We start from the raw sequence: 72,089 nt of genomic DNA, 5'->3' as shown, positions 1-72,089 counted from the left end.
ATCTGGCGATCGACATTGTAGAGCTGGTATGCTCCATTGTGGAGGACTCTGGTGACTATGAAGGGGCCTTCCCAAGTAGGGGCGAGATTGTGAGGTTTCTGCTAATCCACTCGGAGGACTAAGTCTCCTTCTTGGAAGGCTCGGCTCTTCACGTTTCTGGCATGAAATCGACGCAAGTCTTGCTGATAGATGGTCGATCGAATCAAGGCCATTTCTCTTTCTTCTTCTAGGAGGTCGACTGCGTCCTGTCGGGCTTGTTCTGCTTCATCTTCAGAGTAGAGCTCAACTCGGGGAGCGTTGTGAAGCAGGTCACTCGGTAAGACTGCCTCGGCTCCGTAGACCAGAAAGAATGGGGTTCTTCCGGTTGATCGATTCGGGGTTGTCCTTAATCCCCAAAGGACTGATGGAAGCTCGTCGACCCATGCACCTGCTACGTGCTTGAGATCGCGCATCAGTCGCGGTTTCGGTCCTTTGAGAATTAGGCCGTTTGCCCTTTCTGCTTGCCCATTTGACTGGGAGTGAGCGACTGAAGCATAGTCGACCCGAGTGCCCTGAGAGGCGCAAAAGGCCCTGAATTTGTCGGAATCGAAGTTCGACCTATTGTCCGTGATGATGTCGTGCAGAACTCCATATCTGAATATCAACTCTCTGATGAAACTGATAGCGGTGCAAGCATCGAGATTCTTGATAGGCTTGGCTTCAATCCATTTGGTGAACTTGTCGACTGCTACTAGCACATGAGTGAAGCCGCTCCTGCCTGTTCTCAGTGGTCCAACCATGTCCAGCCCCCAAACAATGAAGGGCCAGACGAGTGGAATGGTTTTCAGGGCTGACGCGGGCTTGTGCGGCATATTGGAGTAGTACTGACATCCTTCACATTTGTCGACTATCTCTTTTGCCATCTCATTGGCTCTTGGCCAATAGAACCCCGCTCGGTATGCTTTAGCCACAATGGTCCGAGAGGACGCATGATGGCCACAGGTCCCCGAGTGGATATCGTTAAGGATCATCTGTCCTTCTGGCGTAATACACTTCTGGCCGACCCCAGTCGCGCTTTCTCTATATAACTGTCCCTTTATGACTGTAAAGGCCTTGGATCGACGGACGATCTGTCGAGCCTCTTCTTCGTCTTCTGGGAGTTCTTTCCTTAGGGTGTACACGATGTACAGTTCTGTCCAGACGGGAGTGATAACCAAGACTTCCATGATAAGGTCGACCAGAGCTGGAACTTCAACTTCAGTCGGATCTGTGGTGCTTTTTGGCTGCGGGGCCTCTTCAGTGAAGGGATCCTCCTGGACTGATGGTGTGTGGATGTGTTCCAAAAACACATTGCTGGGAATGGCTTCTCTTTTGGAACCTATTTTTGCCAGATCATCAGCTGCTTGATTTTTCAGTCGGGGTATGTGATGAAGCTCTAACCCCTCGAATTTCTTCTCCAGCTTTCTCACTGCATTGCAATAACCAGTCATGGCTGGACTTCTGACGTCCCATTCCTTCATCACTTGATTAACCACCAAATCTGAGTCGCCATAGACCATGAGGCGACGGACGCCGAGTGAAATGGCCATGCGTAACCCATATAAAAGTGCTTCGTATTCTGCCTTGTTGTTAGAGGAATCAAAGTGGATTTGAAGAACATATCTGAGTTTATCTCCTCTAGGGGAGACCAACACTACTCCGGCGCCGGAACCATTTAGCATCTTGGAACCGTCAAAGAACATGGTCCAATGCTCCGAGTGAACCTGAGTCGGCAGTTGCTGTTCAATCCACTCGGCGGCGAAATCCGCGATTGCCTGGGACTTGATAGCTTTCTTTGCCTCAAACTTGATATCTAGAGGAAGGAGTTCAATCGCCCATTTTGCCACTCGACCAGTTGCGTCCCTGTTATGCAAGATCTCTGACAATGGAGCGTCGCTGACGACAGTAATGGAATGATCAGAGAAGTAGTGGGCAACTTTCTTTGTGGTCATATAAATCCCATATACGAGCTTCTGATAATGAGGATATCTTTGCTTCGATGGGGTCAAGACTTCAGAAATATAATACACTGGGCGCTGAACTTTGAAGGTTTTCCCTTCTTCTTCCCGCTCGACCGTAAGTACCATACTGACGACTTGTCCTGTGGCTGCAATGTAAAGCAGCAAAGGCTCCTTACTGATTGGGGCAGCAAGCACCGGCTGGGTGGAGAGCAGAGCTTTGAGCTCTGCGAACGCTGCGTCAGCTTCAAGAGTCCACTCGAACCTGTCAGACTTCTTCATCAATTGGTAAAGAGGCAATGCCTTTTCACCAAGACGAGATATGAATCGACTTAGGGCAGCCAAGCAACCAGTAAGCTTCTGAACGTCGTGCACTCGCACAGGTCTTTTCATTCGGAGTATAGTACCGACTTTTTTTGGATTGGCGTCGATTCCCCGTTTAGAAACGAGAAAACCGAGTAACTTTCCGCCAGGAACCCCCAATGTGCATTTTGATGGATTAAGCTTGATATCAAACCTTCTGAGGTTGGCAAAGGTTTCAGCAAGGTCAGTCAGCAGGTCGGAACCCTTCCATGACTTGACCACAATATCATCCATGTACGCCTCCACATTCCGACTGATTTGGGTGAGCAAACACTTCTGAATCATCCTCATGAATGTGGCTCCGGCATTCTTGAGGCCGAATGGCATGGTAACGTAACAGAAGCACCCGAATGGGGTGATGAAAGCTGTTTTGATCTCGTCAGGTCCATACAGACGGATCTGATGGTACCCGGAATAGGCATCTAAAAAAGACAGTCGCTCGCATCCCGCAGTCGAGTCGACTATCTGGTCGATGCGGGGGAGAGTAAAATGATCTTTCGGGCAGGCCCGATTGATATGTTTAAAGTCAATGCACATGCGAAGTGATTTGTCCTTCTTGGGGACCATGACAACATTGGCGAGCCACTCCGAGCTACCTCTTTGCCAATGGCCTTTCTCTTCTGGACGGCAGACCGTCGGAGATGTTCTTTGACAGGTTTTACCTTTGAGTCGACTCTTAGGCGGTGCTCAGCCAACTCCCTGGGAACACCCGGCATGTCAGAGGGCTTCCATGCGAAAATTTCCCAGTTCTCACGGAGGAACTGGATGAGCGCTTCTTCCTATTTGGTGTCGAGTGTTGTCGAGATATGAGTTGGAGCAGCGCTGGGGTCGGTCGGGTGGATGTGAGCTATCTTCGTATCGCCAGTCGACTGAAAAGCTGACTCTGTAGCGGGCTTCTTGGCTCGCAACAAATCACTTAGGTCTGCAGTCTTCTGGTATTCCTGCAACTCCACCACCGCCATCTGAGCATCGGCGATCTTCGAACCTTTCTGGAAACATTCTTCCGCTTTCTTCTGATTGCCCGTAATAGTGATCACACCTTTGGGGCCAGGCATTTTTAATTTGAGATACACATAACACGGTCGGGCCATGAAGCGTGCATAAGCCGGCCTGCCCAAAATAGCGTGGTAGGCACTCTAGAAGTCTACAACTTCAAATGTCAACTTCTCTTTGCGGTAATTCTTGGAATCACCGAAAACCACATCAAGAGCAATCTGGCCGAGTGATTCAGCCTTCTTCCCAGGAATGACCCCATGGAAACTCATGTTGCTGGCACTGAGTCTGGACATCGGAATGCCCATCCCTTTCAATGTCTCAGCATACAATATGTTCAAACCACTGCCACCATCCATCAGGACTTTGGTCAGTTGAGTGCCTTCAACAACTGGGTCGACCACCAAAGCTTGCCTCCCAGGGGTGGCGATGTGTGTTGGGTGGTCGGACTGGTCGAATGTTATGGCAGTCTGAGACCATTTCAGGTAACTAGGTGTCACCGGAGCGACCATATTCACCTCTCGGTTAATAACTTCCAGTCGACTTTTGCTTTCAACATCGACAAAAATCATCAGAGTGGAATTGACCTGAGGGTATCCGTCGTCACTGTCTTCTTTGTCCTCGACCTTGTCCGACTCCTTTTCCTTACCTTTGGGCTACTTGCCCTGGAACTGCTGGATCAAGAGTCGACACTGTCGAGTGGTATGTTTCGGGTAAATGAAATTACCCTCTTCATCTTTCTTTGTATGGACGAGACATGGTAAGTCCAACACATCATTTCCATCCTGGTCTTTAACCTTTTTGGGGTTCCAAGGTCCTTTAGGTTTCCCTTTAAACTTCCTTTGGGTTAAAGCCAAGGCTTCCCCGGGAGCCGCTGGCTCGGCTTTCCGCTTCTGTTTCCGATTGGAATTTCCTCCGATTTCTTGGGCGACTGACTTGAGCTTGCCACTCCTGAGTCGATCCTCATCTTCGCCAATAGCGTACTTGGTGGCAACCTCCATCATCCGATTCAAGGACATATCTCCCGTTCGACCGAATTTCAAATTTAGTTCTCTGTACTTGACGCCTTCCTAGAAGGCACAAACTGATTGGTGGTCAGGCACATTCTCCACCGAGTGATGTAACGTGATCCACCTCTGGATGTAATCCCTCAAAGTTTCATTTGGCTTCTGCACGCAAGACCAGAGTTCCGTCAGCCCTGCCGGTCGCTTGCATGTGCCTTCAAATGTGGTGACGAACACTTGGGAGAGATCTTCCCAAGTGTAAATACTGCTAGGTGCTAACTGGTTCAGCCACGCTCTGGCCGAGCCCTCCAACAGGAGAGGTAGGTGCTTCATGGCCACTTCATCATTGTCGTCGCTAATCTGGACGGCCACTCGGTAGTCTTCAAGCAAAGTATCGGGCTTGGACTCACCAGTGAACTTACTGACTCCAGTCTCCAACCTGAAGTTGGGAGGAATCACAGCGGCCCTGATGGCTCTACTAAAGCACTCTGGCCCCGAAACATGTACTCTGCTGCTGGTAGGTGCATCTCTATCGTGACCTTCTCGGTGAGCCCTGTTCCGGTCGACCAAACCTTGAACGAGAATGGATCTCGCATCGAAGCCTGGCCCTCTGGGGTCGACTGGAATCCTTCGCCCGCCACTATGAGGGCGCCTGTCATCCTGCTGGCGTGGCACACACGACCCGTTCCTCGGGGGAGGGGTGGGCACTCGACGTCGACCATCACGATCGACTCGGTGACCATACTGCTCATGGTTCTCATACTGATTACGCCGGTCCCCACGTCCCTCACGCCTTGGAGGCAATCTTGGGCTATGAGCCGACTGGACTGTGTCTGTGGCAACGGATCTACTGTGAATCCTATTCCGCAACTAAGAAACAGCGGAATTCTGGTCTCCTGCTGCCCGGAGCAACGCTCTGATCTGCAGCAAGCCTCTGCCAGCCTCCGACTGGGAAGGCTGAATCGACTCTGCTATGCGGGCTGCAGCTGCTAAATTCTGAATCAGAGTTCGATATACCTACGGGGGCGGGAAGAGCTGATGTCGATTGGATTCGGGAACCCGTTGTCGTGCACGCTCGTCGAGTGCTCGCTGGAGGTTCTCCAGTTGAGTGCGCTCGGCCAAGTTCGCCAGGCAAGCGTCCTCCAAGGCACGAGCCTCGGGGGTTTCTCCAATGATGGGAGTGTGCAATGCATCCATGTTCCGGCGGCGAAGTTCTTCTCTCTGCAGCGACGTGAGAGGCTCGAGAAGGTATTCCTCATGAAGACGCGACGGGTTGCCTCCACCCGTGCCTCCGTCGGTGCGGGGAAAACCGGGAGGACTGGGAGGTCCATCGACCATCAGGAGCTCCGCCGCTGGATCGCTGCTGTCGCAATCGGATGCGGTCTCTGCGGAGCCAGTCGACAGGTCGAATAGGCCATAGAGGGATTCATCGGGCTCGATCGCCGCGACTTGATGGGTGGCCGACTGGCGCGCCACCGCGTGTCCCACCCACCATTGGAGTCTCGACCGACCAAAGCGCTTGTGCCGGCGGGAAACTGGGAGGGAGGACAACACAGGAGCCGACTGGTAGGGGGTCGACGGTTGTCGCAGGAGAACGCCGCGGATGCACGCACTAAAGTGTGTTGCCCCATGAACAGGAAGTGCGTCCACGTCGAGCGGAGCCTCCTGAAGCCACGTGGAGTCGTCGGCGATGAATGTGAGCCCACCGAGACGGATCTCGCGGCCCTCCACCAAAACTCCGCCGAAAACCATGATGATTTGGGTCGGAAAAGATCGCAACTCCTCCAACAAAATGCTAAAACACCAGCCCCACGGTGGGCGCCAACTGTCGTGGTTCTAAGTCTGACAGTAGTGTAGGGGGGTAAGTATGGAGAGGCAAAGTCTTAGCTATGGAGAAGTTGTAAGCACGCAAGGTTTACGAGTTCAGGCCCTTCTCGGAGGAAGTAAGAGCCCTACGTCTCAGAGCCCAGAGGCGGTCGACTGGATTATGTGAGTATGAATTACCGAGATGTGAACCCTTGTCTCGGAGGAGGGGGTGGCTTATATAGAGTGCGCCAGGACCCCGGCCAACCCACATTACAAAGGGTTCAATGTACATTAAGGCAAGGCGTTACTGGTAACGCTAGTAATAAAGTGCTATGATGACCATAAGAGCTACTTAATGACCGACCGTTAGCGTGCGGAGTGACTTTAGGTCTCCTGGCCGTCGAGTGGTTGGATCTTGGTCGAGTGATTGCTTCTTGGTCGAGTGTCTTCGAGTCTGTCGAGTGGAACACCTCCAAGTCGATTGAAAGGTGATTTCTTCTAGAGATGTCCTTGGGTAGGGCAGTTAGGACAGGTCTGCGACCCTACCCTAGGTACATAGCTTCATCAGGCCCGCATGTTGGAACAATGCAATGTTGCTGTCACCCCAGGAAATAAGCTGTCAATATTCTCAGCTATGGTCCCCTTTCTTCAGGTGAAGACATCTGAGCGGATGACCAACAAATCATTCGATGCGATGTTGGCTGCTTTCCACGAATCTTTCCCAGATGCATCTGAGCTGCCACACACCTACAGTAAAATGAAGAATTTCCTTCATGCAGTTGGAATTGGATATGATATGATCCATGTTTGTAAGAATAATTGTGTTCTGTTCCAGAAGGATTATGCCAACTTAAGTGAATGCCCGAAATGCAAATCATCAAGATGGAAAGATGGCGATGCTGTGAAGAGGATTCCTCATAATGTTCTGAGACATTTTCCAATTACACCAAAATTGCAGAGGTTGTTTCATGATGCTGAAACAAGAGAGGATGTACTGTGGCATTCTAGGAACCAGGAGTACAGAGATCAGAATGTAATGAGCCATCCATCTCATGGTAGTGAGTGGAAAAGCTTCAATGATAAACACAAAGAGTTTGCTGCTGACCCGAGAAACATTAGACTTGGCTTAGCTTCAGATGGATTTAACCCATTTGGCCACCAGAGCGCCACATATAGCATGTGGCCAGTGCTTGTTATCCCTTACAACATGCCTCCAAATGTCTGCACCGAAGAATCAAACTACATGATGGCCTTGCTCATCCCAGGTCCAAAAAAGTCCTGGAAAGGATTTTGATTTGTTCATGGAGCCTCTTGTGGAGGAACTTCAACAACTATGGAAGGGTGTTCTCACTCGAGACCTATATAGCAGCCCACCAGCTGATTTCTTTCTGTGTGCTGTTATAATTTGGTGCATCCATGATTATCCGGCTTTGGGCACTATGTCAGGGCGAACGACACATGGTTACAATGCATGTGTTCGCTGTGACAGGAATCCGTTGTCATACGCAATACTTAGCAAGATCTGTTACATTGAACACCGTCGTTTCCTTGCCAAGGACAAGCCGCATCCTAGAAAATACCGAAGACATGTGTTCAATGCAAAGCATGAAAACCGTGATGCGCCAAAGAGGCTCACCGCCGATGAGTTGCAAGTGGAATTAGAGAAGGTCAGGCATGTTACACCAGGAAACCATCCTGGTAATGGTAGCAGGAAAAGGAAGTGTGGCAGGGTAGAAGAGAGATTATTGTTTACCCGCAGGTCCACTTTGTGGGACTTGGAGTATTGGAAAGATTTGGATCTAAGGCATAATCTTGATGTGATGCACATCGAGAAAAATATATGTGACAGCATTATCGGCACACTTCTTAATATTGAAGGCAAGATGAAAGATACCTTAAAATATAGGATTGATTTGACACACCTGGGTATCAGAAAGGATTTGCAGGTGCAAGATGAAGGTAAACCACAGGATATGGCACCAGATGTGTACGTCTTGGACAAGGTAAAAAGAAAAGAATTCTGCGAGGTCCTATCACATGTGAGATTCCCACATGGATTTGCTTCCAACCCTGAAAGGAGATTCAGTGTAGATGGAAACAAGGTACAAGGGTTGAAAACTCATGACTGCCACGTCCTACTTCAATGGGTTTTACCTGTTATCCTTAGAGGATTGGGCCGCCCTGACTTATACATAGCAGTTGCAGAGTTGGGACAATTCTTCAGGGAACTCTGCAGTAGGAATATCAGGATAGATGCTTTGGAGCGTCTTAGAGACAAGATACCAACTATCCTATGCGACCTTGAGAAGATATATCCTCCAGCCTTCTTTGATGTGATGGTGCATTTGGCTGTTCATCTACCTGATGAGGCACTACTTAGAGGTCCAGTACAGTATGGCTGGATGTACCCTATTGAAAGGCAGCTAGGCACTTTCAAGGGCTATGTTAGGAACAGATCTAGACCCGAGGGTTCCATTGCAGAGGCCTACATTGCTACAGAAGCGTTGACATTCTGCTCAAAATAAATTGAAATAGCTGATCAGCTTAGCAAAGAGGTGGGTGAAGACAATCCCGGGCTCAATGTTTTCGATTATTCTGTTCGAGTTACAGGGAAGAGTCGACAAGAGGACAAACCTAAAGATTTGGACAAAATGGTTTGGTATGTGTTGAATAACTGTCCTGAGATACTACCTTATATCAAGTAAGTGCAATACTGCAGCTTATACATCGTAATCTACTAAACTTGCAGCACATTCTTATATATTTAGATGGTTGACGCGATCACTATGTTGTGCAGCATATACAAAGAGGAGTTACTGCCGCAAAATCCAAGAAACATTGACAAACTGGTTATGGCAGGATTTGCGAAATGGTTCAAGAACCATGTAAGCTTTTGAAGTGCACTGCCAGTTTTTTTAATATATTGAGTACATAAGATGATCAGCTTGTCTATTTTCTAACCATAGGTTAAGAAGATGCGGGAGGTGGGCAGGCAGTTGATGATGCCCTTTACTCACTAGCAATGGGTCCTGATACTCGGGTAAGACATTATGAATCTTGCATTGTTGGAGATGTGCGCTACAACACCCTTGCACGAGACAAAGGCAGGAAGACACAAAATAGTGCCATCATGAGCACGGATACGTATGACAAAGAGATAACTGAAATGTATGCTAACATAACAGACATTATTCAGTTGCAGTATATCTCCAGTTTCGAGGATCATCGGTGTGTGGTTATGTTGTGCTGTCGTTGGTATAATCTGTTTTCCGGGATCGCAAAACCCAGAGCTGATGATTATTTCAAATCCATCAATGTCAAGGCGGCGTACCAGACCAACGAGCCTTTTATTTTGGCAAATCAAGCAACACAGATATTTTTCTTGGAAGACACATTTGCACGTAGCGATGACTGGAGAGTATTGCAAAGGTTTGAGCAGAGGAATTCGTTTAATGAAGTTGCACAACAAGATGATGCTTACACTACTCCTGATGTACAAGATAACACAGATGTTCCTCATATCTTTGAGAACCATCACGTCAATGACGTCGGCGAAAAGATTGCCTGTCATGATGTGGACATACAAGAGTTGATCAAGAAGAAGCCAATGTTCGAGGATGTTGAGGACGAAGAAGAAGATGACACCATGGGGAATTACGATTCAGACTGATACACATGGCGAAGATGTTGACGCTGCTGTTGCGAATGATGATTACATTGCTTTTGTCGTATTTGCCTATCGGAAGACGTTTTTTATCTACTATGTGAAATTGTGCTTGCTATGACAACTGAAACCTTATGAACATGTTGTTTAGTATTTTGCTGTGAGAACATCACTTGTTATGTATGCTGATTTGTGTTTGGTGATTGTATGACAACTAAAACATGATGAAATTGTTGTTTAGTTATACTCATATTTGGCTATGAAACTTGAATTTGATGACATAGTTTGCTGTTGGACTGCAATTTGCTCGACGTCTTCAAATGAGAACAAAGCTGACCCGACAGGGCCTCTGCTATTTATTTATTTATATGAGCAAAAGGGGATACCCCCTGATTTCCGTTAATAGAAATCATTAGATGTTCACAACACTACGCCCAACCTACTACACAGGTTTCATTCATTACTAGTTTCAGCAAAGTGCTCATGTCATAGCCACTGAATACATCACGAGTGCTACATACACTGCAAATAAAGAGACAATCATCCTACAGAGCACATCGATTTTGCCCATTATCTTCACAAGCTCTTTCATCTCCTCATTGCTGTCAAGGCCGTTCAGCAGCTGTTGCTTGGCCATGATCAGGGGAACTGCATCTTTAAGCTTCTGCTCTGCATCTTCCTCTTCTGCTGTTCCTTCAGTTACTTGTCCAACACCCCAACCTGCTGGTATTGGGATTCCTCGGCTAACCAAATAATCAGCGTAGTTGCATTCGCCCACATCAGCAACTTCCCAGAAATACAAATCACACGAATCTTCCCTTTTCTGCATGGATCAAATTGGTAGATCATCAACCAAACTATTAAAAAAATCCGCAACTTAAAGCAGTAGAACAACACTTAAACATATTATTGCCCCATGATTCGGGCATTTGTAGAAGACTCGGCCAGGGTTGCGGATTGTGGTTGAGACGCGACAGATGACTCTGCGTGATTTGTAGTAGTGGCACCACACCAACGGCAGCGGGTTGCAATGAGCAATCGGCTGCGGTGCGCGTGCCGGCGACGGTGTGATGAGACCCACAGGCGATGGTACGGGTTGCGACTTGGCGCATATCTGGTTGTTGCCTGCTGAAGAGCAGGTGGACGAGCAGCCATCGGACATGGTTGCTGCGGCCAGAGCTTCTGATGCTAGGCAGAGTAAGTAGAGAAGAGGAGAAGCGAACGTTGGATATGTCAGTTTCATTACTTGCAGAGTAGCATAGCACCATATATAATCATAGTCTAGGTTTGGATTCGAACCAGCTACAGGTGCACGTCTTTCTTTTTTCTAAATCAGCAACGTCTCATTACTAGTACACTAGCTTGTTCTGTACGCCTTCCCAAGTCTTTGATTTTCTTTCCCTTTTTTGCGAGGAAGGAAGGAGGAAAAAATTGACAGTTCCTCGGACTCGAACCCAAGACCTCTCGGTTGAAAACCAAGGGTGCTAGTCACTTATGTGGCGAACGTTCCCTGTGAGGAGGACGGCAGGCGAACGCATTTTCCTCGCAATTTTCTTCCTATATATAAAAAAGTATGCTACTTGGTGTCCGCTTAGTCAACATAACGATTGTGCCAACCTTGACCGTTGGATTGACATTCAACATCTGTCGCGTTTCTTCAGTCTCTTCTTCCTCGAGCCGCCAAAGCCAAACCAGCGTCGGCGGGACCGCCTGCTCCCGCCTCCCACGGCTGGCTGTGATCTGCCCCGGCTCCTGTTCGTTCCCGTCCGAGGCCTCACCATCGTCCTCCGCATTGGTTCGCTCGCCACGCCGCCGCCCTCCGGTGTTGTCAACATGGTCAACAACCAAGAGGAATAAGGAGATAATTGTACATGGTGAGGATGACAGTAGGGACCCAGCAGCGCGCGCAGTAATTTTGTTTTTTCAGGACGGAGAAGGGTATCAACTGGGTTGTGCGGGACCCATGGCCTGTCTAGCCCAGGCTTTTATTTCATATGTTTAGCACATGGCCAGCCTAGTTTGTTTTTTTCCTTTCTGAAAATTGCTAGCCAGCTATTTTGTTTTTTGCAGAATAACCAACATAGGCATACTTGCTTTTCTACGCCCTGCTGGGCCAGAAATCTTTCAAGACGAGGAGGGATGTATTTTGCCCAGAAAATGGGCTATAAGTAATAATAAATAGGCTGTAAAATGAAAAAATACAGCAAATAGACAATTAGTTCCAAAATACTGTTTTCTTTCAGATTTTGATATTTTCAATTTCATTGTTTTTGTGCCGGTAAAATTTCATTGAATTTAAATTAAGGTATATTTAGATTTAAAATTAATTTGAATCTGGCTAGAAATTTCGGGCTGTATGCTGTTTGGGACAGATTTGGAGGCTGACTTGTGGGTCTACTAGGTTGACGTGTACTTTGGCTTTGTCAACTTAGTCCACAAATGGTTCTAGCAGTAGTGACCGTTGGATGTTAATCCAACGGCCGTGTTGCTTCTTCAATATCTAATCTTCTTGCTCCAGCCGCCCAAACCAGCTCCGGTGGGACTGCCTGCTCCCGCCTCCCATGGCTGGTTGTGCTGCCGCATAGGCCGCACTGCCCCACCCTACTTCATTGCTGGCCAGGCCATTCCTCTACTCACCCACACCTTCTGTTATTTTCGGGCGACGGCAGCTGGACCAGCAAACCCTCGTACTCCCCACCACGTGGGCAACCATTGTCGAGTCTTCCCCGGCTCCGTGTCGTTCCCTTCCTAGGCCTCGCCGTCGTCCACCGCCATGGTGCTCTCGGCACGGCCTGGTCAACTTGATCAACGAACGACATCCATCGGCCGTGGACTAGACGCGCAAAATAATGATTCCTCCACCTGACAGCTGGGACCCACCGGAAGGGCCTCTGTATTTCGCGAAAGAAATGTTCCCCCCGCTGACATGTCAGACCCACCAGCTATATCTTTGCACGCAAGGAAGTGCCTCCTTATTCCGCAGAAAAAAATGAATACCCCCTGCTAGCTAGGACCCACCATAGTGGGAGGATGACTTGTGGGCCAACAAAGTTGATGGGGACGGAGGGCTTTGTCCACTTAGTCAATATGAACGATTCTAGCTCCAGTGACTGTACGATGTCCATCCAACGGCCGTAGTGCTTCTTCAACCTCTGGTCTTCTTGCTCCAGCCGCCCAAAGCAGCGCCGGTCGTTCCGCATGCTCCTGCCTCCCCTGGCCGGCTGTGCTGCCGCTGAGGCCTCACTACCCCCTACGATTCCCACCGCTGGCCAGGCCCTGCGGCGACGGCAGCCTCACACCGCAGCCGAACCAGTGACCCGCGTACTCCTCTCCACGCGGGCTTCCACTGTCGCGTCTTCCCCGGCTCTGCATCGTCCCCTTCCTAGGCCTCGCCGTCGTCCACCGCCGTGGTGCTCTCCGCGCGGCGTGGTCAACCTGGTCAAGGAACGACTTCCATCGGAAGAGTACTATACGTGGAGAGGCTGACAGCTGGGTCCACGACCACAGCCCAGTTTTTTTGTGATTTGCCAAGTAAGTCGCTTTGTCAGGCCTGTTGGGCTGCAAATCTTTCAAGACGAGGAGAGCTTTCATTCGGCTGGCCGAGAAAATGGCCCATCAGTAATGAGAAATGGGTTGTAAATTTTTAAAACACATCAAACCGGCAATTAATTTCAAATAACTTTTTTTATTTCAAGATTTTAAATTACATTAATTTTTATGCATGGAGAATTTGTTGGATTTTATATTGATATACATTTATTTTTAAAATCAGTTTGAATGTGAGTCGAAATTTCGGGATTAAAAACAGTTCGGACCGCACCGAAATATGCAAATTTTCGTATAATTTTTTAACCGTGGCCACAATTTGGGCTGTAATGCTAACAAAAAGAATATGGGCTCCAAAAAAACCTTAAGAATTAGCAAATGGACTGAAAATTATTAGAAATAATGGCAGATGGGTTGTATGCTGTTTTCCACAGATTTAAGGCTTTCCTAAAAAAAAGGTTGACGCACAAGCAGTGACTGTTGGATGTCCATCCAACGGCCGTCGTGCTTTTTCAATCTCTGCTCTTCCTGCTCCAGCCGCTCAAACAAGCGCCGGCGGGACTGCCTGCTCCCTCCTCCCCGCGGCCGGCTGTGCTTCCGCGCAGGCCTCACCGCCCCACCGTACTCCCATCGCTGGCCTAGCCATCCCTCTACTCACCCACACCTGCTGTTATTCTCCGGCGACGGCAGACGAACCAGTAAACCCTCATACAGTCGTACTCCCCTCCGCGTGGGAAACAACTGCCGATTCTTCCCTGCCTCCGTGTCGTTCCCTTCCTAGGCCTCGCCGTCGTCCACCGCCCTGGTGCTCTCGGCATGGCCTGGTCAACATGGTCAACGACCGACATGCATCTGAAGTGGACTGTACGTGGAGAGGCCGACAGCTGTGTCCACGGCCGCACGCAAGGAAATGTCTCCTTATTACGCGCAAAATAATGATTCCTCCACCTGACATCAGGGACTCACCGAAAGGGCCTCTGTATTTCACGAAAAAAAACGTTACCGCCGCTGACAGCTCGAACCCACCAGCTATATCTTCGCACGCAAGGAAGTGCCTCCTTATTACGCACAAAAAAAATGAATACTCCCCCTATTAGCTCGGACCCAGTATAGTGGCAGGCTGACTTGTGGGCCTACTAAGTTGACAGGGACGGAGGGCTTTGTCAACTTAGTCAATATGAATGATTCTAGCTCCAGTGACCATACGATGTCCATCCAACGGCCGTAGTGCTTCTTGCTCCAGCCGCCCAAACCAGCGCCGGTCGTGCCTCGTGCTCCTGCCTCCCGTGGCCGGCTGCGATGCGGCGGAGGCCTCACCGCACCCTACTACTCTCACCATTGGCCAGGCCATCCCTCTACTCACCCACACCCCCTGTTACTCTACGGCGACAGCAGCCTCACACCGCAGCGAACCAGTGCCCTCGTACTCCTCTACGCGTGGGCATCCACTGCCGCGTCTTCCCCGGCTCTGCGTCGTCCCCTTCCTAGGCCTCGCCGTCATCCACTGCCCTGGTGCTCTCGGCGCGGCATGGTCAACGTGGTCAAGGAACGGCTTCTATCGGACGTGGACTGTGCATGGAGAGGCTGACAGCTGGGTCCATGGCCGCAGCAAGGAAGTGCCTCCTTATTACGTGCAAAATAATTATTCCTCCACCTGACAGCGCGGACCTACCGGACGGGCCACCGTATTTCGCCCCCCTGACTGCTGGGACCCACCAGCTACATCTTCGCAGGCAAGGAAGTGCCTGACAGTCGGGACCCACCTGGTCGAAGCGTACGTAGCGTTGTCATTCTGGTCGCGAACGTGTACGTACATACTGGTCGATGTAGAGGCGCGCACATGTCGTAGTAGAGGCGCGCACGTAGCATGTACACGTATGTATAGTGGCCAGGGTGAAAGAAATAAAATACGGCCATGTATGTGTACATACGGGCGGGGTCTCGAACGCCTACTCGCGCATACGTACGGCCAGGGCTCGTGTACATTGCTGGGTCGGAACGGAGAAACAACGTCGTCGTCGTGTTCATGGGGAGGCAACGGAATGTGTTGTGTTCATGGGGAGGCAACGGAATGTGTCGTGTTCCTCGGCAGGGCTTGGACGGAACAGGCGATGGAAACGAGGCCTAGCGTACCGCAAAACGGAGGAAATGGCCTTGTGTTCGACCGGCCAAGTTCGAAACGGGATCCTGTTCATCGGGAGGGGTCTGGCGTACCGCAAAACGGAGGAAACGGACCTCCTACGGTCGAAAAGGGGGTCCTGTTGATCGGGAGGGGTGTGGCGTACCGCAAAATGGAGGAAACGGACTTGTGTTGGAGCGCTACGGTCGAAACGGGGGTCCTGTTCACCGGGAGGGGTGTGGCGTACCGCAAAACAGGACTCCACGGGATACTGTTCATCTCCACCGTCGACCTCCTCCAGCCTCCACGGGCTCCCGTTCATCCAGCCTCCACCGCGCGCTACTCCACCGGCTACTGTTCAACCACCCCTCCACCGTTTACTGTTCATCCATCCCTCCACACCACGGGGTCCTGTTCAACCACCCCTCCACGGGCACCCCTCCACCGTCTACTGTTCATCCAGCCCTCCAAACCACGAGGTCCTGTTCAACCACCCCTCGGCCGTCTACTGTTCATCCAGCCCTCCACATCACGGGGGCCTGTTCATCCACCCCTCCACGGGCACCCCTCCACCGTCTACTGTTCATCCAGCCCTCCACCACACCACGGGGTCATGTTCATCCAGAGGCAACGCCACCGCTCACTGTTCATCCACCCCCCCCCCCCCCCCCCCGCAACGCTCACTGTTCATCCCATTGATCGGCTTCAGTTAGCAGCAGTAGCGAAGGAATAGCTCTATCAGGTTCAGTTAACAGACATCGATTGATCGCTCGGGTTCAGTAACGCGTAGCCTGCAGTGCAATCGCTCGGGTTCAGTTAGAGCCCAACGCCTCGCTCGGGTTCAGTTAGAGTCAACGCCTCGCACACACGCGCGTACGTGTACGAGAGAAACGCGCATCGCTCGGCCCCCGACCTCCCACCGTAACCGGTGATAGATCGTGAATGTCGCCTAGAGGGGGGGTGAATAGGCATTTTAAAATAAGTACGGTTTAGGCTTGAACAAATGCGGAATAAACCTAGCGGTCAATTTGCCAAGCACAAAACCTAAAACAACTAGGCTCACCTATGTGCACCAACAACTTATGCTAAGAAAGATAAGCAACTATGTGATAGCAAGATATATGACAAGAAACAATATGGCTATCACAAAGTAAAGTGCATAAGTAAAGGGCTCGGGTAAGAGATAACCGAGGCACGAGGAGACGATGATGTATCCCGAAGTTCACACCCTTGCGGATGCTAATCTCCGTTTGGAGCGGTGTGGAGGCACAATGCTCCCCAAGAAGCCACTAGGGCCACCGTAATCTCCTCACGCTCTCGCACAATGCAAGATGCCGTGATTCCACTAAGGGACCCTTGAGGGCAGTCACCAAACCCGTACAAATGGCAACCCTTGGGGGCGGTCACCGAACCCGTACACTTTGGCAACCCTTGGGGGCGGTCACCGATACCCGTCAAATTGCTCGGGGCGATCTCCACAACCTAATTGGAGACCCCGACGCTTGCCCGGATCTTTGCACCACAATGATTGAGCTCCGAACACCAACAACCGTCTAGGGCGCCCAAGCACCCAAGAGGAACAAGCTCAAGGGTACCAAGCACCCAAGAGTAATAAGCTTCTCAACTTGTAACTTCCACGTATCACGTGGAGAACTCAAACCGATGCACCAAATGCAATGGCAAGGGCACACGGAGTGCCCAAGTCCTTCTCTCTCAAATCCCACCGAAGCAACTAATGCTAGGGAGGAAAATGAGAGGAAGAACAAGAAAGAGAACACCAAGAACTCCAAGATCTAGATCCAAGGGGTTCCCCTCACATAGAGGAGAAAGTGATTGGTGGAAATGTGGATCTAGATCTCCTCTCTCTTTTCCCTCAAAAACTAGCAAGAATCCATGGAGGGATTGAGAGTTAGCAAGATCGAAGAAGGTCAACAATGGGGAAGAACACGAGCTCAAAGGATAAGGTTCAATGGGGAAGAAGACCCCCTTTTATAGGAGGGGGAAAATCCAACCGTTATGTGCTCAGCCCGCACACGAGCGGTACTACCGCTCCACGAGCGGTACTACCGCTCCACGAGCAGTACTACCGCTCAGGCGGAAGAAACAAGGAACAGAAGCAACAAAACATGAACCTTGGGGCGGTAGTACTGCAGGAGACAGCGGTACTACCGCTGGGTTAAGCGGTACTACCGCTCCCTTCGGCGGTACTACCGCGCAGAACGAAGGGTAAAGAGAAAGAGGGAACCGGGCGGTACTACCGCGGATGAAGGGAAGTACTGCCGCTAAGGAGCGGTACTGCCGCACTACTGCCGCAGCGAGGTACCGCACAATCCGACACAGAAAAAGACCCCTCGAATCGATGCGGTAGGGACCTGGTAAGCCAGCGGTAGTACTGCTGCGGAGTCACCGCCGGTACTACCACTGTGGAGCGGTACTGCCGCTTGTGACCCCTCAGCAGTACTACCGCTGGGTACCACGGTACTACCGCTGGGACCCTGACAAAACCAGACTCAAGAAAACAAGAACTGCCATAACTTCTGCATATGAGCTCCGAATTGAGCAAACTCAAGCTTGTTGGAAACAAGACGACGAACCAAGACCTCCAACCGAGAAGAACCGGCAAAACCTCCAACATCGAAAACATCATAGAAGAAGCATGCGAACTCCGTTTTCGATGAACTCAAGCTTGTCATCAAGATGACCATAAGATCTAAGATTCACAAAGAGAACCAAACAAGAACCAAGAAAGATGATGCAAGGATGCAATGGTTTGAGCTCTCAACGAACGATACGATCAAGCTACTCATCGAGAGCCCCCCTTGATAGTATGGCAATCGATCCTATAACCCGGTCTCCCAGCTACCATCATGAGACCGGTAAAACAGAAAACCTATCAAGGGCAAGCCTTTGCCTTGCACATGGTCCACTTGAGCTAGATGATGACGATCTTGACTCCCTCAAGTTGGACCACCTTTCTTGATTGTGTTGACTCGATGAAGACTAGTGGATTGCTCCCCCATACTCTACTATGGGTGAGCCACTCTTCCGCACATCTTCACATGTCCATTGTCAACACAATGGACGGCAAGCTTCAAGCATTTGATCTCTTCGTGATGCTCCACTTGAACTTGCACACCGCAACCTTTCTTGATTGTGTTGACTCGATGAAGACTAGTTGATTGCTCCCCCATACTCCACTATGGGTGAGCCACTCTTTCGCACATCTTCACAAGTCCATTGTCACCACAAAGGACGACAAGCTTCAAGCATTTGATCTCTTCGTGATGCTCCACTTGAACTTTGCACACCGCAACCTAACCCCACAAAGAACCCTCACGAAGACCATGGGTTAGTACACAAAGCGTAATTGACAATGCTTACCATACCATGGGATCACTTGATCCCTCTCGGTACATCTTCTATGCTTTGTGGGTTGATCAACTTGATTCACTCTTTGGCTTAGTCTTGATCAACCTCTCACAAGACCAATCTTTAGGTAATTCCTTGAATAGCACCTTGGTAGACATAAACTCTCCTTGAAACCAACACATGTACTCCAAGAAAAGCCTATGGACAAAACCTTCAATTATAACTCAAGGCAACCATTAGTCCATGGAGATTGTCATCAATTACCAAAACAAAACATGGGGGCACCGCATTTTCTTTCAACAGGGAACTCCTTGAAATTTTCCTCCCCCTCGCTTCTACCATAGTTTTTTCCGTCATGGACGGCCCAAAGAATGTCATGCAGCTGCGTCTCCGGCCCGCCCAGGACGAAAAGCCCATTTTATGTCATGATTTTTTGTCATAAAAGTAGAAGCCCACCACATCTATGATGATACTGGGTTTTGTCACAATTATCGTCATAGAAGTGTCATATGTATGACAGAAAAAAAATGTTCGGCCCAAAATGTCACGGATGTGTCTAACTCTTCACTGTATTTCTGGTTAGTGCAGCCGAAGATAATGTCATCCACATATATTTGGCACACAAACAGTTCACCATCATATGTCTTCGTGAAGAGAGTGGGATCCAGGGAACCAGGTTTGAAGCCTTTGCTCTTTAGGAAGTCTTTGAGTGTGTCATACCAAGCTCGAGGGGCTTGTTTAAGGCCATACAGTGCCTTGTTGAGTTTGTAGACCATGTCAGGATGTTTTGGATCTTCAAAGCCAGGCAGTTGTGCAACATACACTTCTTCTTCAATCTTGCCATTGAGAAAAGCGTTCTTCACATCCATTTGATACAGAAGAATGTTATGATGATTTGCATAGGCTAGCAGTATGCGTATAGCTTCAAGCCTAGCCACAGGAGCAAATGTTTCATCGAAGTCAATTCCTTCAACTTGAGTGTATCCTTGAGCAACGAGACGAGCTTTGTTTCTGACAACTTGACCATGCTCATCTTGCTTGTTGCGATATATCCATTTAGTGCCTATTATATTGTGCTTACGAGGATCAGGACGCTTAACTAGTTCCCATACATTATTCAACTCAAACTGTTGAAGCTCTTCTTGCATAGCTTGAATCCATTCAGGTTCCATGAAGGCTTCATCAACTTTCTTGGGTTCAGATATTGAGACAAATGTGAAGTGCCCACAGAAATTTGCTAGCTGTGTTGCCCTTGAACGAGTGAGTGGACCTGGTGCATTGATGCTATCAATTATTCTCTCAATTTGTACTTCATTTGCAACACGAGGATGAACAGGACGAAGATTTTTCTATTGCTGATCATTGTCATTGTTAGAAGGATTGTCGTCAGGCTGAGCATTGTCTTCAGGTTGATCTGGTGCAGAGATGATGAGTTCCTCTTCAGGCTGAGCTTCAGACGGTATGATTTCTCCAGTTCCCATGAGTTTGATGGTTTCACTGGATGGAGCTTCATCTAGCACATTTGGCAGGTGCTCTCTTGCGAGCCGTTAGTCTCAACGAACCGCACATCCACAGTTTCAACCACTTTATAGTAAAAGAGGTTAAAGACTCTGTAGGAGTGCGAATCCTTTCCATATCCAAGCATAAAACCTTCATGTGCTTTCGGTGCAAATTTTGAAGTGTGATGTGGATCCTTGATCCAGCACCTGGCACCAAATACTCTGAAGTAACTGACATTTGGCTTCTTGCCAGTAAGGAGCTCAGAGGATGTTTTGTTCAAAAGCTTGTGAAGATAAACACGGTTGATGATATGGCATGCAGTATCAATGGATTCAGGCCAGAACTTTCTTGGAGTCATGTATTCATCGAGCATCGTCCGGGCCATCTCAATAAGTGTTCTGTTCTTGCGTTCCACGACGCCATTCTGCTGGGGCGTGTACGGAGCTGAGAATTCATGAGTGATGCCCAAAGTATCAAGATAAGTGTCGAGGCCAGTGTTCTTGAATTCAGTGCCATTGTCACTTCTGATGTGCTTGATCTTGACACCATAGTTGTTCATGGCTCGATTGGCGAAGCGTCTAAAGACATCCTGCACTTCAGTCTTGTAGAGCATTATATGAACCCAAGTATATCTTGAATAATCATCAACAATGACAAAGCCATAGAGACATGTAGTAGTAGTAAGAGTTGAGTAGTGAGTGGGACCGAAGAGGTCCATGTGGAGCAGTTCAAAGGGTTGAGTCATTGTCATGATTGTCTTCGAGGGATGCTTGGCCCTCGTCATCTTTCCTGCTTCACAGGCACCGCATAAGTGATCCTTCTTGAACTTGACGCCCTCGATGCCTATGACATGCTTCTTCTTTGCAAGAGTGTGCAAGTTCCTCATGCCAGCATGCCCTAGCCTCCGATGCCAGAGCCAGCATTTTGAAACTTTTGCTAGAAGACATACGGCAAGCTGTGGTCCTGCTGAGAAATCTACCACGTATAAATCATCTTTCCGATACCCTTCAAAGACTAGAGACTTGTCAGATTCCATTAGAACAAGGCAACGATATTTTCCAAATATCACAATCATGTTTAAATAGCAAAGCATTGAGACAGACATTAAGTTGAAACCAAGGGATTCAGCAAGCATTACTTTATCCATGTGTTGATCCCTCGAGATTGCAACTCTACCTAGACCCAATACCTTGCTTTTACCAGTATCAGCAAATGTGATGTGACTCTTGTTAGATGGACGTAAAGTTGAGTCCATGAGAAGACTTCGCTTGCCAGTCATGTGATTAGTACACCCACTATCAATAATCCATTCTGAAGTAGTTGGTGTCATACCCTACAGTGCAGCTAGGGGATAGGCTTCACGAAGAGAATTGTGAAGCATAAACATTTGACGAGCAAGTGGATTATGAAAGCTTAGATCGAGGTTAGGACCGATAGGGCAAGTAGCAAGTGACTCAGGAACAAAATACATAATAAGACCATTTGGGCATTTGATCTTGCGCCCTACAAGATGTTTAAGGTCCCCAGCAATAGCTTCAGACGAATTTGATTTTCGGCTGGAGACCCTTCCCTGCAAATGAGAGTTAAGCTTTCTTAGCCACCCACATCTTCAAGGGTGGCTTCGAAGCAATGAGTCTAAGTGCAGCATTTGAGAACTTTGGCTTTGGAGCCCTAGCAAAAAGTCTTGCAGGTGGACAATAGTACTCATAAGAATAAGCAGAGTAGTTCTTGGTCTTATGAACATGGCGGTTTGATGAAACACGCTCATATTCATATTCATAGGCTTGTGTATGGTTTCCCTGCAAAACATTTGCATTAGTGCGACTCAGGTGAGTCCTTTGTCTGTATGAAGCCTTTGAACCATATGAAGCATGTGGTCTGGGGTTTGTCTTCTTCACTTGTGGTGTCATGACGGCATTCACAGGAAGATTCTCCAACAACTTTTTCGGCACCCAGACTTTCTTCATAGGTGGCCCATTCCTGCAGTTAGTACCAATATACCTGGCAAACACTTCACCATTCTGATTCTTAAACAGTTTATAGTTTGCATCAAAGGATTCATCAATAACAATGGGATTAGCACAAGTGAAGCCAGACAGGGTGGATGGATCCACTGAAGGTTCCTTTGTAGCAACCCATGTGGTTTTGGGGTACTGCTCAGGTTTCCAGTAAGAGACATCAGCATTCATTTTCCTTTCGAACCCTAGACCCTCTTTCCTAGGGTTTCAGTTCAGGATCTGCCTTTTGAGGACATCACATAGTGTCTGATGCCCTTTGAGACTTTTGTACATACCTGTTTCAAGCAATGTCTTCAACCTAACATTTTCATCAGCAATAGCAGTGGTATCCTCAGCAGAGGGGCTAGTTACCACATCAATAGTTGAAGATATTGCAATAGTAGTAGCAGTAGAACATCCAGCAACAGAAGTAACATTGTCACGCTCAATGCATTTAAGACATGGTGGTTCAAATCCTTCCTGAGCAGAACTGATCTATTTGGCGCGAAGTGACTCATTTTCCTTTTGAAGATCTTCATGAGCCGCTCTCAATTTCTCAAGGTCTTGCTTCCTCTGAAGATAATCATAGGAAAGCTTTTCATGAGTTGTTGAGAGCGTTTCATGACGACTTTCAAGTTCCTCATACTTAACATGAAGATTTTTTATGTCTTCAATTAAGGACTGAGATCGAGTCATTTCAGCGTCTAACAGGTCATCACTTTTGTCTAACAGTTTTTGAATATGTTCCATAGCTTTCTGTTGTTCAGTTGCAATTTTAGCAAGTGTTTTGTAGCTGGGTTTGGAACCACAATCAGAGTCATCTTCACTGGATGTTTGATAGTGAGTAGTGCGTGTGTTTACCTTGGCTCCGCGTGCCATGAAGCAGTAGGTGGGAGCGGAGTAGTCCTTGTCATTTGCATCAGCATCGGTGATGAAGTCATTGTCTTCAGTGTTGAAGATGGACTTGGCAACGTATGCTGTAGCCAGACTTGCAATGCCAGAATTGGACTCCTCCTCAGACTCCACCTCCGCCTCCTCAGAAGTGGACTCCTCCTCTGAATCCATTTCCTTGCCAACAAACGCACGAGCCTTGCCAGATGAGCTCTTCTTGTGTGATGAAGACTTTGAGGGAGACTTGGAAGAAGACTTTGAGTATTTCTTCTTCTTCTTCTTCTTGTCGTCAGAATCATACTCCTTGCTCTCTTCTTCTTGTTGTTCTCATTGTCCCACTGCGGACACTCAGAGATGTAGTGGCCAGGTTTCTTGCACTTGTGGCATGTTCTCTTCTTGTAGTCATGAGCAGAAGTTTCATCATTCCTTGAGCTTGATCGTGAAGACTTTCTGAAGCCTTTCTTCTTGGTGAATTTTTGGAACTTCTTCACAAGCATAGCAATCTCCTTTCAAATGTCTTCAGGATCATCAGAACTGATGTCAGATTCTTCTTCAGATGAGGAGACAGCTTTTGCCTTCAAGGCACGAGCTCACCCATAATTGGGACCGTAGATATCTCTTTTCTCAGAAAGCTGAAACTCATGTGTGTTGAGCCTTTCAAGTATGTCAGACGGATCGAGTGTCTTGAAGTCAGGACGTTCTTGAATCATCGGGGCTAGGGTGTCAAACGAGCTGTCAAGTGATCTCAAGAGTGTCTTGACGACTTCATGCTTGGTGAGCTCAGTAGCGCCAAGGGCTTGAAGTTCATTTGTGATGTCAGTGAGTCGATCAAACGTGAGTTGAACATTCTCATTGTCGTTTCTCTTGAAGCGGTTGAAGAGGTTGCGGAGGACACTGATTCTTTGATCTCTCTGGGTTGAGACGCCTTCGTTGACCTTGGAGAGCCAGTCCCAGACTAGCTTAGATGTTTCCAAAGAACTCACACGGTCATACTGTCCTTTAGTCAGATGACCACAGATGATGTTCTTGGCAGTGGAGTCCAGTTGAACGAACTTCTTGACATCAGCAGCGGTGACACCTTCACTCGCCTTGGGAACGCCATTCTTGACGACATACCATAGGTCGACATCAATGGCTTCAAGATGCATGCGCATCTTATTCTTCCAGTAGGGATATTCAGTTCCATCGAGGACTGGGCACACAACGGAGACTTTGATTATCCCTGCAGTCGACATAGCTAAAACTCTAGGTGGTTAAACCGAATCACACAGAACAAGGGAGTACCTTGCTCTGATACCAATTGAAAGTGCTAGTGATCGACTAGAGGGGGGTGAATAGGCGATTTTTATGAAAGTCTTCAAAACATGGAAGTTTCAAAGACAAACGATAGAAATAAACCTATTACCATGCAGCGGAAGGTAGACTACACTAAGCAAGCCATAGTCAAATATTCAATGAAGTGAAAGCACAATGACTAATAGCAGCTAGGCAGTATAGATCAGGTAGGAAGATAGTATGAAGCCAATCAGAACAAGCAGTCACTCAGTGAAGACAAAAGATAATGCAATCATACAATGACTTCACCAGTGCCAACAGTAAATAAAGGGGTGGGAAGGATAAAACCAGTGACTCGTTGAAGACAATGATTTGTTGGACCAGTTCCAATTGTTGTGACAACTGTACGTCTGGTTAGGGAGGCTGAGATTCAACTCAGAAGACCGTGTCTTCACCTTATTCCCCTTAAGCTAAGGACACCCAGTCCTCGCCCAATCACTCTGGTAAGTCTTCAAGGCAGACTTCCAAACCTTCACAGACTTCGTTCACCGGCGATCCACAATGACTCTTAGATGCTCAAAACATGACGCCTAACCGGCTGGAGGATTCACAGTCCTCAAGTGTAATAAGTCTTCAGATCACACAGACAGGAAGACTTAAGTGATGCCTAACACTCTTTGGCTCTGGGTGTTTAGGGCTTTATCCTCGCAAGGTATTCTCTCTCAAGGGCTTCGAGGTGGGTTGCTCTCAAACGACAAAAGCCGTACACTAACTCTGAGCAGCCAACCATTTATGGTTGTAGGGGGTGGGCTATTTATAGCCACTAGGCAACCCGACCTGATTTGTCCGAAATGACCCTGGGTCACTAAGGAACTGACACGTGTTCCAACGGTCAGATTTCAAACACACACGGCAACTTTGTTTGGACTACAAGCAAAGCTAACTTATCCAACTCTGAATAAGATTTGCTCTCATAGTCTTCACTCGAAGACATAGGATTTTGGTTAAGCATCACTTTAGTCATTCTGACTGGTTCTCTTGGACCCCACTTAACAGTACGGTGGTTTCTATGACTCAACAAAGAAGAAAAAGAACGACGAAACAACTAAGTCTTCGCGCTCCATAGTCTTCACGCGATGTCTTCTCTTGTCATAGTCTTCAATGTGAATGTCTTCACATACCACCTTTGACTTCAATGTCTTCATACATTTTTAGGGATCATCTTTGGTAGGAAAATCGAATCAATGAGGGACTTCTACCTGTGTTATCCTACAATTCTCACAAACACATTAGTCTCTCAACCAGGTTTGTCGTCAGTACTCCAAAACCAACTAGGGGTGGCACTAGATGCATTTACAGGATTACAGTCACATCCCAGACAACACTACCGACCGGAATAATTCGCGGGGGAAGCCACGGTTGCGAAGATAGCCAGAAGTTCGGGTTCGTACACAGGGAAGTTCATGCTCGTTACCCTGGAAGTTCAGGTTGTGATCAGAATATTATTCGGATCCCGTGATCAGAATAGTGTTTATGTATATACTACAACATAGATATGCAAAACTATCAAGACTAAGCTCATGATAAATTAAGTTCAATTAATCAAATTACTAATGAACTCCCACTTAAATAAACATCCCTCAAGTTCATCTAAGTGATACATGATCCAAATTAACCAACCCATGTCCGATCATGGCGTGAGATGGGGTAGTCATCAATGGCGAACATCTCTATGTTGATCATATCTACTATATGACTCACGACTGAACTCGGAAGACAATATGACTAAGAAATGTTGGACTCAAGATCCATCATGCGAGTGTTGTCCCGCTATTGAGTCAATTGACCACATCATTCTTCGTTGCAGAGCTGCTTAGTAAATTTGGCATGAAATTGGTAATAGTCAAAGGGCAGCGACAACAAACAGAATGATTTTGTGTAGGAAGTCAGTGTCTCTACCGATCTCTTAGCTTGGCATGTCATATTTTCTTATTGCGCTTCTAAGCTTTGGCATGCGCAGAATAGACAGGTATTCAATGCTCATACAAAGCCTGCTGCTATCCTTTCCCAAGAGATTGCTAAACTACTAATGCCTTGGACTTGCAAAACAGTTAGAGAAGAGGAAAAAGCTTCAATGCTCCACTTGGCCAACCAATTTGCCGTCTAATATTTGCTCTTTTTTCTGCTTCCTCTTGTTGCTTTCTTTCTCTCTGGTTTGCTGTTTCATTGCTCTGTGTTTGGTAATGGCCGTTTCGTTGTCGCATTTACTTTGTGTGGTACTTGTTTTTTAGCTGCGCTCTCCTATCCCTTTTCGGAGCCCATGTAACTGTTGGCCCCATCGGCCGTTTGAATATAGGGAAACACTTAAATTCATCCGAATGATTTCTGGAAGAAATCAGCCTGGTCGTATGCGCGCCGCACGTCCATGGCCCACCCACGTTGATGCATCTCGCGCTCGGTCAACAAGCCAGCCCTAGCCTCACATGCCGCATCTCTTTTCGTTTGCTGGACCGCACCCTTCCTTCCTTACTTATCCTCCCACGACCCACGGGCGACCCTGATGAGTCTCGCCGGATTTTTTTCTCCGCCACATCCGGCGAGAGGCATTGGAGGCTCGCGGCGGCCCCTCTCCTATTGCAGCCACCACGCCGTCGATGCTCGCAACATGCCTCATCTCTGCTTCGCAGCACCATACAAGCAAAGCCACTCATCCTCACAGGAGCGGGCGCCGGTTTCCAACCCTGCTGGTCTATGCAGCAACGCCACCGCTGCGGCCGGCCAGCCCCTGTACTACATTCCGGTGCGAGCCTCCAATGGTGCAGCATTCTGATTCCTAGAAGCCAGTCGGGGATGCAACGGAGCGCCGGGGTAAATGAAGCTTCATCGTGGATGAAATGGAGCGCCACCGAAGTGGCCGGGACTGCAATGGAGCTTCGCGGAGCGTCCACGGTGCTGCGTTGAAGCGCCGCCGAGCTCGCCGGGACTGCAATGGAGCTTTGCAGAGCGTCGCCCGTGCTGCGTTGAAGCGCCGCTGAGGTTGCCGGGAATGCAATGGAGCTTCGCGGAGCGCCGCCGGTGCTGCGTTGAAGCACCGCCGAGGTGGCGGGGACTGCAATGGAGCTTCGAGGAGCGTCGACGGTGCTGCATTGAAGCGTCGTTGAGGTCGCCGGGGCTGCAATGGAGCTTCGCGGAGCATCACCGATGCTGCGTTGAAGCGCCGTCGAGGTCGCCGTAAATGCAATGGAGCTTTGCGGAGCGTCGCCGGTGCTGCGTTGAAGCACCGCCGAGCTCGCGGGGATTGTAATGAAGCTTTGTTGAGCGTCGCCGGTGCTGCATTGAAGCGCCGCCGAGATCGCCGGGGATACAATGGAGCTTCGCAGGGTGTCGCCCGTGCTGCGTTGAAGCGCCGCCGAGGTCGCCGGGGCTACAATGGAGCTTCGCAGGGTGTCGCCCGTGCTGCGTTGAAGCGCCGCCAAGGTCGCCGGGGCTACAATGGAGCTTCGCAGAGTGTCGCTGGTGCTGCGTTGAAGCGTTGTCGGGGTTGCCGGGGCTGCAATGGAGCGCCGCCGAGGTCACCGGGGCTGCAATGGAGCTTCGCTGGGCTGTCGGCAGTGCTGGGTTGAAGCATTTTGCCGTGCTCAGTGTCGCCATGGAGCAGCACCCAGTGGCTCCCGGTGTTGTGATGCGACAGTCGCCGGTGGCTCTTGGAGCTGCAGCTCGCCGGCGACACCAGTGCTGCGAGGTCACTGACACAAGTGCCACTGTGGGGTGCATCAGTTCTCAGAGTCGCCGCTGGTTTCTCTACAGAGAAGGCGTGGTGTGGATGGGAGTCAAGAGAAGAACAGAAGAACAGACAAGGGATGTGTTGCGGCGATCAACGACCACCAGCGCGCCAGATCGGACGACTAATTAGGCAGATGATTTTTCTATAGGAAATCATCCGCCTGATTCCTAGCAGCCGCCTTGAATATAAGGCAGAGATCGCTGCCTTTCAGCTAAATTTTTTTTTGACTAAGCCGGCTAAAAGAATGTAACTTTTTTTAAGGTTAATGGGCCGGGCTAAAAAGAATCTAGCTAATGGGCCACATCCCAGAATCTATCCCTTTCGCCTATAACGACAAGCCCAAGCCCAACCCCTGCAAAAAGGACAAGCCCAACCCCTAACGCCGTGCGATCCAAGCGAACCAAGCGAACCCCACTAACCCACGGCCTGTGAGAAACTCCCGACGCCGTGCGATCCAAGCGAACCAACCGGACGGAAGTGCCCCCAACCCAAACGAGCGGCGACGAGATGGACGGCGGCGGCGGTGGCGGCGGTGGCGGCGGTGGCGGCGGAAGCACAAGCGGCGACGATGGGAAGCAGGAGAAGCACCTGGTGCTTGCCCACAAGCTCTTCCTGCTCTCCCACCCCGACGTCGACGACCTCTCCAAGGTCGACCTCCGCTCCGACGTCCTCTCGGCCGTCAAATCCGATGGTACCGCACCGCACCGTCCCGCCCCCCTCGCCGCTCATCCAGTGTGCCAGCTAAACTGATCTGTCTTTTGCCGTGGGGTTGATTGCCAGACATGGCGCCACTGTTCGAGTCGCTGGCCGCCGCGGGCGTGCTGGAGCCGGATGCCGTGCTGCTCTCCGAGATGCGCGCCAGGATCGACGAGGAGATCCGCAAGCTCGATGAGAAGTGAGTGGGTTTGTCCTCTCGTTCTGCTTACTTTCTTTTGTAGAGCCCAGCCTAGTGCTACGGGTTCTAGACGTGGTCAAAAGTAGACGATAGATCTTGTCAGTAAATTGCTTTGCGATGGCCATGTATGAATTAGCACTCCGTGTTTTGGACGCAGGAAGTGAGTCTTATAGCAGACTGCTTATAATGTTTACCCTCCTCCAAAGGCCACGAAGCAAATGGGAGTATTCCCTAATTTTGTATGAGAACTGTGCCTGTTTGTGTTCTGTATTTCTGTCAGAACTGTGTCCATTATCAGTATTAGGAAACTAGTTCTTTCAGAATGCAAAATTGAGCATTGAGAAGAGTAATTTGAGTATTAAGGAAGGGTATAATCTTTTTTTTTTGCGAACATGCAAAAGCTATGATTGTCAATATATTAGAAGAGAATTTACAGAGTTTTGTCACCCATGGGGACTTGTACAACGGCAGGGGGCTTTCTATCTAGGGCTGCCGGGAAGACAATCCTAAGAGGATTAGTACAAGGCTATCTCCCTATGCTAAGCAAACCCTTTCGCTCCGGCTTTGATTCAGAGCTCACCTTCAGCTTTGATCTTGCAAATCAGCTGGGCTGCCGAGCTAAGGTGATGCATGGAATACTCTGGTGCTCCGCTCCAGCCAAAGCATCCATATGATGAGCAGAACCGCGCTGTCGAATCCTTTGCGGGGAAGCTTGGGAACACCGTGGTGCGCGTCGGGCCACCAGTCAGGCAGGGCACAATGGTTCGGCGCCTTGTGTGCAAGCCCTCTCTGTGTGAAGTACTGACCACCAGACCTCGAGAGGGTAGAACCTTACAACTCTGGGGAAAAATAATTGTGAAATTGCTTGGGATTTAGGCTGAATAGTCATTGTTAAGGAGTAAGTGGAGTTTCTATGGAATACGATGTTCTGGATGAGATGGATGAAGGAAATAATTTGTTATTTGTTATCTTGAATTGTACACAGGGTATTCCTGAAGCGAATCATGAAAAACACGTTGGTTTCAGTGGAATTATGCTGGTTTCTTATTATCCATGATGCTCTTCCCAGTTATTCTGTATCTAATGTTTCCACTGGTGTAAAGTTTGATAAGTACCAATTTGGTTCCTTTAAACTAAACTTTATTTTGTGTATGAAGAATTGCTGATGCTGAAGAGAATTTGGGCGAGAGTGAAGTGCGTGAAGCCCATCTTGCCAAGTCCTTGTACTTTGTAAAGGTTGGCGAGAAGGTATGAACTTGTTTACTTGTAAAATATAATATCTGAGGCCTGGTTAACAAAGTACAAGTTCTAAATATAGCTGTTTACATTATCTGAAATCAATGTTGTAGGAAAAAGCACTGGAACAACTTAAAGTTACTGAAGGAAAAACTGTAGCCATTGGCCAGAAGATGGATCTTGTGTTCTACACTTTGCAAATTGGCCTTTTCTACATGGATTTTGATCTCATCTCAAAATCCATTGATAAGGCAAAGAAGTAAGCCCTTGATCCATCTGTAGAGTTCCATTCTGCTATTTGGAACACCAGAGTGATGGTATTTGACCACTTACTCTACTGATTTTAGGTTGTTTGAGGAGGGAGGTGACTGGGAGAGAAAGAACAGATTGAAAGTGTACGAAGGCTTATACTGCATGGCAACCAGAAACTTCAAGAAAGCTACCAGCCTGTTTTTGGACTCCATCTCAACTTTCACAACCTATGAGTTGTTTCCATATGACACTTTCATCTTCTATACAGTCCTCACAAGTATCATCTCATTGGATCGTGTATCTCTAAAACAAAAGGTATTTCAACATGGCTCCGTCTGTTATGTTTTCTTGTCATAGTTATCTCTAACAAAAGGAACTTTCCAGGTGGTGGATGCACCAGAAATCCTTGCAGTGATTAGCAAAGTACCACACCTCTCAGAGTTTCTCAACTCTCTGTACAATTGCCAGTACAAGTCATTTTTTGTTGCATTCTGTAAGTCTAGATATATATTCCAGTTCAGTCTTGTGATTATTGTTTTTTAGCTGCAACGTATTTGTATGTGCTTGTATTAATACCTGGTCAAATAATTATTTTCAGCTGGCTTGACGGAACAGATCAAGTTAGACCGTTATCTTCAACCTCATTTCCGCTACTACATGAGGGAAGTGCGCACTGTTGTCTACTCACAGTTTTTGGAGTCATACAAGAGTGTGACGATGGAAGCTATGGCTTCTGCATTTGGTGTGACTGTTGATTTCATAGACCAGTAAGTGATGTGAAACAACCGCCTAATTTTATGTCCATTCCTATCCACCTTACATACATCCCGTTTTCGTTTCTGCTGTTGTATTGATATTTTTTGTCTTTCATTTGTTGTAGGGAAGTTTCTGCTGTCATATTCATATGTTTTGTCTTTCATTTGTTGTAGGGAACTTTCTCGCTTTATTGCAGCTGGGAAGCTTCACTGCAAGATTGACAAGGTCGCTGGTGTTCTGGAGACAAACCGGCCTGATGAGAGGAATGCTTTCTACCAGTCGACCATCAAGCAAGGGGACTTCTTGCTAAACCGCATCCAGAAGCTATCCCGAGTCATTGATCTGTAAAAGTTGCTGTTCTTGTTGGGGAGCTCTGGCCCAGCAAAGGTTGTGCCCGGTTGTTGGACCTATTCCAGCTAGCCTCCTAGAGTATATGACCAGTGCCTGGCTTTGTTGAGCGTGCGGAGGAGGAAGTCTTGTATGAATTACTATGAACTCATATCCCAGAAGATCAGGCTGAAGGATCTTTCTTCTGTGATGAACCTGTTTATTCATTCCAAGCCTTATCATCTGTGCTTTAGTTGTGAATTTATTTGCTTGGCATATTTGACATATACTCCCTCCGTCCCAAAATAAGTGTCGTACAAAGTTGGCACTTATTTTTGGACGGAGGAAGTACTATATAGCAATGATTTCCATGTGTTGTCACATAATACATTTCCAACTGAATTCAGATACCACCTCATATAAGGTGATACCCATCCATGCGCGCTATACAACAACTGTTAACTCTTGCAAAGATTGAAATTCAATATACAGCTGTGATCTTTGCCGTTCTGTAAGTACATCAATTGGCTCATTTATAAGATTTCGCGGGGCTGCCTAACATCATATATATTCTGTGAGAAATGAACAAAGTTTGTTGTTACCCACAGGGAGGTTACACATTGTGTGCTGCAAAACTCAAAAGCCTCAGGTGTGCTACAGAGCAGCTCTGGGAAAAGTACAGCCGGCGGTCCACTGGATCCACGCTTCCAATCAGCTCTCGGGCTCTGCAGGGATAAAAGAAATTTTGTGTGTGATGATTTGATTATAAAGTGGGGAACGAGTAGTTGGGGTGAGATTTAACATGTGTTATTGTCTCTACTTACTGAACCCTTGCTTGGGCTTCTGCTGCTTCCCTTTCCTCTTGCTTCCTCGTCTCTTGGAGCGGGGCCTCTCGTCTTCTGCTTTTGCTTCTGCTTCGGCCTCTGCTGCGCTGGCAGATCCTGTTATCTGCGCAAAGGATTCTTTGGCACCGGAGGTTACCTCACCAAAGAAGTCCCTCACCTTGTCAACGACACTTTTGAGCTCTTCTTTCTTTGGGAGCTGAGATGAAGAAGAAAAATGATGTTCTTGCTGTTAGTGCACAACACATTCATTTCCTACCATCCTGATGAAGAAGAAATATGTTCTTTCATTGGGAGCTGAGCTCTTCTGCAATAGAGATTTTCGACATTCATTTTTGTTTTGAGATTCACTATGTACTCATAGTTCATGATAGTTTAGATAGCAAAGAGGAGCAACAGAGTTCGTTTTTTTTAAGTAAAACATGGCGAGTGTTGGCTTATGACAAATCTCCCAAGGTGGTGGGGTTCTATATCTGGTGTGTCGTTTCATATCACATATTTATACCCTACCAATGGATGTTCATGACCAAAAAAAATGGCGCATGCCAGTTAATGTGCAAAGCTTGGGCAATCTAATTTTCCTGGTTTGCTCATGGTCTGCCCGCACGCATGCATTTGGAATAGAGATGTATCAGAATTTGCCAAAAAAGTATACAAATGGGTTGGCAAAATCAAAGCAAGTGCAAAAATGCAAGGGCTTACCTAATTTGTGCGATGAGTAGAAGAGCATTAGAGAGAAAACGTACCTCGAGCACGTTGCTTGTCGCCAGTGCAGACCTCAGGTTCCCCTTCTCCTGCTCAGCCAGACGACAACAAGTATATAAACCGCAACCTCCATTTTGATCCTTGAATGAAAGGCTAGTACGTACGTACTACCAGAGCATATCATTATCGAAACGACGCGCCCTTCCGCAGCCGAGGATGAGAGAATTACCACGATCTTGTAGCCGTACCGGAACTCGGTTTCGCCCTTGAGCACGCGGAACTGCTCCTTCGCCAAGTCGATTATGTCGTCCTCGTCCTTCACACACCACGCACACACACAAAACGCTCAGCTTCTACACGGCGCGAGCGGCTAGCTAGATTCCTAGTGCATGCGGAAAGAAAACAGCATATGATGGATGGTTTATACTTTGTAAATGACGGTGGCGAGGTTCCGGGCGAGGGTGTCCTTGTAGATGTACTTGCCGAGGAAGTTGTCCTTGGCGGCGAGCATGATCTTGGCGGTGGTGCCGCCGGTGACGATGTTGAGCGGGTACCAGAAGTACACCTGCATGCGGGGAACACGGGTGGCTTTCTTGACTCACCAACAAGGAAGTAATAATATACGTACATACATACGATCGAGGAAGAATATACATTGGCGGTGCGGATGAAGATGACGAAGCGGGGGTTGCCGTCGTCCTCGATCTTGGGGAGCTGCGGCATGCGCCGCTGCTGCTGGGACTGCCGGTCCGACCAGCCCCTGCCCCCGCGGGCCTCCACCACCAGCGCGCGCCTCGCTGGCCTCGCGGCGGTCCGTGCCAGCTGCAGCCTCCGCGGCAGGAAGGAGCCCGCGCTGGCCTCCCCGGGCGTCAGGTGCCGGAGCCGCGCCGGCCTCAGCGATACCCCTCCCACCACCTCCATGGATGCCTGTGTTTCGTTTTCTGTGATTGTCCGTCCTCCGTCGAGGGGGAGAAGCAGTGGAGGGGAGACGAGGGAAACATAGCTAGCTTATCTGGTTGGATGAAGCCGGACGCTGGACAAGTGCTTACTGACATGTGGGCCACTCCGGTCTACGGTGTCAGTGAGAGTTTTTTTTTGCGAAATAACTCTTTATTACTCAAAAATTAGGAAGTACAATCTCGTAAAGCAACATTAAGGACTTCCACTGGGCCGGACCCTAGCCAAACCATAGTTCGGCCATTAGCCCTACCAAAGTTTGCCATGGAATGACTAGCACTATTGCCACTACGACGTATATGAGTAATAGAAGAGTTACGTTCCTCCATACTTTGCTTGATCTATCTGATAATAAAAAAAATATTTTGATAGATTTGTTTCACTACTCTTCACCATAGCCACCGCCTCCAAACAGTCTGATTCAACGTCAATGGATAAATTACTCCACTGCAAAGCCAATGAAATCCCTTCCCGCAGCGCAAGAATTTCTGTTTCCAAAACATCCTCACTTCCTCCCAGAAATCTGCATGAGCTGAAAATAATAACGCCAAGGTGATCCTGAAGAAGCATACCCGTCCCCGCAATTCCATTGAGGACCGAACCATCCGTATTAAGCTTAACACGCCCAAGGACCAGAGGGATCCAGAATGTTTTAGGCACAAGTACATTATCATTGCATGTGTGCTGCACCAATGGGTAACAGGGGTTGGCCACCATCTTTCCTTTCACAAAATCTGCATTCGGATCCATGTTGAGTGAAGTTAGTGAATCAAGATAACTTGATAAAAATCTGACTGAAACATCAGTAGGTGGTGCCGGCTTGTCATGCACTAACTCATTTCTGATATGCCATAGTCTCCAAAAAAGTATCGGTACACGAACTCGCATAGCCTTATCTACATCACAAGTAAGCTGCAATAACCAATCATCATGGCGCATAATTGTGGTAACATCAGGAAGGGCCCAAACTTGAAACATAGCTCGCCACAACTGACGTGCATTATAACAAGCACATAAGACATGAAAAATGTCTTCATCCTCTCTCCCACAAACTGGGCATGTACCCCGAGTCTCCAAAGTCCTCCGTTGTTTATTTTTCCATGTTGTCAAAGAATTCGTCGCAGCATGCCAAGCAAAAGAAAGAACTTTAGGTGGGGCTGGGCATGACCAAATTAGGCTCCAAACATCCCTATGCCCGTCATGGGCGTTGCTTGTGGAAGCTAAAGAAGGATCATAGAGCTCACCCGTAGCTAGCCAGTACGCACTCCGTACTGTAAATTGGCCATTCTTCTCTGGTTCCCAAGCAATGAAATCTTCCCCAAACCGCGGAGATGGACGTATATGACAAATAGCTTGGACATCCACCGACAAGAAAAACTGATTCAAACGGGTCAAGTCCCAATTACCATTATGATCAAGTAATTCTGACACCCATTTATAACGACATCTTCCCCTTTGAGAAAGCAAAGAACCTGTGGCACCACGAACCAGCCAACGATCACGCCAGATCCTTACATTTTGCCCATTTGCAATCCTCCAAACCAAACCCTTTTTCAAGAGTTCAAGACCATGACAAACAGCTTGCCAAGTTGGTGATGGATTTCCAGTGAAAACAGTATCATCAAGCCTCCCGTTCGGATAGTACTTAGCTTTCAGTAATCTTGCACATAAGCTGTTCGGATGTACAATCAATCGCCAAGCTTGCCTAGCCAACAAAGCTTGATTAAGGAGACGAAAATCTCTAAAACCAAGCCCCCCTTGAGCTTTGGACCTCGTCATTTTATGCCAAGCATACCAATGCGTTTTCCTTTTACCTTTTTCTGAACCCCAAAAATAATTCCTCACCATGCGATTTAGATCATCACAAACTCCCAGCGGAATCTTAAAAACACTCATAATAAAAGAGAGAATTGATTGAGCAACAGACTTTATCAAAACTTCCTTCCCCGCTTGGGTGGGGTGCCCATCAAAGGAGAACAAATGCTTAGTGAGCTTCACTTGCAAATTTTGGAATTTTCCCCTTAGTCATCCTACCATCAGGAGTAGGCAAGCCCAAATATTTTTCCTCAAAACCGGATGTAGTGACCCCCAGTTCAGATTTAACCAAATCTATATCCGGTGCCGGGCAAGACCTCCCGAAGAGAATAGAAGATTTTGAAGGGTTAAGAAGTTGTCCAGTAGCTTGCCCATATACGTGAAGAATTTGTTTGACATAGTTTGCTTGCTGTCCATTTGCCTTGAAGAACAAAAGAGTATCATCCGCAAACAAGAGATGAGATATACATGGAGCTCTTCTCGTAATTTTGATAGGGGATAATTCACCATCATCAATGCCTTTGTTAAATAGAGCAGAGAGACCATCAGCCACAAAGAGAAACAAGTACGGAGATAAGGGATCACCTTGCCGAAGCCCACGCGACGGTGCAAAAGAATCCAAGATGGCTCCATTAAATTTTACGGAGTATCTCACCGAGGTCGCACAAGACATGATCCAATCAACCCAACGGTGAGCGAAGCCAAGCTTTTGCATCATTTGCCTAAGGTACTCCCAATCCACCCTATCATAAGCTTTTGAGAGATCTAATTTGTAGGCACAAAAACTTTTTGTGGGGTCTTTTTCCTGCTTGATGTGATGAATGCACTCGAACGCAATTAAAGAATTATCAGTGATCATACGTCCCGGGATGAACGCACTTTGCGTTGGAGAGATAATACCATCAAGGACCGGCCTGAGCCGGTTAACCATGCACTTTGAAACCACTTTGTAGATGACATTACAGAGACTGATAGGTCTGAAATCAGTAATCTTAACTGGGTTAGGAACTTTCAGAATCAAAACAATAGTAGTGTTATTTACGTCTGGCGGCATAACACCAGACCGGAAGAATTCCTTAACCGCCAAAATGACACTATCCTTTACAGTTCCCCAATTACGCTGGAAGAATTGTGCCGGGAAGCCGTCAGGACCAGGGGCCTTCAATGGGCCAATCTGGAATAAAGCGTCTGAGATCCCTTTATCAGAAAATTCAGCACACAAGGCAACATTAGTGGCATCATCAATCACAGGAGCAATTAGATCCACAATAGGCGAGGCGTCCAAAGTATTATCCTTAGTGTAAATATGCTGAAAATATTTTGTTGCTATGCGTCCCATCTCGCCATTATCAGCAGTAATATTACCATTCACATCTTCCAACTTTTTTATCCTGTTTTTCCTTGCCCGCCAGACAGATTTAGACTGAAAAATTTAGTGTTACGGTCGCCATCTTTAAGCCACATAATCCACGAGCGTTGCATCCACATGAGCTCCTCCCTATAGAGCAACTCATTCATCCTATCTGTAAGTCTACGAATCTCACATCTATCTGCATTCATCAACATTAACTCTTCTAGTTGGGTGCGAGATTTCTCAATTTCCCGAGCAACATTACCAAACTTTTCCTTACTCCAGCAACATAGTTTTCGCATGGTACCTCTGAGTGAAGCCGGACGCTGGACAAGTGCTTACTGATATGTGGGCCGCTCCGGTCTACGGTGTCAGTGAGAGCTTCTGCGGCTGCTTTTCTTCTACGAGGCTTCTGCTCAAAAAGATGCAGCATCTCAGCCAATGTGATGGCGTGGCTCCGTGCCTGGATGCCACGTCGCGCTAGCACGGCCTCCCAGTTTCTACATTCACGTGCTTGTCTCTTCCTCATTTTATGAACAGGTTGTGTTTGGCATGCCGTCGGCTGAGTGGGCTACACACTATGTGTTCCGGTGTTCAGTGTGGGTTTGATCCTTGTTGTTCTGGTTTTTATGTAATTAAATGGGTGTGCATGTCTGAAAACAATGTAATTTAATAGTTTTTTTTCTTCTGATTAATTAATGGATGAGGCAAAAAATTGCCCGTTTCAGAAAATAAACAAAAGCTACCATGATGGCCTTCCCTCAAAGAAAATCATCTATTTTTTTTGCAATAGTGTGGTGAAATGCTAGATGTTTAATTGGTTGAGATTTTTGGAGGAAAAAAGAACCAGCAATCAAAAGCCATGACAATGTGTTCATCACAAGTTCACGCATGCATGCCAAACACAGACGATACATGCATATTAATTTCAGACAGGTATACATGAACATTACAACGAACTTCCACAAGATTATACAATTGATATATGTAACAAAACTGCTCTGTCTTGGTGAGTCTCCTCGATGATCAAGAAGGAGGGCTACAGATGAGCGAGCGCGAGAAGAAGAACATATTAAGCACGCAGGCTGTCATGTCCGAGCAGTTGTAACCCGTCAGCTCCGTCAGCTCCGTGTTCCACGCGAGGACGTCGGGCGGATTCAGGGTCCGCCTCGCGAGGAAGATCGCGGACGCCGCCACGACGGACGGCAAGATGCGGAGGCACGTGTAGTTGAGCAGAGAGTGATCAACGAGGCGAGTCGCCAATGGCAGGATCCTGGTCTTGTCCTCCCCCTCGGCGTACCTCATGAAGTGGCCCAGGAAGGTGTGCGCCGTGGGGCCGCCGAGTTGGTACCCGAGCGCCTCCACCATCTCGCGCTCCATGTCGAGCACCTCCTTGCCCGCGGCGAACTCGCCGTACCTGGCGATCTGGTCGGCCTTCAGCTTCCACACGGCTTTCCGGTCCTCGTATTTGGCGGCGACAAAGACGGCCGCGGCACCCAGGAGTCGTAGCTCGTAGCCACTGTCAGTCGTCAAGGCTCGCACCGACAGGACCCGGTCGACGTAGGCGACGGCGTGGTGGAGCGTGCCGTCGGCGAGATCATGGTCTCGGGCGAACTTGTCCATCCATCCGACGAGGGAGGCGCGCGCTGACTCGGTCACCCGATCCTGCTGCACCTTCGTCAGGTAGTCCGGTAGCGGCCGCTCATCGGCGTTCTTCTCTGTCAACCGGAGGTTGTGGTCGATGTCGTCTGCGTAGTCAGGGCACAGCCGCTGAAGCTTTGTGGAGGCGGCGGCGACGCAGGAAACCGGCGCTGGTGCCGGCGCCGTGGGCTTTGAGAACTTTGGTGGCATGGGTACCTCGCACGGCGCTGGCGGGAGCACCCTGGGACGGCGTGCACCGAAGAAACCGGGAGGCGGAGGTCGACGAGCTGGCACGTCGGCAGCCGGGCGGAAGCAAGATCCGATGCCGAACAAGCCTGGAGGCGGTGGTCGACGAGCAGGCCTGTTGGCGGCCCGAGCACAGGATCCGACGCCTAAGAAGCCGGTTGGCGGAGGTCGAGCAAAGGCGCCCGCGTAGGGATCCATGGCGTACTGCATCATCTCGATCGCCGGGAGTAGGGACGGAAGATGGATTGTTGATTGTGCGCTAGGTACGGCGTTGGTGGTGTGGGAGGGGGGAGGGGGCTGGCGTCTGTAACGCTATGCGCTATGTGTATGTAGTATGTATATATAGTTCCAGGGCATTTGTTCCGCCGACTCGATCGGGTCCGACTCCTACCCGCTATAGTATAGGAGGGAAGAGTTCCCTTCTTTTCTTTTCGTTGCTTCGAGGTATAGGAGGTCCAACTCCCCCTCGACGCAACGCGGCGACGCGGTCTCTTGACAGTCCGAATCCGAGCACAGCTCCAACACGCTGCATTTCTGTTCCCTGCTATACCGAACCCAATGTGATCAAACAAGCAACCAAGAGCATCTACAGTCGGACCACACATATCCTCTTTTTTTTTTAATATAAGAGTTTTCCCCCACCTCACTTTTATGAAACGAGGCTGCAAAATGCCAGCATGACTGTCCACAGCGCTTGAGATCGAGTTTGAGTAAGAATTAGAGTGCTTGCTTTCCCCAATAGATGCTTGACACTTGCCCAAACCGTGCCCTGAAAACACAGATTATTCCGAGTGTCCCATAAGGTTCAGAGAACAACTATACAAGAGATACCGACCACTGATTTCTTATTGTCATTGTTCCATGACATAGACAGATCATGCAAGTTACAAGACTTTTGAAAATTTAAAGCTTCCGCGACAACTTTTCATATCTCTTTTGCCACAACACAATCAAAAAACAAATGCTGACCCGATTCCATATCATTACAAAGCAAACAAGAGGGACCGTCAACCGGCTTATGTTTACTGTCGCGTGTAAGAATTTTGTTATGATAAGTCAGCCAAGAAAAACTAGGTATCGATGGGGAACTGCAACTGACCAAAAGTGTTTCCATATGGGGGTAGAACCCCCCCCCCCCCCCCCCCCCCTGATGGTGTTATAAAAAGATCTAACAAAGTAAGCAGGAAAAGCCTCAGGCAAGTAAATGGGATGATTAGGCTCATCCTTAATATGATGACTAGCCAACACAACAAGCAGCTCATCCCATTTAAATAGGAAGGCGTGATCTACACATCTACGAAAAGTCAGCTTGAGCTCACAGCCATTCCAGACTTCAGCCACACAACATGATTGTTGCTGACAAATATCAAAAACATCGCAAAATTGTGTTTTTAAAGTGAAGTTCCCAGCCCAAGTGTCATGCCAAAAGCTAATCTGCTTCCCATCCCTCAACTCCCATCTAAAGAAAGGGCAAACAACATCAAAAGCCCATGTCACCCCTTTCCAAAATGAGGATCCAGTATTAGGTTTAGCCCAAAGAAGGCTATATTTGTTCGTCTTATATTTGTGATTTACTAAGGTAATCCAATTTTTATCCTCACCACAAAAGAATCATTTAGTCCATGAAGCCAACAAGCTAGGAACACCCAAACCCCCATACTTTTTCTTTTGGGACACAAGCCCCCAATTCGCAAATGATATTTATGATCTTCTCCTAAATTGCCCCCCCCCCCCCCCAAATGAGCTATTTGTGAGGTAATAGATTTAATATCCCATTTAGGAAATTTGATAAAGGACATAAAATACATAGGAATGCTAGCAATACAAGTTTGTAGAAGGATAATTTTGGCCAATAGCTCAAAAGTTTGCCCCTCCATCCACATATTTTCTTAATGATCTTATTTATGATAGGTTGCAGGTCTTTGATAACCCACAAGTATAGGGGATCAGTTGTAGCCTCTTTCGATAAGTAAGTGTCGAACCCAACGAGGAGCTAAAAGTAGAATAAATATTTCCTTAAGTTCTATCGACCACCGATACAACTCTACGCACGCCTAACGTTCGCTTTACCTAGAACAAGTATGAAATTAGAAGTACTTTATAGGTCTTATAGGATAGGTTTGCAAGATAATAAAGAGCACGTAAATAAAAACTAGGGGCTGTTTAGATAAAGACACAACTAAGTTAGTTTTAGTAGAGAGCTTTTTGTCATGAGAAAGTTATTTGTCCCTAGGCAATCGATAACTAGACCGGTAATCATTATTGCAACTTTATATGAGGGAGAGGCATAAGCTAGCATACTTTCTCTTCTTGGATCATATGCACTTATGATTGGAACTCTACCAAGCATCCGTAGCTACTAAAGATCATTAAGGTAAAACCCAACCATAGCATTAAAGTATCAAGTCCCCTTTATTCCCATACGCCATGACCCACTTATCCGTGTTTGTGATTCAGTCACTCACGCAACACAGACAATAAGCAAACCATGAACATATTGCAAACCCTACAGCGGGGATCCCTCATGCTTGCGTGACACGGAGAGCATCAAAGGACAGCACCAATAATAAAACATGCAACTCAAACCAATCATGATCATCAATTAACCCATAGGACAAAACAGATCTACTCAAACATCATAGGATAGCCATACATCATTGAGAAATAATATATAGCGTTGAGCACCATGTTCAAGTAGAGGATTACAACGGGGCGAAGGGGTGTTACACCGCTGCATAGAGGGGGACAGAGTTGGTGATGACGGCGGTGAAGTTGTTGGTGTAGATTGTCGTTGCGATGATGGCCCCGGCGGCGTTCCGGCGCCACCGGGAGAGAGGGGGAGAGAGCCCCCCTTCTTCTTCTTCTTCCTTGACCTTTCCCCTAGATGGGAGAAGGGTTTCCACTCTGGTCCTTGGCTTCCATGGCGGCGGAGGGGCGGGAGCCCCTCCGAGATTGGATCTCTCTCTCTCAGTTTTCTTCTGTTTCTGCGCTCCCAGTTTTCTTCCGTAACTCCGATTGGGCTGAAATTTTAACACGATTTTTATCCGAATATTAGCTTTCTTGAGCCAGAAGAAGGGCACCGACCGTCTTACGGAGTGGCCACAAGGACCAGGGGCGCGCTTTCTGTCCTTGTGGGCCCCTCGGGCATCGTCTCGTGTTGATTCTTTTTCCCAAAAATCACATATATTCCAAAAAAATCTCTGTAAGTTTTTATCCCATTGGACCCCCTTTGATATGGATTTTCTGTGAAACAAAAAACGTGCAACAAACAATAACTGACACTGGGCACTGGATCAATATGTTAGTCCCTAAAATAGTACAAAAGTTGCCAAAAGTATGTAAAAGTTGTAGAATATTGGCATGGAACAATCAAAAATTATAGATACGACAGAGACGTATCAGCATCCCCAAGCTTAATTCATGCTCGTCCTCGAGTAGGTAAATGATAAAAAAGATAATTTTTGATGTGGAATTCTACCTAGCATAATCTTGATCATATAATCTAATCATGACATGCATATTAAGACATGAGTGATTCAAAGCAATAGTCTATCATTTGACATTAAGACAATAATACTTCAAGCATATTAATAAAGAAATCATGCTTTAACATAACATGGCCAAAGAAAGTTATCCTTACAAAATCATATAGTCTCGCTATGCTCCACCTTCATCACACAAAGTATTTCATCATGCAACCCCAATGACAAGCCAAGCAATTGTTTCATACTTTTAATGTTCTCAAGCCTTTTTAACTTTCAAGCAATACATGAGCGTGAGCCATGGATATAGCACTATAGGTGGAATAGAATATGATGGTGGAGGTTGTGTGGAGAAGACAAAAAGGAATAAATTCTCACATCGACGCGGCTAATTAACGGGCTATGGAGATTCCCATTAATTGATGTCAATGCGAGGAGTAGAGATTGCCATGCAACGGATGCACCAGAGCTATAAATTTATGAAAGCTCAAACTGAAAACTAAGTAGGTGTGCATCCAACTTGCTTTCTCATGAAGACTTCGGGCATTTGAGGAAGCCCATAATCGGAATATACAAGCCAAGTTCTAAAATGAAAACTCCCACTAGTATATGAAAGTGATAACTCAAGAGACTCTCTATATGAAGAACATGGTGCTACTCTGAAGCACAAGTGTGGTAAAAGGATAGTAGCATTGCCCCTTCTCTCTTTTTCTCTCATTTTTTCTCTTGTTTCTTTGGGCCTTCTCTTTTTTTGGCCTTTTTTATTTTTTCATTTTTCGTCGGGAGTCTCATCCCGACTTGTGGGGGAATCATAGTCTCCATCATCCTTTCCTCTCTGGAACAATGCTCTAATAATGATGATCATCACACTTTTATTTACTTACAACTCAATATTACAACTCGATATCTAGACTAATATGACTCTATATGAATGCCTCTGGCAGTGTGCCAGGATGTGCAATGATCTATCATAGCAAAGATATCAAAAAACAGACAAGCCATGAAAATATCATACTAGCTATCTTACGATCATGCAAGACAATATGACAATGAACGCTCAAGTCATATATATGATGATGATGGAAGTTTCATCGCAATATATCTCGGAATGGCTATGAAAATGCCATGATAGGTAGGTATGGTGGCTGTTTTGAGGAAGATATAAGGAGGCTTATGTGTGGTAGAGCGTATCATATCACGGGGTTTGGATGCACCGGCGAAGTTTGCACCGACTCTCAAGGTGAGAAAGGGCAATGCACGGTACCAAAGAGGCTAGCAATGATAGAAGGGTGAGAGTGCGTATAATCCATGGACGCAACATTAGTCATAAAGAACTCACATACTTATTGCAAAAGTCTATTAGCTATCGAAACAAGGTACTACACGCATGCTCCTAGGGGGATAGATTGGTAGGAAAAGACCATCGCTCGTCCCCTACCACCACTCATAAGAAAGACAATCAAAAAAATAAATCATGCCCCGACTTCATCACATAACGGTTCACCATATGTGCATGCTTCGGGAATCACAAACTTTAACACAAGTATTCTTACCAATCCACAATTACTCACCAGCATGGCTCTGGTATCACCATCTTTATATCGCAAAACTATTGCAAGGAATCAAACATATCATATTCAGTGATCCATAAGTTTTATGTAGGATTTTATGACTAACCATGTGAATGACCAATTCCCGTCAACTCTCTAAATAGATATAAGTGAAGAAAGAGAGCTTAATTCTTTCTACAAAATATATGCCCACGCTCTAACAAATATAAGTGAAGCAAAATAGCATTCTACAAATGGCAGTTTTCTATGTGTAGAGAAACAAACAATCCAAACTTCAAATGATATAGGTGAAGCACATGAAGCATTCTATAAAGCCATACTCAAAAGATATAAGTGAAGTGCAAAATGCATTCTATAAATCAACCAAGGACTATCTCATACCAGCATGGTGCATTACTAAAAGAAAAATTAAAGGGCACACGACGCTCCAAAATTAACACATATCATGTGATGAATAAAATATAGCTCCAAGTAAAATTAGATGATCGTTAGAAGAAAGAGGGGATGCCTTCCGGGGCATCCCCAAGCTTAGTTGCTTGGGAGTCCTTGAATATTACCTTGGGGTGCCTCGGGCATCCCCAACCTTAGGCTCTCGCCACTCCTTATTCCTTCATCCATCGTGATCTCACCCAAAACTTAAAAACTTCAATCACACAAAACTTAACAAAACCCTTGTGAGATCCGTTAGTATAATAAAACAAATCACCACTTCTGTTGCAAACTCATTCATATTTTATTCTTACATTGTAGCTACTGTATTATAACTTCTCTATGGCTTATACCACCGATAAAATCGATAGTTTGATCAAAACTAGCAAAACAATGCATCAAAAACAGAATCTATCTTAAACAGGACAGTCTGTAGTAATCTCAACATCAACCATACTCCTGTAACTCCAATTTTTTTGAAAAAATAGTATAAAATAAACAATTTGTATAGAAGTATTGTGCAAAAAGTTTCAGAAGCGTTTGACTTTCCAGTAAAAAAATTAAAATCACGCACTACAGCCAAAGTTTCTGTTTTTGCACCGCACAAACCAAACAAGCAATCTAATCATCCTAAAGGCAAATCTTGGCTCATTATTTTTATAATACAATGGAATTGTACAAGGGGATAATTATTTTTGTGAGAATCTTCATGAAAAATTAAACATTGTTTCCATGAGCATGAACACAAGTGTTCAAGGTCGACCCTCACTTCTCCAATGCATAACTTCCAATCGCTTCTCTTTTGTGAAAAAAAGTTTTTGAGTCCCTCTCTATATTTTTTGTTTTTAAATTTTATAAAAGCACTCAACAGAAATAAATGACTCTCTAAAACTTCCGGGTCATCTCCCTAGCATAAAGTGCTCAAGTAATGGATCCACTCGGATCCCAAGGTATATCAAAGCCAATTTTAATTAACAATGATTTGGCATTTAGAATGAGCAGAAAGCAACATATATCATGCAATGAAGGAGTCTAACTCTCTTCCTATGCATCTGCATGTCATACAAGAACAATTCATGCACATCAAGTAAAGGCCAATGCATAGTATAAGCAATTTCTTGCAATTTTATCGTGTTGGAAACATAGAGAGGTGGAGATGTAGTTCCTCTCTCATAATAATTGCAAGTAGGAGCGGCAAGAACATGCATATAACATTCATCAAAATTATCATGTGCAACGGTAAAAGGCAACCCATCAATATAATCCTTAATAAGAACAAACTTCTCCGATATAGTGTAGTTTGGAGAATTCAAAAGGATAATAGGACTATCATGTGTGGGTGCAATAGCAATAATTTCATTCTTAACATAAGTAACTATAGAAAGTGTTGGGATCGCAGCAGAAATTTAAAATTTTCTACGCATCACCAAGATCAATCTATGGAGTAATCTAGCAACGAGGGGAAGGAGAGTGCATCTACATACCGTTGTAGATCGCTAAGCGGGAGCGTTCAAGTGAACGGGGTTGATGGAGTCGTACTCGTCGTGATCCAAATCACTGATGATCCTAGCGCCGAACGGACGACACCTCCGCGTACAACACACATACGGAACGGAGACGTCTCCCACGCCTTGATCCAACAAGGAGGAAGGAGAGGTTGAGGAAGAGAGTCCAACAGCAGCACAACGGCATGGTGGTGATGGAGTGGCAGTTCTCCGGCAAGGCTTCGCCAAGCTCACGCGGAGGAGGAGAGGTATTGGAGGGGAGGGGCTGCGCCAGGTTCAAGGGTGTGGCCGCCCTCCCACCCCTCCACTATTTATAGGTGGGGAGAGAGGGGGCCGGCCCCCTTTAGATCCCATATAGGGTTGGGGGCGGCGGCCAAGGGGGGAGGAGTGCCTCCCAAGTCAAGTGGAGGCCCTCCCCCTTAGGGTTTCCCCTCTCCCATGCGCATGGGCCTTGGGGGGCTGGTGCCCTTGGCCCATTAAGGTTAGGGCGCCTCCCTACAGCCCATGCTGCTGTATTGGACGTGGTGGAACATTTTCCGGACCTCCGGAACCTTCCGAAAGCTTCCCGGTACAATACCGGAAAAAACCAAACTTTTCCCGAAACCCGAACAACAACTTTCCATATATAAATCTTTACCTCCGGACCATTCCGGAACTCCTCGTGACGTCCGGGATCTCATCTGGGACTCCAAACAACATTCGGTAATCACATACAAGTCTTCCTAATAACCCTAGCGTCATTGAACCTTAAGTGTGTAGACCCTACGGGCTCGGGAACCATGCAAACATGACCGAGACAACTCTCCGGCAAATAACCAACTGCGGGATCTGGATACCCATGTTGGCTCCCACATGTTCCACGATGATCTCATTGGATGAACCACGATGTCGAGGATTCAATCAATCCCGTATTCAATTCCCTTTGTCCAGCGGTATTGTACTTGCCCGAGATTCGATCGTCGGTATCCCGATACCTTGTTCAATCTCGTTACTGGCAAGTCTCTTTACTCTTCCGTAACACATCATCCCGTGATCAACTCCTTGGTCACATTGTGCACATTATGATGATGTCCTATCGAGTGGGCCCGGCGATACCTCTCCGTTACAGGGAGTGACAAATCCCAGTCTCGATTCGTGCCAACCCAACAGACACTTTCAGAGATACCTATAGTGAACCTTTATAGCCACCCAGTTACGTTGTGACGTTTGGCACACCCAAAGCACTCCTACGGTATCCGGGAGTTGCACAATCTCATGGTCTAAGGAAATGATACTTGACATTAGAAAAGCTTTAGCATACAAACTACACGATCTTTGTGCTAGGCTTAGGATTGGGTCTTGTCCATCACATCATTCTCCTAATGATGTGATCCCGTTATCAACGACATCCAATGTCCATGGTCAGGAAACCGTAACCATCTATTGATCAACGAGCTAGTCAACTAGAGGCTTACTAGGGACATGGTGTTGTCTATGTATCCACACATGTATCTGAGTTTCCTATCAATACAATTCTAGCATGGATAATAAACGATTATCATGATCAAGGAAATATAATAATAACCAATTTATTATTACCTCTAGGGCATATTTCCAACAGTCTCCCACTTGCACTAGAGTCAATAATCTAGTTCACATCGCCATGTGATTAACACTCACAGGTCACATCGCCATGTGACCAACATCCAAAGAGTTTACTAGAGTCACTAATCTAGTTCACATCACTATGTGATTAATACTCAATGAGTTCTGGGTTTGATCATGTTATGCTTGTGAGAGAGGTTGTAGTCAACGGGTCTTGCCATATTCAGATCCCTGTGTATTTGGCAAAACTTTATATCGTAGATGCTGCTACCACGTTCCACTTGGAGCTATTCCAAATTATTGCTCCATTATACGTATCCGGTATCTCTACTCAGAGCTATCCGGATAGGTGTTAAGCTTGCATCGCCGTAACTCTTTACGTCGAACTCTTTATCACCTCCATAACCGAGAAACATTTCCTTATTCCTTTAAGGATAATTTTGACCGCTATCTGGTGATCCAATCCTAGATCACCTTTGTACCCTCTTGCCAGACATGTGGCAAGGCACACATCTGGTGTGGTACTCAGCATGGCATACCGTATAGAGCCTATGACAAAAGCATAGGGGACGACCTTCGTCCTTCCTCTTTCTTCTGCCGTGGTCAATCTTTGAGTCTTACTCAACTTCACACCTTACAACTCAGGTAAGAACCCCTTCTTTGACTGATCTATTTTGAACTCCTTCAAAAACATGTCAAGGTGTGTGTTCTTTGAAAGTACCATCAGGCGTCTTGATCTATCTCTATAGATCTTGATGCCCAATATGTAAGCAGCTTTATCCAGGTCTTCCTTTGAAAAACACTCTTCAAACAACCGTTTATGCTTTCTAGAAATTCTACATTATTTCGGATCAACAATATGTCATCCACATATACTTATCAGAAATGTTGTAGTGCTCCCACTCACTTTCTTGTAAATACAAGTTTCTAGTAAGCATTGTATAAACCTAAAAGCTTTGATCACTCCATCAAAGCATATATTCCGACTCCGAGATGCTTGCTCTAGTCCATAGAAGGATCGCTGGAGCCAGCATACCTTTTAGCATCCTTAGGATCGACAAAACTTTGGTTGTATCACATACAACTCTTTCTTACGAAAACTGGTAAGAAAACTTGTTTTTGACATCCATCTGTCAGATTTCATAATCGAAAAATACAGCTAATGCTAACATGATTCCGACGGACTTAAGCATCGCTACGGGTGAGAAATTCTCATCGTAGTCAACTCCTTGAACTTGTGAAAAGACTCTTTCCCACAAGTCGAGCTTCATAGATGGTAACATTACCGCCCATGTCCGTCTTCTTCTTAAAGATCCATTTATTCTCAATGGCTTGCCGATCATCGGGCAAGTCCACCAAAGTCCATACTTTGTTCTGATACATGGATCCTATCTCGGATTTCATGGCTTCTAACCATTTGTCGGAATACGGGCCCACCATCGCTTCTCCATATCTCGTAGGTTCATTGGTGTCTAACAACATGATATCTAAGACAGGATTACCGTACCACTCAGGAGTAGTACATATCCTTGTCGACCTATGAGGTTTGATAGCAACTTGATCCGAAGCTTCATGATCACTATCATTAACTTCCTCTTCAATAGACGTAGGCGCCACAGAAAACATCTTTCTGTGTTGCATCACTCTCTGGTTGAAGTAAAGGTTCGACAACCTCATCAAGTTCTATCTTCCTCCCACTCAATTCTTTCGAGAGAAACTCCTTCTCGAGAAAGGACCCGTTCTTAGCGACAAACAATTTTCCCTCGGATCTGAGATAGAAGGTATACCCACCTGTCACCTTTGGGTATCCTATGAAGATGTGTTTGTCCGCTTTGGGTTCGAGCTTCTCCGGCTGAAGCCTTAAGCATCGCAGCCCCAAACATTAAGAAACGACAACTTTGGTTTCTTGCCAAACCAATGTTCATACGGCGTCGTCTCAACAGACTTATATGGTGTCCTATCTAAAGTGAATGCAGCTGTCTCTAATGCATAACCTCAAAATAATAGCGGTAGATCGGTAAGAGACATCATAGATCGCACCATATTTCATAAGGTTCGATTACGATGTCCGGACACACCATTACCCTGTGGTGTTCCAGGTGGCTTCAACTGTGAAACAATTCCACAATGTCTTAAGTGTTTGCCAAACTCATAACTCGGTAATTCTCATTGATCAGATCATAGGAATTTGATCTTCTTGTTATGATGATTCTTAACTTCACTCTGAAATCGCTTGAACTTTTCAAACGTTTCAGACTTGTGCTTCATTAAGTAAATATACCTATATCTACTCAAATCGTCAGTGAAGATGAGAAAATAGCGATATCCACCGCACGCTTCAATTCTCATTGGATCACACGCATCAGCATGTATGATTTCCAACAAGTCACTTGCCCGTTTCATTGCACCTGAAAACGGGGTCTTAGTCATCCTGCCCATGAGGCATGTCTCGCATGTGTCAAGCGATTCAAAATCAAGTGACTCCAAACATCCATCGACATGGAGTTTCTTCATGCATCTTACGCCAATATGACCTAAGCGGCAGTGCCACAAGAAAGTGGTACTATCATTATTAACTCTACATCTTTTGGCGTGAACATGCGTATTACTACGACCGAGATTCAATGAACCATTCCATAGGGTGCGTGACCGTGAAAGGTATTATTCATGTAAACAGAATAACCATTATTCTCTAACTTAAATGAATAACCATATTGCAATGAACATGATCTAATCATATTCATGCTCAACGTAGACACCTGATAACATTTATCTAGGTTCAATACTAATCCCGAAGGTAGATGGAGCGTGCGATGGTGATCTCATCAACTTTGGAAACACTTCCAACACACATCGTCACCTCGCACTTAGCTAGTCTCCCTTCAGTCCGTAGCTTTTGCTTCAAGTCACCAATAATAGTAACTGAACCGGTATCCAATACCCAGGTGCTACCAGGAGTACTAGTGAGGTACACATTAATAACACGTATATACTTTGTTGAAGTCGCCAACCTTCTTATCTACCATGTATTTGGGGTAGTTCCGCTACCAGTGACCGTTCCCCTTACAATAGAAGCACTTAGTCTCAGGTTTGGGTTCAACCTTGGGTTCTTTCACTGGAGCGGCAACTAGTTTGCCATCCATGAAGTTTCCCTTCTAGCCCTTGCCCTTCTTGAAACCAGTGGTCTTGTTAAACCATCAACACTTGATGCTCCTTTCTTGATTTCTACCTTTTGCAGTCTTAAGCACCGCGAACAGCTCCGGGATCAACTCCATCCGTTGCATGTCATAGTTCATCACGAAGATCTAGTGGCTTAGTGATAGTGGCTAGAGAACTCTATCAATCACTATCTTATCTGGAAGTTTTAGCTCCCACTTGATTCAAGTGATTGTAGCACCCAGACATTCTGAGCACATGCTCACTAGTTGAGCTATTCTCCTCCATCTTGTTGGCTAAAGAACTTGTCAGAGGTCTCACACCTCTCAACACGGGCATGAGCCTGAAATCCCAATTTCAGCTCTTGGAACATCTCATATGTCTTATGGTGTTCAAAACATCATTGGAATCCCGATTCTAAGCCGTAAAGTATGGTGCACTAAACTATCAAGTAGTCATTAGGATGTGTCTGTCAGGTGTGCACAACATCCACAGACGACGTTGTAGGGGTTTGCACATCGAGCGGTGCATCAAAGACGTAAGCCTTCTGTGTAGCAGTGAGGACACTCCTCGGACTACGGACCTAGTCCGCATCATTGCTTACAATATCTTTCAACTTAATCTTTCTCTAGGAACGTATTGAAACAGGGAGCTACAACGTGAGCTATTTATCTATAACATATTTGCAAAGACAATTTAGACTATGTTCATGATAATTAGGTTCATCTAATCAAATTATTTAATGAACTCCCACTCAGATAGACATCCCTCTAGTCATCTAAGTGAAACATGATCCGAGTCAACTAGGCCGTGTTCGATCATCACGTGAGACGGACTAGTCAACATCAGTGAACATCTTCATGTTGATCGTATCTTCTATACGACTCATGCTCGACCTTTCGGTCTTCCGTGTTCCGAGGCCATGTCTGTACATGCTAGGCTCGTCAAGTCAACCTAAGTGTATTGCATGTGTTCTGAGGCCATGTCTGTACATGCTAGGCTCGTCAACACCCGTTGTATTCGAACGTTAGAATCTATCACACCCGATCATCACGTGGTGCTTCGAAACAACGAACCTTTGCAACGGTGCACAGTTAGGGGGAACACTTTTCTTGAAATTTTAGTGAGGGATCATCTTATTTAAGCTACCATCGTTCTAAGCAAATAAGATGCAAGACATGATAAACATCACATGCAATCAAATAGTGACATGATATGGCCAATATCATTTTGCTCCATTTGATCTCCATCTTCGGGGCTCCATGATCATCGTTTTCACCGGCATGACACCATGATCTCCATCATCATGATCTCCATCATCGTGTCTTCCTGAAGTTGTCTCGTCATCTATTACTTCTACTACTATGGCTAACGCTTTAGCAATAAAGTAAAGTAATTACATGACGTTTATGTTGACACGCAGGTCATAAATAAATTAAGACAACTCCTATGGCTCCTGCCGGTTGTCATACTCATCGACATGCAAGTCGTGATTCCTATTACAAGAACATGATCAATCTCATACATCACATATATCATTCATCACATCCTTTTGGCCATATCACACCACAAGGCATATGCTGCAAAAACAAGTTAGACGTCCTCTAATTGTTGTTGCAAGTTTTTACATGGCTGCTATAGGTTTCTAGCAAGAACGTTTCTTACCTACACCAAAACCACAACGTGATATGCCAATTTCTATTTACCCTTCATAAGGACCCTTTTCATCGAATCCGATCCGACTAAAGTGGGAGAGACAGATACCCGCTAGCCACCTTATGCAACTAGTGCATGTCAGTCGGTGGAACCAGTCTCACGTAAGAGTACGTGTAAGGTCGGTCTGGGCCGCTTCATCCCACGATGCCGCCGAATCAAGATAAGACTAGTAACGGCAAGTAAATTGACAATATCGACACCCACAACTGCTTTGTGTTCTACTCGTGCATAGAAACTACGCATGGACCTAGCTCATGATGCCACTGTTGGGGATCGTAGCAGAAATTTAAAATTTTCTACGCATCACCAAGATCAATCTATGGAGTAATCTAGCAACAAGGGGAAGGAGAGTGCATCTAAATACCCTTGTAGATCGCTAAGCGGAAGCGTTCAAGTGAACGGGGTTGATGGAGTCGTACTTGTCGTGATCCGAATCACCGATGATCCTAGTGCCGAACGGACGACACCTCCGCATTCAACACACATACGGAATGGAGACGTCTCCCACGCCTTGATCTAGAAAGGAGGAAGGAGAGGTTGAGGAAGAGAGTCCAACAGTAGCACGACGGCGTGGTGGTGATGGAGTGGCAGTTCTCCTGCAAGGCTTCGCCAAGCTCACGCGGAGGAGGAGAGGTATTGGAGGGGAGGGGTTGCGACAGGTTCAAGGGTGTGGCCGCCCTCCCACCCCTCCACTATTTATAGGTGGGGAGAGAGGGGGCCGGCCCCCTTTAGATCCCATCTAGGGTTGGGGGCGGCGGCCAAGGGGGGAGGAGTGCCTCCCAAGTCAAGTGGAGGCCCTCCCCCTTAGGGTTTCCCCTCTCCCATGCGCATGGGCCTTGGGGGGGCTGGTGCCCTTGGCCCATTAAGGTTAGGGCGCCCCCCTACAGTCCATGCTGCTGTATTGGACGTGGTGGAACATTTTCCGGACCTCCGGAATCCTCCGGAACCTTCCGGAAGCTTCCCGGTACAATACCGGAAAAAACTGAACTTTTCCCGGAACCCGAACAAAAACTTTCCATATATAAATCTTTACCTCCGGACCATTCCGAAACTCCTCGTGACATCCGGGATCTCATCCGGGACACCAAACAACATTCAGTAATCACATACAAGTCTTCCTAATAACCCTAGCGTCATCGAACCTTAAGTGTGTAGACCCTACGGGTTCGGGAACCATGCAGACATGACCGAGACAACTCTCCGGCCAATGACCAACAGCGGGATCTGGATACCCATGTTGGCTCCCACATGTTCCACGATGATCTCATCGGATGAACCACGATTTCGAGGATTCAATCAATCCCGTATTCAATTCCCTTTGTCCAGCGGTATTGTACTTGCCCGAGATTCGATCGTCGGTATCCCGATACCTTGTTCAATCTCGTTACCGGCAAGTCTCTTTACTCGTTCCGTAACACATCATCCCGTGATCAACTCCTTGGTCACATTGTGCACATTATGATGATGTCCTACCGAGTGGGCCCAGAGATACCTCTCCGTTACACGAAGTGACAAATCCCAGTCTCGATTCGTGCCAACCCAACATACACTTTCGGAGATACCTGTAGTGAACCTTTATAGCCACCCAGTTACGTTGTGACGTTTGGCACAACCAAAGTACTCCTACGGTATCTGGGAGTTGCACAATCTCATGGTCTAAGGAAATGATACTTGACATTAGAAAAGCTTTAGCATACGAACTACATGATCTTTGTGCTAGGCTTAGGATTGGGTCTTGTCCATCACATCATTCTCCTAATGATGTGATCCCGTTATCAACGACATCCAATGTCCATGGTCAGAAAACTGTAACCATCTATTGATCAACGAGCTAGTCAACTAGAGGCTTACTAGGGACATGGTGTTGTCTATGTATCCACACATGTATCTGAGTTTCCTATCAATACAATTCTAGCATGGATAATAAACGATTATCATGAACAAGGAAATATAATAATAACCAATTTATTATTGCCTCTAGGGCATATTTCCAACAGAAAGTTCATCCCTATAAGCATAATTCATATTGGCATCTTGGCCACAAGCATAGCAATTATCAAGTTCATCAAAAAGGGATATTTCAAATGAATCAACGGGATCATAGCAATTATTATAGTATTCATCCTTCGGTTGTGCACATCTCTTGGGTTGATGGACTAGTTGTGCACATGCATGTGCATACCGTGTCACGTGTCAATCTCTGCATGCAATGTCAAATACATAACGATACAGTATTTTGTATGTCTCTGAGTATCTACGGCCGGCCGGCAGGCTCGAGTATGTACGTACCGAAATACCATGCGTGTATATGAAAAATACATACGTATTTGAGTAACTACGGCGGGCCGGTGAGCACGCGTATATATGTTCTTTGAATACACACAATGTTTATTTGGCCCAGAACTATATTGAATCCGTATGGGCTATATCGCATGGGTCGACCGTTGTTCGCGGTGATGAGCCCGCGGGCGTGCTCCATTGGATTAAATCCGTACACATATACATGGAATAAGGCAAAGCCAGCACGTTCTTGTGCAGCACGTTTGGAAACAAAAGAAAGGAACCGGAAAGGCATACATAAAATAACAAGATATGTGTTGGAGCTTTCCTTTTAGTTGTGCAGCTTGGGCGTCAAGATGAAGAACCATATAAGGAAAGAAAATTGACGGCTGCCTCCAGCGCCCTAGGCCTGACATCCTATAAATACCCAGCCAGAGGAGGCACCGTGGGATCCAACCACCAGGTCACCGGCATCTCGTACACACCAAAACCCAAGCACGCAGATAACAATCACGCACGCGGCCGGCGAGACGCAAGAGAACCAAAGATCGGGAGGCCACCTCGAGGCACACGAGGACGCCGGCGAAGCGCACGCAGCTAAAGGCAAACCTCACCAGTGACATGGACGCCGCCAAGCTGATGTTCCCGGACGGTAAAATTAACATCTAATCTCTCCTTCGTCCTTTACTTTTTTTGCATGCATGAACAGCACGGTGATGGTGCGGTGGATCTCGTAAACTTGCAACACTTCGATGGTGCTATCATTCATTAAGCTCACCAAAGACGAAGCTACTCACGGACTTCACCAAGGCATGGAAGACAATGGCGTGTCGATGGGGCTGCCGGCGCGCAGCCCGTTGGACTCCTTTGTGGTGGCCGCCCTTGGTGATGAGGCCGACGACGTCTACTTCGTCAAGCTGGAGCCCCGAAGGCGCGAGGCTCGCGAGAATACCGCTGTGGATGGCGACATGGAGCTCGCTAGGACGATGCCCTCGTTTTCTTCATCAAGCTGGTGCAATGGAGGATGAAGGTGTTGAAGGTTGCGAGGATGCCGCCGACGTGCCGCGGTGGATCACGGTGCGAAGTTCGCCAATATGACGCCAATGTCAACTTCATCAAGCCGGTGCCATGGAGGACGAAGGCGTGGAGTCTCGGGAGGATGCCGCTGTCGTGCCGCGGCGGATGGCGCCATGGAGTTCGCCAACATGACGCCAATGTCAACATCATCAACCCGGTGTCGCAAGGATCATGACGGGGAGCTCGCAATCAGGACGCCCGCCATCCACTTGTCATGCTGGAGCTAGAGGACGGAGGCGTGGCGCCCGTTGGGGATGCCGCCAACATCTACTTCGTCAAGCTGGAGCCCGGAGACATGGAGCTCACAGGGATTCCGCCGTGTGCCGCGGAGGAAGGCGAGACGGAGCTCTCTAGGACGACGCCTGACTTCTTCTTCATCAAGCCGGTGCCATGAAGGACGGAGACAGAGCTCGCTAGGACGACGCCCGTTGTCTTCTTCGTCAAGCCGGCGACATGGATAACAAAGGCGTGGAGGCTCGCAACGATGTTGCCACCGTGCCGCGTTGGATAGCGGCGCGGAGCTCGCCAAGACGACGCCCGTCGCCAACATCGTCAGCCCGGCACCGCGGAGAATCGTGGCATGGAGCTCGCAAGGAGGACACCACCAACATCAACATCATCAAGATGGACCGGAGGCTCGTGGGACATCACCACCAATGTCTACCTCATCAAGATGGAGCCGCAACACGGAGCCAAGAAGATAACACACACCCTTGGTGCTGCCCGCAACACGGAGCAGGGAGGTGGTGCTGTCCGTGACCTGGAGGAGAAGATGGTGCCACATGATGCTCTCCACGACCCGGAGGCCAAGAAGAAGATGCGTGATAGCGAGGAGGCGACGTGACTTCACCAACACTAACTCCCGATGGCCCCGTGAGGCGGTACCCTTGTCTTGGAGGACTACCGTAAACACGGCATCCAACCGAGATGAGGCGCCAACCACATCGGCATTGCCGATACGAGCGAGTGTTGGTTATACACCGACACCGGTCTCCATAAGAATACTCCCGCGAGGCAACCCCTTGCATACCCGACGAAGCCGCTACATCGTCAAGAAGTCCGAGCTGAGCAGGACCCATGCAACTTCAACACCGACTATATCAACGTTGTCAAGACCGACGAGGCGCGACGGCGAGGGTGAACGTGGCCAGCACAAAGCCATGTTTTAAGCGGCACGTGTACCGACGAGGACACGGGCTTTGCCGCCGCCCACACCACACACACACACCATCATCATCATGCATGGAGAACACGAAGCGAAGACGACGAAGACGACCACACGGCTTAATCGGAGGTATCTCGCGGAGCAACCCGCGGGAGTAATTAACCGGGAGCTTTTCGAGGCCCCGGGAACCAGGAGACCGCATATCGCCATAGTCAGGCAGGCCGCGCTAGTAGGCCACGGAGCGCAACCATTTTTTATGGGATCTTGTAATTTTGTTTATCCGATGAGATTAATGAAATACTTGTTTCCCGTACCCCTTTTATTTGTGTACTACGATACACTGGCACGCCCGCATTTTTCTTTTCCCCGACGCATGAGAGAAATCCATACTCCTTCTCTTCCCTTCTTCCGGAGTGTTCATAAGATTTTTCTCGTGTCAAACAAATTGGCACGCCCGGTGGGACCTGGTTCTCCTCCCATCTTTGCTTCATTCTGGTCGTCTGAATCGTCTTCGCTCGTCTCCCAACCTGCACAACATGCTGCATGACAAGGCGAAAGCGAGGATTTCCGCTCATCAAGATCTCTTTCATGCAGGTGGACTCTCCCGCAACAGCAACTCGGAACCAGTGATGATCCAATTTGGATCGATGCCGCCCATGGTCGTCATCGAGCTTGGCGAGAAGGTCTACATCCATCAAGCCCAGGATCCTGCGCAGTTTCAAACTGTGCAGTCGAAGAAGGCACTAAGGCGGGAGGCTGCCAGGATGAAAAAGAAGCGTCGCGAGCTAATGCTTGAGGCGCGCGCCCTGTTGAAGGAATCGACGAGGGCGGATATGAACGGTGATGTGGAGGCAGCTCAACGCCTCTGCACCAGAGCCGCCAACAGGCGGTCTAGTGCGGTGTCCCTCCACACCCCTACCACGACTACGCATTCGGAGCCGCTGAAACCAACTCCGCGGCACACTGAGGTAGAGCTTCTCGAGGGTTTGGAGGCCATGTCCCATAATTTGCGTAGGCTCATGGCCAACGCTCGTTTGTCGGATAGCCCTCATCCCCTACGCAACTACAGGAGGAAGTACCGCAAGGTACAGTTACTCCACCAACAGATAGCCTCCCGCATTGCTCAGAGCACGGTGCCGGAGGAGGATTGGTCCCTCGGCGCCATGGACCTAGCTGATAAGGTGTTCACTTACCGAAGCACCTTAACCCCTCCGTATGACTTGTTTCCTGATGATTGGGCATACGAGCCATGCAAGGTCAAGGAGCTGGTGAGACGTGCCATCATGAAGGAGTTCTGGAAGCGCCGCTCACGCAAAGAGCCCGTTCTACCAGGCCCTACTGTCTCCCTCAAAATTGGCGACACTCGAAGGGGTGCATGGGTGCCGTGTCTCCACAACTCGGCGGTCGACGGAAGGTCTCTCCCAACAACAACAGGTTTTCCACCCTTCGGCATGAAGCACCCACGCCACGGGACGACGACCTACGGCGAGAATTTCGCCAACTCCAAGAGCAGATGAACAATATCCAGAGGAGGCTCCAAGATCCGACGGTGCCAAGTGCATCGTCGGGTCAAGCTGCAGGAGGGTGAGGCGTCAAGCCCCAAGCCATCCTCCTCAACATGAGCGCCAGACTTTGGCGCCTCGGCGACAACCTTCACCAAATCGACACTTCCCACAAGGGAGATATCCCAACATACCTCCATGTTGGAACCGATGGTCAAGACATCAAGACGATGAGAGGGACCCCCGGCCCACTCAACAGTGGCAACCACGGGAACCTTTGCGACAGACGCTTCCACCACGACCTTCGTCACCTCCCAGGCGGGGACATCAAGACAATGAGAGGGACCCTTGGCCCACTCAACAGTGGAAACCACGGGAACCTTTGCGACAGACGCTTCCACCATGACCTTTGTCACCTCCTAGGCGGGGAGATTGGCCACAACTGCAGGCGATGATGGGCAGGTATTCATCATCCACGAGGCGCCTTGCACCAACACTCCTACGCATGCCACTGGTGCAAAGGGATGGTATCTTTCCAATAGAGAATCAGCGCAAGCGGGAGAGGCGTCGGAGAAACCGCCATGTTCTTTATAAAGAACTTGAGGACTTGGTCCTTCGACACACTCAGGTGCGTTTACGACCCGATGGTGGGGTCGTTCAAGAAAATGACAGGATCAAATTTCGCATCTCCCCCGACTTGGAGCGGCATGAGCGGCATAGCTACCTGCTCAGCCGATTGGCGCCGAAACCACGCAAGATGTCCATGAGAAGCATTGTGCAAGGGAGCAAGGTGGTTCTTTCTTCATCCCTTCCCCAGAAGAATGATGAACAGGTAAAAGCTACTGCACCAGCACCCCCACTAGAGAATCAGAAGATGCCAGCGCCGACGGCCACACCGATGGAAGGCGTCGAAGAAGCCAAGCTTACGTTCTCCTCCAACAATGAAGTAGCTTCCGAGGGTGCCGCCAACGCTGCCCTCCCACAAGACACAACACTTCCCACGGAGTTTCCTCTTGTTCCCTCTGAAAGGATGGACCAAGATGGAGAAGCTCAAGCCCAGCAGGAGGCTGAAAAAGCGAAGGAATCAACTGAGAAGAACCTTGCCTTGTGTGGTACTCTTGGAGTGCAGCCAAGTGAAGGGTCAAGTAATGAATGGCGGCCTCCCGCCATCACTGAGGAGTTTGACTATCCTTCCAAAGAAGAGATTGTGCCGAACCCAAAGGCTGACTTCCAGAGGACCTTCCTACCGCGCCTTGGCCATGTTCGTGCATGGCTCAGGGGTGCGGAGGGGGATGCCAAGACAAGCTCATCAACGTCGCAAGAAGCTGCAAGATCCAGGGCCACGTGTCTTCCTGTGACAACATGGAAAGGCTCATTAGGTGCAGGGAGCACTTCACAAAATGAAGATATATAGAAGCGTCACTACACCGACATTACATCAAGGCTTCCTCAAGACCTTGAAGGACGACGACAAGTTGCAAACAGGCCAGGGGCCAATACAAGATTAAAATCCATCGCCCATCAAGGCGTGACGGATGGGTTTCCCAGAGATGGAGAACGCCAAGATAACCTTGATGATGATGAAGGCTTCTCCGACTCATCTTCCTCGCCATCATTGGAGAGTCGCCCGCACTCCCCTCGTTACCATGAACTAGCTTCATCGGTTTTGTCAGATTACGAGGGAGGTGATGAAGACCTCCACACCGCGCCCGTTCGCATGGTGAATCGTGGTGATAGCCTTGTGGATCAAGATCCTGCTGCCAAGCCACCCGTTGATGGCACCCAGGGCCCAAGTGTTGTAAACAAAGTAGAACCACAAGAAGTGTCTCTAGAAGAAGAAGTCAGAAGCCAGCGCCAGACGATTGACCAGTTGGCGTCAAAGCTTGACCAGTTCATTGAGCTCATGATGAACAACCAAGGCGTTCCTCCACAAGGCGTGCTGCAGTGAGTGGTGGATCCGCAAGAGGAGGAACTCCAGGTGGGCCCTCCTGCTAGGGTGCCCTTAAATGATGTGCCTCAACATGACCCCAACACACAAGCTCGGCCTTGGGTTAGCCCTGCTGGTTCTGCCAACGCAGTACCACGCACGGTTATGCTGAAGGACTACCATGACATGGTCGGGGATATGGTGGACAAGAAGTTGAAGCAAATGGCGATAGATCAAGCCCCTCGTACCTCCGAGAGTGAGCTGGAGAAGCCTTACGAGGCGTGGCATGACATGATGGCGTATCCCGCAGGGTGGCACCCACCAAAGTTCCGTCAATTTGATGGAACCGGTGATGCAAGGGAGCACTTGGCGTACTTCGAGGCGGCATGCGGCGACACAACAAACAGCCCATCACTTCTCCTTCGCCAATTTTCAGGGTCATTAACCAGGCCCTCCTTCCTTTGGTACAACCGTTTACCTATTGGGTCCATTGGGAGTTGGGCGGCCATGAAAGAGGTTTTCAAGAAGCACTTCGTTGCCATGAAGGACTTCTCGATTGTCGACCTGGCACAAGTCCGACAACGACGAGATGAGTCCATTGGTGACTACATCATCCGCTTCCGCAATAGTTATGTGCGTCTCGCCAGGGAGATGCACCTCGAGGATGCCATTGAGATGTGCATCCATGGGATGCAGCAACATTGGTCACTTGAAGTCTCTCGGTGTGAGCCTAGAACTTTTAGTGCCCTCAGCACGGCGGTAGCGGCCACGAAACTTGAGTTTGAGAAATCATCGCAGATAATGGAGCTCTGTAAGAATGCCAGTGCATTTGATCCCGCCAAGCGCTTCGCCTCGACGTCCAAGCAAATCAACAATGGTAGCAGGGCGAAGGCGCCAGCTGAAACGAACACCACCAAGGTCTTCTCGTCTGCACCGCAAGGCCATGTGCCCATCTTGGGTGCAAGAGGCGAACAAGCTGGACGGAGGCAACGCCCGTCGATGCAGGAGCTCCTCAAGAAGCAGCACATCTTCCGTCGGGAGCTCATCAAGGACATGTTCAACCAGTTGATGGAACATCGAGCCTTGAGCTTACCAGAGCCTCGGAGGCCTGATCAGGTGAGGATGACAGATAATCCTTTATTTTGCCCATATCACAGGTATGTGGGACATGTCATTGAAGATTGTGTCACGTTCAAAGAATGGCTCCAAAGAGCCATTAATGAGAGGAGGATCAACCTCAACCCAGAAGCTATCAACCCAGATTACCATGCAGTAAACATGGTGAGCATGAAGTTACCATCTCCGCCAAGTGAAGACACGAAGCTCGAAGAAACATGGGTGCCACTGGCCCAAGTTGAAGACCAGCTATCCAACCTCGTCCTCTCCAAGACGCCGGTATCTCCCTTTCGGCCACAGGTGACCCCAACCATTCCCGGGGAGGAGCCTTGGAGGATGGTGCACCGAAGACCGTATACAAGGAGGCTTCCACCCCGATATCCTCGCTCGGCTTTGCCAGAACGAGCTCCCCCAAGAATTCTAAGGCAGTTCGATCCAAGTCACTGCCGGCCTCCACCAAGATTTGTCCCTATGTCAGAGGGATATGAGCCTTTTCCTCGACGGGGGCGTGTGCTACCAACCTTGGCGCAGTTCTTGCCACCCGGCTGGGGGCAAGCACCAGCAAAGGAGGGGGAGAAAGTTCAAGAAGGAGCCAGCTCATCCCAGTCACCAAGCATAGAGAGTTGCAATGTCATCCATGACTACAGCGACACCCCTTCCGAAGACGTGTTTACTCCTGAAGAGCAAACTGTCCTCCACGCCGAAGAGGCGACAAAGGAAGTGCCATTGGAAGAGGTGAACATGAACCTGCGTGGGGGTAAAGTCCTACCTGAACCACTAAAGATCAAGCCAACAAGGGTGCAGAAGCCAACCACCCCAAAGGAGGTGCCTGTGCAAGAGGAGGAATCTGAACACCAAGGCCAAGAGAAGATGAAGGCACGTGACGTTGACTACAACATCATCGCCCACCTCAAGCGGATCCCTGCACTTTTGAGTGTGCACGATGCGCTCATGATGGTGCCCGACCTTCGCGAAGCCCTTATCAAGGCGCTCCAAGCTCCGGAACTCTACGAGGTGTCCATGGCGAAACACCGTCTTTGCTCCAGCCCCTTGTTCGTGAACGAGATCACGTTCGACGAGGATGATAAGCTCATAGATGATGGTGACCACAACCGGCCATTGTATGTGGAAGGTAATATTGGTGTTGCACATCTTCGCAGGATCCTCATAGACCCAGGGTCTGCCATGAACATTCTCCCTCTTTGGAGTTTGACGCGGGCATGTTTTACGGTGGACGACTTGGAGGCTACTGACGTGATGATCTGCGGCTTCGACAACCAAGGGAAGCCTACGCTAGGTGCCATTACATTGAAGATCCAGATGTCAACTTTTAGCTTCAAGGTGCGGTTCTTCGTCATCGAGGCGAATACCTCCTACTCCGCCCTTCTAGGAAGACCGTGGATCCACAAGTACCATGTCGTTCCATCCACCCTCCATCAATGCTTGAAGTTCCTCGACGCTAGTGGTACACAAAAGCGCATCATCGGTAACATATCTCCTTATACTATGCAGGAGTCTCACCATGCAGATGCGAAGTACTATTTCTCCATTGTAGACAGCGAACAACAGTTGGGGCGCACAACACCTCCGGTGGATCTTTTGACCAAACCAGGTTTTGGGCCACTAGCCAAGATGAAGCACCCCATCATGCCGATCTCACCTGCCGATGCAAAGGGCTCCTCCCCTCGGACCTACAGGGGCCAAATCCGTAGGAGGCCATCTTCATCTATGCGGTACGACTATAGCCCCTCTTCCCAATTGCAGGTAGGGAGCTCTACTTCGACATCATGTGGAACATGATCTTCTATGCCTGGTCCAGTGGTCCCATTACTGTTGAAGGCAAGGTTCCCGACGTCAACACCAATCATGCTGAGGTCGTCCACGACAATTTCTCAAGAGGCTACCACTTCTTCACCAACTTTGGCGTGCCGAGAGCCCATTTGTTTAACACTTGGAAGCTCTGCAGGTGCCCAGGAAGGCTCCAGGATGCTAACAGGTGGCAATGATGCGCCACCACCCATCACGCTACGGGCACGCAACCCCCGGAGGGAAGAGCCTGAGCCCGTACCAATTGCCGATAGAAGAAGAATAAAAGAAGTGGAGGAAGTCGCAAGGGGAGCTCAAGGCGTACAACCCCCGTCGCTCTATATCTCAGTGACTTCCCCATTGGAGGTTTGGGCAATCCCCAGTTTGTCCGGATCTAGAATCCAGACCATTTTCTACAAAGTCCCGCAGGTAAAACAATGTGATTTTGTATTTGAATTTCCCCAAACTTGCAGTGACCCAGAGGAGGTACTACCGACAATGAAGGTGGAGCCCAGGATGGTTCGTTTGTTGGAGAAGGCTGGGATCACTCTTGGGCGGAACAACAGGATGCCTTCACCACCCGCCATATGCGAGGAATGGTGGAGACAAGCGGAAGACCTCATCAAGCAAAAACGCAAAGCTCAACCAAAGTTTGGGCTTGGCTACAACAACCCCGACGCCCCCCGGCAATGAGGGGAAGCTCAGCTCCATGCAAGCACCACGAGAACCAGAAGATAGAAGGAGACCGATGCTAGAAGGAGACTTCTAAAACAATGACATGCCTTTTGGGTTGAAGAATGCAGGTGCAATATATCAGCATGCCATGACATGCGTCCTTGGCGATCCGATACACGATGCGATGGAATGTTGTACCTACGACGTCCCTGCTGATGAAGAGGAGGAGCTCAGTGTCGGAACATGAGTGAACTGCCACGCCATGTCCGTCTCATCAAGTGATGAGTCCGACACTTTGTCCGCCGTTCCTCATCAACAACACTCTGCCAACGGTGAGCCAAGTGACGCCGAGGAACTTAGCTCCATATTGGCACCACATGAGTTAGAAGATGGAGGACAACCCACCATCGATGATCTCGTCCAAGTCAACCTTGGAATGAAGGATGACCCACGCCCCACTTTCGTTAGCGCCACGCTGACGGAAGAGGAGCGGGAGGACTATCGAAGCTTCTTGATGGAGTACCGAGACTGCTTCGCCTGGAGTTACAAGGAGATGCCAGGTTTGGACCCTCGTGTCGCTACGCACAAGTTGGCGATTGACCCACGGTTCCATCCCATCAAGCAGCAACCACGACGGTTACGTCCAGAACTTGAAGACGATGTCATCGCAGAGATCGACAAGCTAATCGCCGCAGGTTTCATCAAGGAGACAAAGTATCCACGGTGGCTCGCCAATATTGTCCTGGTGGAGAAGAAGAATGGGCAGATACGAATTTGCCAGGACTTCCGTGACCTAAATCGGGCTTGCCCAAAGGATGACTTTCCTCTACCAATCCCAGAGATCATCATCGACTCCACCACAGGCCATGGCGCACTTTCCTTCATGGACGGTTCGTCAGGCTACAACCAGATCAAGATGGATCCCGATGACGCCATTGACACCGCTTTCAGGACCCCAAAGGGAAATTCCTACTACACTGTCATGCCGTTTGGACTGAAGAATGCTGGCGCAACGTACCAGCGTGCCATGACGTGTGTTCTTGGTGATTTGATACATCATTCGGTGGAATGCTATGTTGATGACATGGTAGTCAAAATCAAGGATCGCAAGCATCATCAGGAGGATCTTCGAGTTGTCTTCGAGCGGTTATGTCAACATCAACTCAAGATGAACCCGATGAAGTGTGCCTTTGCTGTTCAGTCAGGCCTCTTCCTCGGCTTTGTTGTTCGTCACCGAGGCATAGAGATCGAGCCTAAGAAGATCAAGGCCATCCTCGACATGCCGCCGCCTCAAGATCACAAAGAGTTGAGGTCATTGCAAGGGAAGCTAGCATACATCAGGTGTTTCATCTCCAACCTCTCCAGACGCATCCAGCCCTTCTTGAGCCTCATGAAGAAAGGAGCTCCGTTCGTGTGGGATGAAGGATGCCAACACGGATTTGATGAAATCAAAAGGTACCTCCTTAATCCACCTGTCTTGACAGCTCCCGTGAAGGGGCGCCCACTCATTCTATACATTGCAGCGCAACCTACTTTGATAGGCGCTTTGTTCGCCCAAAACAATGATGAAGGGAAGGAGGTGGCGTGTTATTACTTGAGCCGCACCATGGTGGGGGCTGAGCGAAACCACTCTTCTATAGAGAAGTTGTGCTTGTCCCTAATCTTTGCTTTGAAGAAGCTCAGGCACTACACGTTGAAGCATGAAGTCCAGCTCGTCGCGAGGGCGGACCCCGTGAGGTATGTTTTAAGTCAGCCCGCGCTCATGGGGCGACTTGGAAAATGGGCACTTATCATGATGGAGTTTGACATCACCTTTGTGCCTCAAAAAGCAATCAAGGGTCAAGCCTTGGCGGAGTTTCTCGCAGCGCACCCAATTCCAGATGACTCACCTCTAGTCACGGACCTTCCTGACGAGGGGGTTTTCAATGTCAACATCGACGCGTCATGGGAGCTTTACTTTGACGGTGCCTCCCGCATGGATGCTGACCCCGATGGTACCCCAAGGCGAAGAGCCGGTGCAGGTTTGGTGTTCAAGACGCCACAAGGAGGGGTGATGTATCATTCGTTTTCCCTCCTCAAAGAAGAATGCTCCAACAACGAAGCAGAGTACGAGGCGCTCATCTTCGGCCTCCTCTTGGCGCTCTCCATGGAGGTTTGTTCCTTGCGGGCTTATGGAGACTCTCAACTCATCATTCGTCAAGTCAACGACATCTATGAGGTTCGCAAGCCTGAACTGGTGCCGTACTATTCCGCGGCCCGGAATCTAATGGAAAAATTTCAACATGTTGAAGTGCTCCATGTCCCGCGAAGTAGGAATGCACCTGCTGATGCCTTGGCGAAACTAGCAGTGGTGTTGGTGCTCCCAGATAATAAAAGAATGCAGGTGAACGTGGAAGAAAGGTGGCTACTCCGGCTGTTTTGGAGCTCATCCCGGCGGAGTACGAAGTCAATACTGTCATGACAAATGCCGTAGAGGAGGGCGAGTGGCGGCAACCATTCCTCGACTACTTCAAGCATGGGAGCCTCCCCGATGATCCTGTCATGAGGCGCCAACTACAACGACGACTTCCTTTCTACCTTTTTGAAGCAGGTGTCCTATATAGGCGTTCGCATGGGCAGGAGGTCCTACTTCGATGCGTCAACCGAAGAGAAGCCGACAAGATCCTACAGGAGATGCATCATGGAGTCTGCGATGGGCACCAAGGAGGGGCCAATATGTATCATAGTATACGTCTAGCAGGATACTACATTATGTCAGACTGCCTTCGAGTGGCTAGATCGTGCCACAACTGTCAAGTTCATGGTGATTTCAAGCATAGGCCGCTAGTCCCTCTTCACCCTACCATTCCCTCTTGGCCATTCGATGCCTGGGGAATCGATGTCATCGGCCCTATCGACCCTCTGTCTTCCAGGGGGCACCACTTCATCCTCGCCGCGACGGACTACTTCTCGAAGTGGGCAGAAGCTGTTCCATTACGGGAGGTGAAGAGTGACAACGTCATCAACTTCCTAGAGCGGAACATCATATATCACTTTGGGATACCTCACCGGATCACCTCCAACAACGGCAAGGCCTTCAAGTCCAACAAGATGTACAGGTTCACGGAGAAGTACAAGATCAAGTGGAACTACTCCACCGGCTACTACCCTCAAGCTAACGGTGCGATCGAGGCTTTCAACAAGACGCTCGGCAAGATACTCAAGAAGACAGTGACAAGGAATCAGAGAGACTGGCATGATCGTCTCTTCGAGTCCTTATGGGCGTACCATGTCACAGTCCGTACCCCAACGCAGGCGACTCCGTTTTCTCTCGTTTACGGGAGTGTGGCGGTCCTACCACTGGAGGTCCAGCTACCCTCTTTGAGGGTGGCTATCCAAGATGAGATCGCCCAAGACGAACAGGTACAACTGCGGTTTCAGGAGCTCGACGCCCTTGAAGAGGGGCGACTTAATGCCCTAAAAAACCTGGAGCTTTACCGCCAGAATATGGTGAGAGCTTACGACAAGCTCGTCAAGCAACGCGTCTTCCGAAAAGGCGAGTTGGTTCTCGTAGTTAGGCGGCCCATCGTCGTGACGCACAAGACGAAGGGCAAGTTCGAGCCAAAGTGGGAAGGGCCATACGTCATTGAGCAAGTCTACGACGGGGGAGCATACCAGCTTGTCGATTCTCAGGGAGTCCGGCCAATGCCCCCAATCAATGGAAGGTTCCTCAAAAAATATTTTTCTTAATTTTTTGCCTCTTTTGTTGCCTTTTGGATTTTCCATTGGGGAAACTTTTTCTGTGGGCTTTCGGATCCATGATGCATTCTCCTTAGCATTTCGTGGATATATCTAGTTTTCCCTAATTTTTACGGACTAAGTCCAACAAAAAAAGTGGATTTTCCCTATCGCACTAAGCCGTTGATTGAAGTTTCGGCTACCCTAGGACTTGTTGGAGGGCGGCACAATGTGTCGATTTGCAGATGGAGCGGCTCCTACACCCACAATGCATGACACGTACCAGGTGTATGCTTCCGGAGGCAGCGGAGATGATTACTTGGGCACTTCTGAGTATTGAGACCCCGTGCTTTTCATGTTTCCTGGCATGCCTCATGTTCACAGAGGCTTGCACTCTAGGGAAGACTATAGGAAAAGATCATGGAGGGCTGCCTGACCCAACACAAGTTGGTTTGGTGCGTAGTCACATGGCAACCCTGGGGTGCGCCACCAGAAGCCCCAGATAAAGTGCTAGAGGGTTTTTCCTAGTCCACAGAGGTGAATAGTTCCCTTCCAAGTTCCCAAGGTGGGTCCCGGAGAATCCTGGAAGAAGAGTCCCCAAGAAGTTCGAGCCGAATGTCAAAACAAGTCCGTGAAGTCTGTGGCCAATCAATCATCCGCGTGAGCAATAAGATGAAATTCCGAAAGTCCAAGAAGCAAATTCAAGAATGAAAATTCCGACAATCCAAGAAGCAATCAAGCGTTCCCAAGCAGTAAGGGACCCACTGGAAGGAAGGCGGGAGGTAGCTGTTCACCACCCCTCAATATGCATGAAGAAAAATCGCCAAGCTGTTGTCCCAAAACCATTTACCCTGAACTTATCACACCCAAGTCTCTAGGCTCATGGGGCGTGTGCAGGGGGCATGTTGAGCTGTGGGGGCCCTCAGTATGATGATGGACTAGAGTATGAACTTTTGTTGCCTCTTGGAAGCATCCCGAAACACGACGTCTTCATACACGTACACCAAAGCTATTTAACTTGTTGAGTTGCAATCGTCAAGGTCTTTCGACGGTTCCCAATGACAAGTCCTTCGGCAGCCTTCTCGGATATCACGCCTATAGCTAGTGTATAACGGGAAAGCCAACATTTTAAAACCCACAAACATTTTTTTTTCTTTTTCCCTCTCTTTTTCGCCCGTTTTCGTTTGGTGTTCCTAGTTGTGCTCCTCCAACATCTTTGCAGCCATGAAGAGACACTCCCTGTCATCGTCGACGGCATTCAGACGACAACCACTACATTGAACTACGTCTTGGGTGTTTGGGTGCAGCAATTCCCATGCATCCCTGACAAACACCGGCGACAACCCGACAACCAATGGTCTACACCGACACACACGATGGGTGCCAGAAGGCAACACCTGCGCTCACGAAGGTGGAGCCGTTTCGTCTCCACAACCCCATCTCCAACAACAATGAAGCATGGGGGCAACGTCAACCCCTCAATTATTCGTAAGGCCGATGGCGTCCCGGCGCACCACCAGGATTGTCACACCATGGATGGTGTGATGGTTCGCTCAACGAAGGGGAGCTATCGACGGTCTACCGATGCCTCGCTTACATCAACACAAGGAGATTACGGGAGCAGTGCAACGCGCCAGTGCGGTCAGTGTGAATCTGTGAAACTCTCCAATCAAGTCGGCTGGCACCGTAGCAGCTAGGCGGTCGCGATGAGATTGGTAAAAAAACTTTTTTTGTTTTTCAGAAGAAAGCATGATGTTTCGCCATGGAACGAAAACGAGTTAGGGTTTGCCTCATTGATCGGCATCGTGCCTATTATACGATCCAACGAGCACCCTAGAGAACACAGGTGTAGATGGACATGCCTACACTAATTTACATTACTATCAATCAATCATCTTTGGAACGACGCTCAATATCACGAACCTCAGGTCAATACCTCTGTAGGCTGCACACATGTTGATGCGCCAATTCGTTACAGAAAAAAAATGTTTTCACCAAACTAAGTTCGATCGCTTCACGCTCGAACTTTATTTGGTGAGGGGGCATTCGTTCGACGAGAATTTTTTGTTCATTACAAGTAGTAGGAGCATAGAGAGAGAATAAAAGACGAAGTTGTCCAATAATAACTTGTGCAATTTTTTCTTGCCATCGTGCGTACATGCATGGAGCAAGGAGTGCCTATGAGTGTAAAAAGAGAGAGAGAGAGAGAGAGAGAGAGAGAGAGAGAGAGAGAGAGAGAGAGAGAGAGAGAGAAATATGCATGTACGCACAGTGCACATCTCTTGGGTTGATGGACTAGTTGTGCACATGCATGTGCATACCGTGTCACACGTCAATCTCTGCATGCAATGTCAAATACATAACGATACAGTATTTGTATGTATCTGAGTATCTACGGCCGGCCGGCAGGCTCAAGTATGTACGTACCGAAATACCATGCGTGTGTATGAAAAATACATACGTATTTGAGTAACTACGGCGGGCCGGTGAGCATGCGTATATATGTTCTTTGAATACACACAATGTTTATATTTGGCCCAGAACTGTATTGAATCCGTATGGGCTATATCGCATGGGTCGACCGTTGTTCGCGGTGATGAGCCCGCGGGCGTGCTCCATTGGATTAAATCCGTACACATATACATGGAATAAGGCAAAGCCAGCACGTTTGGAAACAAAAGAAAGGAATCGGAAAGGCATACATAAAATAACAAGATATGTGTTGGAGCTTTCCTTTTAGTTGTGCAGCTTGGGCGTCAAGATGAAGAACCATATAAGGAAAGAAAATTGACTGCTGCCTCCAGCGCCCTAGGCCTGCCATCCTATAAATACCCAGCCAGAGGAGGCACCGAGGAATCCAACCACCAGGTCACCGGCATCTCGTACACACCAAAACCCAAGCACGCAGATAACAATCACGCACGCGGCCGGCGAGACGCAAGAGAACCAAAGATCGGGAGGCCACCTCGAGGCACACGAGGACGCCGGCGAAGCGCACGCAGCTAAAGGCAAACCTCACCAATGACATGGACGCCGCCAAGCTGATGTTCCCAGACGGTAAAATTAACATCTAATCTCTCCTTCGTCCTTTACTTTTTTTTGCATGCATGTACAGCACGGTGATGGTGCGGTGGATCTCATAAACTTGCAACACTTCGATGGTGCTATCATCTTCATCAAGCTCACCAAAGACGAAGCTACTCACGGACTTCACCAAGGCATGGAAGACAATGGCGTGTCGATGGGGCTGCCGGCACGCAGCCCGTTGGACTCCTTTGTGGTGGCCGCCCTTGGTGATGAGGCCGACGACGTCTACTTCGTCAAGCTGGAGCCCCGAAGGCGCGAGGCTCGCAAGGATACCGCTGTGGATGGCGACATGGAGCTCGCTAGAACGACGCCCTCGTTTTCTTCATCAAGCTGGTGCAATGGAGGACGAAGGTGGGGAAGCTTGCGAGGATGCCGCCGACGTGCCGCGCTGGATCACGGTGCGAAGTTCGCCAATACGACGCCAATGTTAACTTCATCAAGCCGGCGCCATGGAGGACGAAGGCGTGGAGTCTCGGGAGGATGCTGCTGTCGTGCCGCGGCGGATGGCGCCACGGAGTTCGCCAACATGACGCCAATGTCAACATCATCAACCCGGTGTCGCAAGGATCATGACAGGGAGCTCGCAATCAGGACGCCCGCCATCCACTTGTCATGCTGGAGCTAGAGGACGGAGGCGTGGCGCCCGTTGGGGATGCCGCCAACGTCTACTTCGTCAAGCTGGAGCCCGGAGACGTGGAGCTCGCAGGGATTCTGCCGTGTGCCGCGGAGGAAGGCGAGACGGAGCTCTCTAGGACGACGCCCGACTTCTTCTTCATCAAGCCAGTGCCATGGAGGACGGAGACGGAGCTCGCTAGGACGACGCCCGTTGTCTTCTTCGTCAAGTCGGCGACATGGAGAACAAAGGCGTGGAGGCTCGCAACGATGCTGCCACCGTGCCGCGTTGGATAGCGGCACGGAGCTCGCCAAGACGACGCCCATCGCCAACATCGTCAACCCGGCACCGCAGAGAATCGTGGCGTGGAG

At 48.3% G+C, this 72,089-nt stretch overlaps 3 protein-coding genes across 3 annotated transcripts; 1 reads left to right on the top strand and 2 right to left on the bottom strand.

Annotated features, from left to right (window-relative positions):
- Positions 1-28,659: 28,659 nt before the first annotated feature.
- On the top strand, positions 28,660-32,018 carry LOC123127611 (26S proteasome non-ATPase regulatory subunit 6). Its single transcript, XM_044547364.1, has 8 exons — positions 28,660-28,978; positions 29,068-29,182; positions 30,340-30,430; positions 30,532-30,677; positions 30,766-30,985; positions 31,055-31,163; positions 31,269-31,437; positions 31,600-32,018. The coding sequence occupies exons 1-8, from the start codon at positions 28,795-28,797 to the stop codon at positions 31,772-31,774; spliced, it is 1,209 nt and encodes a 402-aa protein (XP_044403299.1). The 5' UTR covers positions 28,660-28,794; the 3' UTR covers positions 31,775-32,018.
- A 182-nt stretch (positions 32,019-32,200) lies between these two features.
- Positions 32,201-34,287, bottom strand: LOC123127612 (protein HHL1, chloroplastic). The gene is made up of 6 exons (XM_044547366.1): positions 33,955-34,287; positions 33,728-33,865; positions 33,530-33,616; positions 33,342-33,389; positions 32,578-32,794; positions 32,201-32,478 (listed from the first exon to the last, which is right to left on the bottom strand). The coding sequence occupies exons 1-6, from the start codon at positions 34,219-34,221 to the stop codon at positions 32,465-32,467; spliced, it is 771 nt and encodes a 256-aa protein (XP_044403301.1). The 5' UTR covers positions 34,222-34,287; the 3' UTR covers positions 32,201-32,464.
- Positions 34,288-38,268: 3,981 nt separating this feature from the next.
- LOC123130655 (cyclin-F2-2-like) lies at positions 38,269-39,597 on the bottom strand. The gene has a single exon (XM_044550488.1). It carries the CDS (start codon positions 39,521-39,523, stop codon positions 38,450-38,452), a length of 1,074 nt encoding a protein of 357 aa, XP_044406423.1. The 5' UTR covers positions 39,524-39,597; the 3' UTR covers positions 38,269-38,449.
- Positions 39,598-72,089: the final 32,492 nt, after the last annotated feature.

The sequence above is a fragment of the Triticum aestivum genome, chromosome 6A (genome assembly GCF_018294505.1).
Source record: "Triticum aestivum cultivar Chinese Spring chromosome 6A, IWGSC CS RefSeq v2.1, whole genome shotgun sequence".
NCBI lineage: Eukaryota > Viridiplantae > Streptophyta > Magnoliopsida > Poales > Poaceae > Triticum > Triticum aestivum.
This window is presented reverse-complemented; position numbering and strand designations above follow the sequence as displayed.

Bases quoted from the DNA above. Each gene is read 5' to 3' on its own strand.
- LOC123127612 (XM_044547366.1), bottom strand. From the start codon at position 34,221: ATGGAGGTGGTGGGAGGGGTATCGCTGAGGCCGGCGCGGCTCCGGCAC. The intron at 33,866-33,954 runs GTATATTCTTCC...CCCCGCATGCAG, and splicing joins TCTTCATCCGCACCGCCAAT to GTGTACTTCTGGTACCCGCT. The intron at 33,390-33,529 runs GTAATTCTCTCA...CTGGCTGAGCAG, and splicing joins GGTACGGCTACAAGATCGTG to GAGAAGGGGAACCTGAGGTC.
- LOC123127611 (XM_044547364.1), top strand. From the start codon at position 28,795: ATGGACGGCGGCGGCGGTGGCGGCGGTGGCGGCGGTGGCGGCGGAAGC. The intron at 29,183-30,339 runs GTGAGTGGGTTT...TTGTGTATGAAG, and splicing joins ATCCGCAAGCTCGATGAGAA to AATTGCTGATGCTGAAGAGA. The intron at 31,438-31,599 runs GTAAGTGATGTG...CATTTGTTGTAG, and splicing joins ACTGTTGATTTCATAGACCA to GGAACTTTCTCGCTTTATTG.
- LOC123130655 (XM_044550488.1), bottom strand. From the start codon at position 39,523: ATGATGCAGTACGCCATGGATCCCTACGCGGGCGCCTTTGCTCGACCT.